The 72,089-nt window shown below is 36.7% G+C and overlaps 1 protein-coding gene across 2 annotated transcripts; it reads left to right on the forward strand.

Moving 5' to 3' along the window:
* The first annotated feature begins 20,718 nt into the window (after nt 1-20,718).
* Nucleotides 20,719-57,044, forward strand: LOC106079345 (mannan-binding lectin serine protease 1-like). 2 transcript variants are annotated; one of them, XM_056024480.1, is made up of 9 exons: nt 20,719-20,798; nt 26,554-26,605; nt 30,245-30,371; nt 31,671-31,786; nt 43,534-43,632; nt 49,367-49,512; nt 50,655-50,794; nt 56,253-56,307; nt 56,899-57,044. In XM_056024480.1, the coding sequence occupies exons 1-9, from the start codon at nt 20,759-20,761 to the stop codon at nt 56,997-56,999; spliced, it is 876 nt and encodes a 291-aa protein (XP_055880455.1). In that variant the 5' UTR covers nt 20,719-20,758; the 3' UTR covers nt 57,000-57,044. The 2 variants fall into 2 exon arrangements, with proteins under 2 accessions (XP_055880455.1, XP_055880456.1); XM_056024481.1 differs by lacking the exon at nt 43,534-43,632.
* Nucleotides 57,045-72,089: the final 15,045 nt, after the last annotated feature.

A 72,089-nucleotide genomic window follows, 5' to 3' on the forward strand; every position in this document is an offset into this window, starting at 1 on the left:
AAGCCTACAGGACATATGTGAGCTTTATATATGTGAGCTGGCGACCCCCAGGTCTATTTGTTATCTATTTTTATCTGTATTTCGTTCTGTTTACTTTATATAGGCCAGGCTAGAATAATTTAATTTAGTGTCTTTTCTTCTTGCATAGGTCAGTGCTGTGTGTTTGTAGTTTCCGCTATTTATAACTTCTGCTAGTTTTAGTCTTTTTCTGTTATTTGTTTTTTACTCGTAGAGGAAAAGTAGTTTTAAAAATAATTAACTAGCCTTAGAGTTGTTGGCACTGTTTCCATTTCTTTGTCCCTGATTAGTTCTATGTATTTTTGTCTTTAGCGCTTAGGTTAGGTTAGTAGTTATTTTCTAATTTCAGTCTAAGTGTAAGTCTAGAAGCTGTATAGGGTCCCTGTATGAGTTTAGAACATAAATATCTTTCTTCTTCCTTTTTGTATTGTTGTAAGATTTAAATTTTAAGGTTCTCTTTTTAATGCAGTTTAATTTGGTATATAATGTTGTGTAGTCCGTGTCTGTAGTAATTTTCTAGATTTTATTATAGCGTACGGCTAGGTACAAATTAGGGGAATCAGTAGTCCAGTTTAGTTTTAGGTAATTAGCGTGACGTCATGCTCTCCGATATGTTCGCGCTGACCAGTTATAGCTAGCTCCAGAACCACGTTGAGCCCTCTTTTGTCTTGACCAGTGGTCAGTGCTGACAGTGGTGCCGGTGTAGAGCTAATTGTGCGTAGTGTAATTTCAGCTGGGACCGCCTGTAAGTTGGAAAATGTTTTTATTTTATTTCTTTAGTTTGTATTTGTATTAGTTATTCCTACATCTACTGTTATAGTCTAGATGTGGACTGATTAGTGTAGTGGCATCACTGGCTAGTTAATTAGCCATGATTGTCTATGATGGAACCGGAAGGTCCATTAAGCTGGATAGCGTCACCCCTTCCTTCCCCCCCCCCCCAGCTATCCCTAATAATCCCCTTATTGTTTTTCTATACTATGTCTATTTGTAAATATTTTATTATCTTATATTCTTATGTATGTTTATTTTATTAGTGATTCTTTTTGGTAGTTTCTGAAGTGTAGTTGGCAGATAATATTATTTTTAATTTTGTTGTACTTTTATGTACAAGATGGCGGCTGGCATAAGCCGGCTCATTAACCTAGATCTTATGTGTATTGTTGTGACTTTTATCTGATGTTATCTAGATCTGTTTATTGTCTACCCAGCCTGTGTGGGTTGTGGCGTAGACTTGACCTAAAATTCTGTGGCTTTTATTAGCTACATGGAGGCTAATTACTAATATGTAATTACCTCATGTCTCTAGGTCGGTTTGTGTACTAGACTAGGTCTAGTCTAGCTTTTTTAAACTTTTTACTATTTTTTAACGTTTTTATGTATTGATTTTTGCAGGCTATCCTTACTGCAGTACTGCTGTTGTTAGTCTACTGCCTGTAGGCTGTTGTTAGTCTACTGCCTGTAGGCTGTTGTTAGTCTATTGCCTGTAGGCTGTTGTCAGTCTACTGCTATTAGTCTGCCATCGCCTCCTTGTACCTTTTTTTGTTATATTTTATTAATTCTAAGCTTAGGTCTAGGGTAGTAATAGTTAGATAGTTGGTTTGGTTAGTCTGTTAGTGTTTGTAGATTTAGAGGGTTTTAGTTAGATGCTGAGTTCAGTTGTAGTGTTAGTGTAGCTCTAGATCTATATGTTATATTTTATTATTGATTTATTTGTGTATGTAAATAAAGTTTCTTTTTGTTTTATTTATCCTAAAGTAAAAGTTTCGTTATTGTTTTCTTTTAGTTAGCTAGTTTAGTTTAGTTTAATTGTGCTGTCTGGTTGCTTAGGCGACTCTAGCCCCTTGGTCGCAGACCGAGGTGCACAGATTGGGCCCACCCAGTAGCGCTAACATCTGCCTACTGTTAATGAATTTAATGTTGAGCAGCAGAAGAGAATAGGCCACCACCCTCGCGCCTGCCTGACACCTGCTCACATTTTTGGTGTCAGAAGTGGGATCTGTGCTTAAGTAATCAGACACACATTGTTTTCTTAGGGATTAGGTTGTTAGTTTTTTTGAGGCTTTTGTTAGGTTGATTTAGGTTTTGGTTAGGCTTAGCTAGCGCATTGTTAGGATTGCATAGGTTGGTATTAGTTTTAGGTTTGGATAGCAGTAGGAATCAGTGTTGGAGAATTTATTTTGTTGTTAGTTGTTAGGATATGGATCATATGGATAGTCTAGTTTGTTGTTTTGAGTTTTGTTTTATGTTGTGGTTTCCTTATAGTCGGTAAAGTTTTTTATTGTCGTTGAAGCGTGGGGCCTAGAAGTTTTAGTAGGATGTAGTTCTAGGAAGTTGTTGTAGTGCATTGTGAGATAGTTAGTATTGTTGTTATGGGTTAGTGTTAGGGTTGCTAGGTTAGGTTAGGTTGGCAGAATGGCAGCAGCGGCAGGAAGGATGCAGCGGTCCCAGGCTGAAGTTGAGGGGCCTCGGAAGGGCATGATCCGAGAAGTCTGCAGCTACCCCCATGCCTGCGGAGAGATGTCAGCCCAGCTTCGGCAGATGAGAGATGTCATGGTTAGAGCCAGTGGATGACAGGTACTAGCCATCCATTTGGTGAGAGTGTTCAACTTTCACAAGCCATGTCAGCACCAGAGGACGATGCTCTCAATGTTGGAAATAGCTAAGTATGGGGTTAAGGCAATGAATCCCAACAAGCAGGTGTTATCAACTTTATCAGTATGAGGAAGGCTTGCCTTATAGTCCTTATCTTCCTGTGGTGAATTGACTAAATATGGATAGATTCACAGTTGCTGGTGGCCTGAATGTGTGAAGCGACACTACCAAGACTTAGGCAGTTCCAGTACGGGTTTTTTTTTTACAAGTAGCCATGTACTGGCCTGACAGAGGTGCCCCACTGCCACCTCTGTGTTTTAAACAACCGGGCCAGTTTGTCCTTCCATTTAGGACGACTGTCAGCCCAGTTGCAACGTTCAGTTTTGTGGCCATTGCAACACCTTGAAAGGTCCCCAAGGCCGGTGGTCAGCTACTCTGTCTACAAGATTACCTTGCCAGATGCACCCAGCCAGCCACAGTCAATCCCTGCTCCTGCACCGGTAGGCCCAAGAAGGTCCTCCAGGACGAGAAGACAACCTACCCGACTGGATATTTAGTTTTAGTCTTTTTTTGTTTGTTGTAAACTTTTCTTTGTATGGCTATGTTTTTGCATGTTTAGTATTATTTTGTTGTGTGGTATTAATGATGTATTTTGTATATTGATTATGTTTTTGTATATTCCATGCTTGCTCTACTAATGGTTTTGCAACCTAGTAGATATTTTTTTAGTCTTTATTGGGCTCTCAAAAGCCAATATTGTGCTGGAATGTTGTAGTTGCTGTAGTAATATGCTGTATGTACGATTTTTCTAGTCATGTTAATTTTCGATGTTGCCGTCAAGGTACTCGTTATGTTATTTGTCTTGGAGGCCATGACGTATATAAATGTAATACATTTTATTACAGTATTTTGTAGTTGCCTTTGGAAGGCTTGTAATGGTTTTTATAGTTGCCTTTGGGAGGCAGGAAATGTTTTTTTGGTTGTTGTTGCCTTTGGAAGGCCACGTAATGTCATGTTAGGTTGAATTGTCTGACAGTGGTCCTTTTATTTTTTTATTTTCTATGTCTCATCACCACTGTTAGATGCCCTGTTGTATGAGTTATAACACATTAACCTCAGTGTTAGTGTTATGACACTTTGCTGTTGCTATTGTTTGTGTGTTACCACTGTCATTTTTTGTGTTTTGCCATTTGGCTGAACATGTCAGCTATGTGGTGTTTTATTTTTTAATGTTTTGGTCTTTGTGACCATTGTGAGCCTTCAGTGGCTGGCCATAAGTCTGTGTGACTATGGGCCTGTTGAAGCCTTGGTGGCTTTGTATAAGTCTGTGTGACTATGGGCCATAAGTCTGTGTGACTATGGAACTGTTTGAAGCCTTGGTGGCTTTGTATAAGTCTGTGTGACTTTGTTTTAGCCTGTGTGGCTAAGGAACTAAGTTAAGCCTCATAGAGTTCCTGTTGGTCTGTGTGACTAAGTTTATCATGTTTGGCTAGGGCGTCATCTGCTCTAACCATGTAGTTTTCGTTAATTACTTTTTTTGTCGTTCCATTTTTTAAAGATGTCATGCACTATATTTTGTATTACCTGTATTTGTATTGTTTTCTGTTGTAAGCTTTGCCACTTGTGAAGCCATTTAGTACTGAGAGCTATGGTTATAGTTCTCCGTTCTCTTGTATGAATTTATTTTTATTTTATTTCTGCTGTATATATTTTGACTTTTTGTCTCTGTATTTTGTGTATTTTTATTTTTGCGGGGACGCAAAAGTTTTGAGCGGGGGTGAATGTGAGCTGGCGACCCCCAGGTCTATTTGTTATCTATTTTTATCTGTATTTCGTTCTGTTTACTTTATATAGGCCAGGCTAGAATAATTTAATTTAGTGTCTTTTCTTCTTGCATAGGTCAGTGCTGTGTGTTTGTAGTTTCCGCTATTTATAACTTCTGCTAGTTTTAGTCTTTTTCTGTTATTTGTTTTTTACTCGTAGAGGAAAAGTAGTTTTAAAAATAATTAACTAGCCTTAGAGTTGTTGGCACTGTTTCCATTTCTTTGTCCCTGATTAGTTCTATGTATTTTTGTCTTTAGCGCTTAGGTTAGGTTAGTAGTTATTTTCTAATTTCAGTCTAAGTGTAAGTCTAGAAGCTGTATAGGGTCCCTGTATGAGTTTAGAACATAAATATCTTTCTTCTTCCTTTTTGTATTGTTGTAAGATTTAAATTTTAAGGTTCTCTTTTTAATGCAGTTTAATTTGGTATATAATGTTGTGTAGTCCGTGTCTGTAGTAATTTTCTAGATTTTATTATAGCGTACGGCTAGGTACAAATTAGGGGAATCAGTAGTCCAGTTTAGTTTTAGGTAATTAGCGTGACGTCATGCTCTCCGATATGTTCGCGCTGACCAGTTATAGCTAGCTCCAGAACCACGTTGAGCCCTCTTTTGTCTTGACCAGTGGTCAGTGCTGACAGTGGTGCCGGTGTAGAGCTAATTGTGCGTAGTGTAATTTCAGCTGGGACCGCCTGTAAGTTGGAAAATGTTTTTATTTTATTTCTTTAGTTTGTATTTGTATTAGTTATTCCTACATCTACTGTTATAGTCTAGATGTGGACTGATTAGTGTAGTGGCATCACTGGCTAGTTAATTAGCCATGATTGTCTATGATGGAACCGGAAGGTCCATTAAGCTGGATAGCGTCACCCCTTCCTTCCCCCCCCCCCCCAGCTATCCCTAATAATCCCCTTATTGTTTTTCTATACTATGTCTATTTGTAAATATTTTATTATCTTATATTCTTATGTATGTTTATTTTATTAGTGATTCTTTTTGGTAGTTTCTGAAGTGTAGTTGGCAGATAATATTATTTTTAATTTTGTTGTACTTTTATGTACAAGATGGCGGCTGGCATAAGCCGGCTCATTAACCTAGATCTTATGTGTATTGTTGTGACTTTTATCTGATGTTATCTAGATCTGTTTATTGTCTACCCAGCCTGTGTGGGTTGTGGCGTAGACTTGACCTAAAATTCTGTGGCTTTTATTAGCTACATGGAGGCTAATTACTAATATGTAATTACCTCATGTCTCTAGGTCGGTTTGTGTACTAGACTAGGTCTAGTCTAGCTTTTTTAAACTTTTTACTATTTTTTAACGTTTTTATGTATTGATTTTTGCAGGCTATCCTTACTGCAGTACTGCTGTTGTTAGTCTACTGCCTGTAGGCTGTTGTTAGTCTACTGCCTGTAGGCTGTTGTTAGTCTATTGCCTGTAGGCTGTTGTCAGTCTACTGCTATTAGTCTGCCATCGCCTCCTTGTACCTTTTTTTTGTTATATTTTATTAATTCTAAGCTTAGGTCTAGGGTAGTAATAGTTAGATAGTTGGTTTGGTTAGTCTGTTAGTGTTTGTAGATTTAGAGGGTTTTAGTTAGATGCTGAGTTCAGTTGTAGTGTTAGTGTAGCTCTAGATCTATATGTTATATTTTATTATTGATTTATTTGTGTATGTAAATAAAGTTTCTTTTTGTTTTATTTATCCTAAAGTAAAAGTTTCGTTATTGTTTTCTTTTAGTTAGCTAGTTTAGTTTAGTTTAATTGTGCTGTCTGGTTGCTTAGGCGACTCTAGCCCCTTGGTCGCAGACCGAGGTGCACAGATTGGGCCCACCCAGTAGCGCTAACATCTGCCTACTGTTAATGAATTTAATGTTGAGCAGCAGAAGAGAATAGGCCACCACCCTCGCGCCTGCCTGACACCTGCTCACATATAGAAACTTTACACAACATAATCATTAGATCTAGATAAAACAACACATTAGATCTTTTCTTAACCAACAGACCTAGATTAGCAGTAGATTATGATGTTATCCCTGGTCTATCAGACCATGATATCATTTAAAACACAGTCATTCTTTTTAGAAAAAAAAAAATTACCCAACCAGTCGATGACATATGGAATTTCATTTATAACTATCTTAAAAATAATATAGAAAATCATATAACAACTAAATACAGTATAAACAAAATAAATAAATGCTGGTTTAAAAATAAATTAAAGAAGCATTGTAAACAGAAGGAAAACCTATATAGAAAATTTAAAGAAACTAAGGCAGAAAGAGTTAATAAAAGTATATAACAAGTATATAAAAATTATACACCTAACCCAAAAAATAAGCAGACAGCTCCATAGTGAATACATAAACAATATAATATCTAAAGATAACAACAAAAACCTATGGTCATACATTAAGTCTAAGAAAAGCGAAACTTAGTCATAGTGCCATTAAAAAGAGAAGATAACTTAAAACAATGATAATTAAACTAAAGATAACATCCTAACTAAATACTTTGCATCAGCATTCTCATCCCCAGGAGACAAAGACATATTACTTAATTTGAAGCAAGTAGACAACATAGGAGATATAGAAGTACAAGAAAAGGGAATCCAAAACTATTAGCCAACATCAAACCGAATAAAGCGTCTGGACCTGACGGTATTCCAGCTAGATTACTCAAAGAACTTAGCAATGAGCTAGCCCCAGTGTTCAAAATACTTTTTCAGGCATCTATTAACTAGGTCAGAGTACCAAGGGACTGGAAAGAAGTCATTGTCACCCCCTATTTGAGAAGGTGAAAAATTTGACCCAGGAAACTACAGACCAGTATCACTTACCAGCATAACATGTAAAATCCTAGAGCACATAATATTTAGTAACATCATAAGCCACTTAGTCAAACATAATGTCCTTACTCCATACTAACATGGTTTTATTAAATATAGATCATCTGAAACACAACTAATAGGACTAATTGATGATTTTTCAAAAGGTTTAGATAATAGTGAGCAAATAGATGCTATATTACTAGATTTTTTCAAGGCTTTTGACAAAGTTCACCACCATAGTTTGCTTCAAAAATTAAAATATAAATTAAAATATTTTGGCATTGATGGTTCATTGCATCAGTGGATTAAAGATTTTGTGGTAGGGAGAAAACAAACTGTAATTATAAGTAGCTTTAAATCAACACCAAATAACGTAAACTCAGATGTACCTCAAGGAACAGTCTTAGATCCACTACTATTATTAATTTATACAAACGATTTAGTTCAGGAATAATAGTCAGATTATTTACAGACGATTGCATAATATATAGAACAATAAAAACAACAATACACACAGAAATTTTACAAAGAGAATTAGATGAATTACAGAAATGGGAATCAAATTGGAACATGTCTTTCCACCTATAAAATTGTCAGTTATTATGTGTAAGAAAAAAACTAAAACAAACTAATTCCACTTATTTATCCATGGTAAACCAGCAAAGCTGAATAAAAATGCAAAATACCTAGGTGTTATAATAAATAAAAAAAAACTGTCAGTTAGCTATGGCGACATAAAGATCAACAAACTATTATTAGCTTGCTTCCAATTTAAGAACACAAAAAAAAGGTTACAGATTTTATTTTTTTTTAAAGTTCGGGAATTCCTTTTTTCTATTATATTTTGTTAACTGATCCGTGTCCAGGTTCCAACCTTTGGTTTAAACTGATATGTTTCCAGGTTCTAACCTTTTGTTTGAACTGATATGTGTCCATGTAACTGGCGGATCCAGAACTTTGGAGTAGGGGGGGGGCGTTTTTTTAAAACCCTAACCCTGACGCCCAGTAAACCCTAACCCTAAGCATAAACGTGCGTACAGCACACACACACACATATATATTTCATATATATATACATATATATATATATATATATATATATATATATATATATATATATATATATATACATATATATATATATATATATATATATACATATATATATATATATAAGAATAAAAAAAGAAGCATTTCTCAACCTAAGGCGAAAAACAAAACAACTGGGCAGCGCTAAAGGGTTTCCTAGTGGGGCTCTTGCATTCTTCAATACAGAAACGCATTCTCCTGACATCTACAGCTCATTATTCATCAAAGGAGTTGGGGTCGAAAAACGACGCCAAAAGCGTTTTCTTGCATTCTTAACTGCAGAAACGTATTCTCCTGACATCTACAACTCATTATTCATCAGTGGGGTTCCGACGCCAAAAAAACATTTCTTGCATTCTTCACAGAAGAAACGCATTCTCCTGACCAAAGGCTCATTATTCATACTATTAAAAAAGGACTTTTCGAATAATGTTGTAATAAATTGGACCGCCCCCCCCCACTCGAAAGTGTAAGGGGGAGCGGGATTGATACCATCGCCCCCTTCCGACACCACCAAATCGGCCAACATATTAGAGGGGGGGGGGAGCAAAATAATCTAAAAATAGGTTGAAATATAAATAATTAGTATATATTATTAAGATAAGCAATAAATTCGTATACAAATTGTGTAAATTCTATACTAAAATTCGTTCGCCAAGTGGGAGGGGGGGCGATCGACCCTACCGCCTCCCCCTGCAGGGCCGGTCTTAAGCCACTGCAACCTATGCGGCTGTAGTGGGCCCCGCGCTTTCATAGGCCCCGCGCTAAGTATATCTGTAATTGTATAATGATGCAAAATAAGTAAAAGTAAAAAGTAGTTGAAATTATTTTTTAAATCTCCTGCAAATTAGACAAAATTGTTATATGGAAAACAAAATCTTACGAGAATAAAAAAAGCATTGTCAGCTTTCATTTTTACATTTTTAAAAATAAAAAAAAATAATAATAGTGCGAATTTTTTAACCAAAACGAAAGTTCCAATAGAACTAGAAAACTGTTATAAACCTGGTGGTGGCACAGATGGGGGTGGTGGTGTGAGTGTAGTCAGCCGACGCAAATCGCCCCAGGCCAGCGCTAGACGAGCTGTCAACCGTGACGAGCTACGATGGTCAGCCGAGTCGAGTATCAACAGGACGGTTCGGGAAGGATCCACGGCGGTCCAGGAAGGATCGAACAGAGATCAGGAGCGTCACGAGAGTTGTAGTTAGCTGACCACCTAGAAACGTCGAGCGGTGTTCTGTCCGGTTCGAGAAGGCCAGTAGGGACCCTATAAAAGAACGGAGGTGTCGCTGTCAAGACGGTTCAGAAAAGGGGTTCACGCCAGAAGATTCACTACAGCACAGTTCAACCCTGTGGTTCTGTATGGAGCATAACGACGGTTCAGTGCGGAGTACTGTCAAGTACAGTTGAGACGACTAGCGTTTTGATCTTGGTCTGCGATCGAGTCCGACACAACGAGCCTAGTGTGTGAAGTCAGTCCTGAACTGTTGAACCCAGTGCAAGCCCGGAACGAGACGGGGAGGCCAGTGCAAGAGTTGATACGGCGTTACGGTGTTATCGAGAGATATTTGTACAGTGCACGTTTTGCAAAGTGTACAGTATTGGCTGTTATTTATTCAACTATTAAAGTGTTACGTTACTTTGGAGCCCTGAGTTGTCAAGTTCTTTAAGTTGGTGGTGTATGGTGCAGTTTGCGGAGAGCCTGGATAGTGAGATTCGTAACAATACGTTTTTAAAACCATCAAAACCCGAAAATGAGAACATAATCACTTCTAGTGAGACAGCTGAAACAGATTCTATGAAGAATGCAAAAACTTCAGTGGCGAATGTCGTAAGAGAAGAAGAAAATGATGTAACACTAACAACTGATCAACATGTCGTAAGAAATGAAGGCAATAATGTAATTAGTGATCAACATGCAGTTATAGATAATGAGCTAAATGTGGTCGATTCATTTGGACATCTGGATTATCCTGCCATGTGTCTAGAAAAAATGGAAAGATCTTGTATTGACTATTTATTACAAAAAAGTCCACCTGAGATTACTTTGGAAAATTTTCCGAAAAATAAGGATGGTAGACATTTCTCTTAAGTGCATTGCAAACCAAACTTGAGTAATGGTGAAATTGTTTTGCGTCCTTTGCGTCTGTGTCAGCGGACAAGATCTATTGTTTCTACTGTTGTCTACTGGAAAAACAAAAAAAGTTCCTTTTTAAATGAAGGATTTGACCAGTGGCAAAGCTGTACCACAAGCCTAGCAGAGCATGAAAAATCGCAAAGGCATTTAGATGCCATGACCGGTTGCTATGAAGCTGGAGCAAGACTTAGTAAAAAAAAACAACTGGCATTGACAAAGTTCACCAGGAAATGCTTTATTCTGAAACTAAACGTTGGAGTCAAGGTTTACAAAGACTAGTTGCGACTGTACAATTTCTAGCGGAGCGCAATTTAGCTTTCAGAGGGACCATTGAAAGACTTAAAGAGCTAAGTAATGGGAATTTCCTGGTCTAGTAGAATTACTCGCAAAGTTTGATCCAGTAATGGGGGAACAACTTCGACGTGTTACCATTGCAGAAGTTTATGATCGTTACCTGGGAAAGAAGATTCAAAACGAACGTATTACTGTAGTAGCTGATGCTGTTGTGAATTCTATCCTTTGAACATCAAGAATGCAGTAATATTGGATTGTACTCCAGGACATAAGTCACAACGAGCAGATGTTATCGGTATCTCTCAGATAAGGGTTAATGTGAAAGAGCTTGTGGTTTCGTATGAACGTTTTAAGTTTCTTCCTGTAGTTTCTTATTGTGACAGCGAAAAGAAGTTGGCTGGAAACATGGATGTTGTTGCAATCTTTCCAGCCAAAAGTCAAAAGAAAAAGCAGTATGATAAATCACTCATCGAAAAGCTGAAGATGGCTACAGGATAAAATGCTTCAACAGAATTGTGAACACTGCAATTTACTCCTTGCAGCTGAGATTTAAACTGTAACTGTGGCATCTTGTGAAAGAAGTTTCTCGCGTGTTAAACTCATCAAAAATTACTTGTCAACAATTCACGAAGAGAGTTTGAACATTGTGGCAATTTTCGATATTGAGCGTGATCTATGTAGGAAACAGAATATATGACTTCACTACACACAAGGCTCCTAAAGTAAAGTTAATTTGATCGTGATTTTGTACTTAGTTAAGAATGTATAAAATGCAAAGACGAATTTATTTTTTAATACAAAATCTTAATTTTCACTTATTATCCTTATCCCTACCCAGAATAGGCCCCGCGCAATCCGTTTCGCATAGGGCCCCGCAATAGCTAGGACCGGCCCTGCCCCCCTGGGTCCCCCAGTGGTCCAGGTTCTAACCTTTTGTTTGAATTGATATGTGTCCAGGTTCCAACCTTTGGTTTGAACTGATATGTTTCCAGGTTCTAACCTTTTGTTTAAATTGATAAGTGTCCAGGTTCCAATCTTTTGTTTGAACTGATAAGTGTCCAGGTTCCAATCTTTTGTTTGAACTGATATGTGTCCAGGTTCCAACCTCAGGTTTGAACTGATATGTGTCCAGGTTCCAACCATTTGTTTGAACTGATATGTGTCCAGGTTCCAATCTTTTGTTTGAACTGATATGTTTCCAGGTTCCAATCTTTTGTTTGAACTGATATGTGTCCAGGTTCCAACCTCAGGTTTGAACTGATATGTGTCCAGGTTCCAACCTCAGGTTTGAACTGATATGTGTCCAGGTTCCAACCATTTGTTTGAACTGATATGTGTCCAGGTTCCAATCTTTTGTTTGAACTGATATGTTTCCAGGTTCCAATCTTTTGTTTGAACTGATATGTGTCCAGGTTCCAACCTCAGGCTTGAACTGATACGTGTCCAGGTTCCAACCTCAGGTTTGAACTGATATGTGTCCAGGTTCCAACCATTTGTTTGAACTGATATGTGTCCAGTTTCCAACCTTTTGTTTGAACTGATATGTGTCCATGTTTCAACCATTTTTTTGAACTGATATGTGTCCAGGTTCCAACCTTTTGTTTGAACCAGTCCGTGTCCAGGTTCAAACCTTTTGATTGTACAATACATCTATTGAACTCCTACTTTCCTACTAAGTTCTAGGTGAATTCAAAACCTGGCTGGACTCTATTAAGTTGTGTTACTTGGGTCACGATAACCATACCAACCTTAGTAAAGCAACATGCTGGCCATCAGCTCCGTACTGTAATAATGATGACTAGCGCTAGGCTATTAGAGAAACAGATAAAGTGGTTTAGTCCTTTTGTTAACTCAGTACTTAAAATGTCAACACTTCTGTTGATAGTGTTTGGACTTTAGACTTAAGTAGGATTAACTTCTATGACAAAGAGCCCTTACATCTAAGCTGTGTTGAAAAACCTCTGGGACATGAACTCCATCAGCGAGTATTGAACTTGAAAAAACTTATTCTAAAACAAAATTAGATAATAGATTAACGTGACTCTCTCTATGATTGTACAATCGATATGTAGACAAAAATAGCCAAATGCAATCTTGCAGATTTCTTACTTAGATGTTCTTCACGCGCGTTCGGATAATTGTGTAGCAAGCTGTCTCCACAAAAGATCTGTCACTGGCAATATCTGAAGCCTCCTCCCACCTGGTGTCCACTGTTCTGAGGTCCTGCGTGAAGGTTTGGCGCAAAGTTATACTAGGATGTCCATGTTTACGCTTTTCTCGTAATTGCCTCCATTTAATCGCACCTGTTGGTATGCGTAGTTCATTTTGTCGGGAAACATGTCCCGCAAACCTCATGCGGCGCTCTGCCACAACCTCATTAAGTGTTCAACTCCCAGTTCGGCATAGGATTTTCTTGTTTGAAACCCGATCTGTGTAGCTGACTCCCTAAAATACAAATATATGCAACTAAGGAACAGCACTATTAGCATATGCCCCCCCCCCCCGCCCCCAGCATTTTAGTTTTCTGAGCCTCGTTCTGTCACCCAAAAGTTACGTGGGATAACTCTAGTTCGACTTGCAGAAATAAAAGTGTTATCTTTCCATGACTTTTTCATCGTGGTGTCTTGCATGGTTGGGCCACAAAGAGAATTATATATTTAGATACTGCAGAGTTGTTTGTCTCAGGACCTTAAGAGTACGTTTGTCTAGGTAGGTGATCAGAGGAAAGGCATGTCATAAAAAAGAGCTCTACAGCTGTGGCGTTCTGAAACCACCTGAAACTAGGGGCTCTTTTTGCAAGTCAATTAAAGGAAGTCGGCACCTAAGCTCGTCTTCATATCGTCTCCGTGGGGCACCTCTACTACCTTCACCATCTTTCAGCTCACCAGAAAATATTGCCTTAGGCCAGACGCGTGGCTAGGGTGGGGGAAAGGGGGAGCAGAATCAAAAAAAAAATTCTGGTCGCCACTTAAGAAGGCCCCCAAATTATTATTATTTTTTTTTAAATTAAATATTAAATATTACACAAATTGCAGGGCCCCCAAAGAGGTCTAACACCGTAATATCAGGAAACCAACCAATAGTCACTGTTTAAGAAATGACGACATTCTTCAGGCATAAAATATTTTTTTTGTAACCTCACATGTAATTAATGTAAATTTTGTACAATCGGAAAATAAATAAGTAGCCGTTCATATTTCTGAAGATAATGATGTTACTTCATTTTTGTGTAAAAGAAGCTGTAACTAAGATGAAGGAATTGTTACAATGTGTCAGTCAAATGATATACTTGAATATTGTAGGGGATTATTCTTGTTGGCTAGTGCCAAGAATGGTTCTGATACTTATTAATGAAGACGAAATAGTCACTTAATACTTAATAGCAAACATACCAACTGTTTTCTTTTGTTGTCGACTATTTTCAACTAATTGTATTGAAATGAAATAGAAATTCGTAACTTAATTTAACGTGTGGTTGAAATTAAGTCTGAAATTGGATTATTTAAAGACGTTTAAAGAATTCATCTTGATTGGAAAATTGGAAAACAAGACATCCAGCTACAAATAAAATTGACAAGGAAGAAGAAACAATGGAAGGATCTATTGCACGGACTGTTTCAATAAAAGCAGAATATTAGACATTTTGTGACAATTTTAACAACGAGTCTTTATGGAATAAAGAATTTCCATGTGATGATGAAAATGTTATGAAGATGAAACCCATAGCTGAAAGTACATCTGTAATGTTAAAAAAGTTTATAAATGCTTTAGATAAAAGATATTAAAGTCAGAAAGACTACAAGCATCTTATATTGTTTTACAACACACCTGACATAGCATAGCACAGCTAACATAGCACAGGCTGATTAGATTCTGAACCTATACTATTTTAAGGGAGACCAAAGAAAGAGAAAAACTTAATATCTTAAAATTTCTAAAAAAAAAAAAAAAAGGTTGAGCTTTGATTTATGTGTGGAGCTCAAAGATATGAAAATGTAGCTTCAATGTCTGGAACCATGAAGGAGTATAGGAAATGTATTAATAACCAACAAAAAGCTATTTAATAAATGTTTGACACACTCAGTAATCAATGTAGTCAACATTCTTTTTCAGAAATTATTTTTTAGCCTAGCATTTTTATATGATTAAAATACTTTATTCATTCTGAAATTATTGCCGCTAGAGACGCAGCTTAAGATTTTTTATTTTACCGATCTTTACTTTATTTTTTTGGGGGGGTGAATGTACAAGAAAGCCAAAGATACACAAGAGTATGCTTATCTTTAAACTATTGACAATGTGGTGACTAATTAAACCTTTTCTTTAACAAATGCATAACATGTTAGCGCAAAGTGTTTTTAAAAAAAGGCTTTTCTAAAAAAAAACACTATAATTCTGAAAAAAAATATTAAAAAACAAGAAGAAAATGCCAGGCGAGCGATCCCAAGATGCCGGACTAACAATTTAAGAAGAGAAATGTTCATTCTCATGTTCATTGATCTCCTACTGGAAGCAATCATGATGTAGCAGAGAAATATTGAGCAATCCAACCGAAAGATTCTTAAGTTCAACAACCAATACAGTATTGTAGATGTCAGTTTCAAAATATTGGCGTATATGATGATTTTTTAAAAGGTGACATTCAAACAGAAATACCATAACTGAGAAAAGATATAAAGATAAGATAAGACAACTTTTATTGATCCAATCAATTGGGAATTCGATTTGACTACAATTGACAACCTCAGCGTAACTACTGTACAATAACAATATAGATGCACAATATAGATGCACATACAAACAACATTTACACACAAAAAATACATTCACACTCATAACCAGCGCTTTATAAATAGACTTCTATGTACTTCGCGATGACGACAGAATGTTATTTTTTAATGTTGGTCATCCATGGTCTATTATAACTGAATGTTTTAATTTTCTTCTTTGGTACAATCATGTTTTCACAGAAATGGATGTGCGAATTAACAATTGTGGTAGTTCATCTGTCTGGACAGTTTTTACAAACATGTCCCAATCTGTTTGCTCCAGACAACTTAGTAGCTGTAAAACAGCGTCGTCAGACCATGACTAGATGGACTGTACCTCGGGTTTCGTTGTTTTTAAAACCGGTTTGTACATGGATGTAAGATGAATCATTATGTGGTCCGACTTTCCGAGGGTAAATAACGAGATGTGTAGGCCATTTTTATGTAGCTATAACACATATCCAAGGTTTTATCGTGCCTGTGGGACAACAAATATATTGAGTATATGTTGGCAAGTGTTGAGCTAACGAAAGATGATTGAAATCTCCCATAACTATTCGAACAGCATTAGAACTTAATGTCCCCACCATCTGTACAATGTCTAATATATGTTTTGTTGCATTTTCTGTGTTGGCTGTGGGTGGTATTTGCACAAGTATGACGTAAAATTGTGTAAACTCTCCCGGCAGATAGTATAGCCTGAGATTGTTACATAGTAGTTCAATATCAGTCGTACACACTTTAGTTTTGATTGAAATATTGTTGACACAACAGTACTGTTTATTGACATAAATAGCCAGTTGACTTCCTATTGTTTTGCCCCTTTCTGTTGTTCTGTCTGATATGTACAAAAGAAATAAATTCAAGTCTACTGATGTATTGGGAATAATTTAATTTAGCAATGTTTCAGTGTGACAGATTAGCGAGCTTTCATGGAATTGGTAGAAATTTCTGCAGCAACAATCAAATTCGTCCATTTTGTTATTTAGTGATCTAACATTGCCCATCATATTAAACCGACTAAAACCGATAGCAGACAACATCATATCAGAAGAACAAGCAGGTTTTAGACAAGGTCGCAGCACCTCAGAATACTCTGTGAGAAATATCTCCAACACCAAAAGAATCTTTTCCATGTCTTTATTGATTTCAAGAAAGCTTTCGATCGAGTATGGCACGGAGCACTCTGGGCGACAATGGAAAAGTACAACATTAATAAAAACATAATCAAATTTATCCAGAACCTCTACAAGGATGCCACCAGTGCGGTGTACTTCAACAATAATATTGGGGACTGGTTCAAAACCACAGTTGGAGTAAGACCAGGCTGCCTACTGTCACCAACACTCTTCAATATCTTCCTTGAAAGGAGAATGGAAGATGCCCTCGAGAGCTATGAAGGTACTGTTAGCATTGGAGGAAGAAGAATTACTAACTTGCGCTTTGCAGATGACGTTGACGGCCTAGCAGGGACAGAAGAAGAGCTAGCTGATCTGGTGATGCGCATTGACAAGACTTCCGCAGCATATGGCATGCAAATAAATGCCGAAAAAACTCAAATTATGACCAATAGCCATCAGGGTTTTAAAAGAGGCATCAGTATTTGAGATGAAAAGCTAACTAGTGTTAACAGCTTCAAATACCTCGGAGCTATTGTCTCAGATGAGGGAACAAAACCCGAACTATTGGCCCGAATAGCACATTTTACAGCAGCCCATTCAAAACTTAAAATAATATGGAAAGATAAGGGCTTAGCCCTCGGCACCAAAATCAGACTGATGCGCTTTCTGGTCATGGCCACATTTTTATATGCTTGCGAGTCGTGGACGTTGAATGCAGAGCTTGAGAGGAGGATCCTAGCAATGGAATTGAGATGCTACAGAAGGATCCTAGGCATCACATTCAAAGACCGCATCACAAACCAAGAAATCAGAGACAGGGTTACTGTAGCGATCGGAGCCCATGACGACCTGCTAACTATTGTGAAAAGACGAAAGCTTAAAACCTTTGGCCACATTACAAGATCTACGGCGCTCGCAATGACCTTCTTTCAGGGAACAGTACCAGGTAAAGATGAAGAGGCAGACAGAAAAAGCGATGGAAGGACAATATTAAAGAATGGACGGGCCTGCCATTGAGAGAGGTTCTAATCAAGGCAAAAAAAAAAGGGAGGAATGGAGAAAGACGGTCGACAAATCTTGCCTGGTGCCCCAACAGTCCAACAGACTAAGGGATAGGTAAAGGTAAAAGTAAAAAACATTGCCCATGACAATAGGAGGGAGGTAGACCCTTTGTCCTGTTGTCCTGCTTTTGACTCGTTTGTCTTTCGCTTTGTCTGTGTGTTGATGGGCTCATGGCGGTTTGTTATCTATCGGCCATTTGTTTTTAAGATGGCGGGTGAAGGCAACAAAAGTTATTTTGTGAAGAAATGTTGACAGCATATGATTCATAAAGGCCTACATATAAGACCTAAAACAAGATCTCATTTAACAAAGCCTTCAACCATTTCTACCATCTGCTTTTCTATGGCGTCTTATTTGAAAAAGGATTTTAAAATTTAAATTAAGAACTTTTTTAGACTAAGGCGCAAACAAAACTTTGACATAGCGGAATTTTATAAAAAAAAAAAAACACAAAAAAAAAAAACAAACAAAGGAAATTGTTACAGTATTCACTTTCAGTAAATAAGACGTTTTTAAGATTGAAATACCCCCCACGCCCCCCACCCCCCCCCCCCACCCTCCAAAAAAATATTTTTTTTCATTAACTTATAGTTGTATTGTTGCATAACTGAACTATAGATTAATGCAATGTCTTTGATTCGAAAGATTAAGGATGCGTGCAGAGTTTCACATGGCTACGCAAACCCAGTAAACTGTAGATAAATTGTAATCGACAACTGAGATTTTAAATTTAATAGACACTCATTTTATAGCTGTTGAAGAATCAAATAAATGAGGTCATTACAAACTTTATGTATTACAGCTCAACAAACAAACACAATTTTTTTTAATACGGAGGGGGGTTGACACCTGATCTGACCGCACCGAGTGACACCTACCCTAGTGACGCCACTGCCTGTCTGTAACTTACCAAACGTACACATGCCACGTATGCGGCCGGCTTTTTAAAGTGAGGATTGGACTATGTAGTCTTCTTCGAGTCTATAAGATTTGAGAAATGTGCTCATCTTCGATCACGAAGGAAGGGTTATATATGAAATAATGAAAACAGATTTATATAGAATGAACTGCTATAAAATTATTATTTACTTCATTTCATTAAATAACACAACAAAAATAAAAACTTTGTTTTCCTTGCATACATGTTTTAAAAATAAAACATGATGCCCATGTGAATAGACTTTATTATGATTCTTAAATTTTATGTTAAGAACCCCATTTTTTTTTATGGAGCAATGCATATATTTTATATATATTTTAATAAAATATTTATAAATAATTAAAATTTTATCTATTGTATATATATATATATATATATATATATAGAGAGAGAGAGAGAGAGAGAGAGAGAGAGAGAGAGAAAGAGAGAGAGAGAGAGAGAGAGAGAGAAAGAGAGAGAGAGAGACAGATAGACAGACAGACAGCACGACATGGCCTAATTGTGCCGATGTGCCTAAACTCAAAACTCAAACAGAGACATACAGAGAGAGGGAGCAAATAAGTTATACAATTTTATGGCCTATAAAACATTTTTGTGTAAATGCTTTTGATAAGAACTGAAGTTACTGACACCAGGGTTGAAGTTTTACTTTTCCAAGTCAATGTAACTTACTTACTTCTCTCAATTTTCTATTGTTCTTTTTCTGTTTGTATGTGTCTCTTTCTGTTTCTCCCTCACTTTATCTTTCACCCTCTTTCTCTGCCTCTCTCTCTTTCTCTGCCTCCCACTCTTTCTTTCTGCCTCCCTCCTTGAATCGTTCTCTCCCCTTCTCCCCATTAGGCTCTACACGTCATAGACTCTCCCGGCCACAGCTGCTTTCGTTTAGACTGACGTGTTTTTTTTTTACTTCCAAGCTCAACGAAATCTGTTTGATGGGTTCTATCGGAGTTAAATAATATTTAGACACTGCAACCCCAAAAAAATGTTGCATTGTTTGAAGGTGTTGTGAAATTTGTAGTTTTTTTCATTCTGTCAAGATGAATAAATAAATGGATACGTTTATTATTAACATTCTTCTTACAGTCGTCAAATATATAAGAAAAAACATAACTAAACCATGTGAAAACATTTTAGACGATAAAACCCTAACAAAATATCATTATCCACAAAACCACAAGAAAGCATCATGGATTATCAAATCATAATAAAACACCATAGTCAGGTGAAAAATCAAACAACGAAATTAGTTACTGAACCATGTGAAGAAAACAATTACCAATATTTGTTTTTAAAAATTTCAAATTTATTTAAAGTACAATTCCTTCTAAAACAGAAAAGAGCTTTTATTAAGGGGAAGAGCTCCGCCATTACAAACAAGCTATTTCCCTTATTCGATATCAAATAAAGAAATAATTATCAATAATTAATTGACTAATGCAGAATTTTTGATTATCAATTTATGTTTTGTTAGGTACAATAAATATTATTTTTAAAGAAACAACTTGATTGGTAAATGTGTCAGGGAGAAACAGAAACATTTATTTGAAGGATTAGTTCCCTTTGTTGGTATCAAACATAGAATATAAATATCTGTACTTTTTTAGTGGGTCTTGTCTATGAAAAATGAATAATTATTGTTATCACTTTTGTATAGCGCTACTATCATGCTTATAGCATGCTTGGAGCGCTTTGGTCCAATCTCATTTATGGACCAGTGGGGGGAGGGGGTATCTAGGAGTTGGTTTTCCATGCTGCCTTTAGGCGCTCAGTAATTACAACTCTGCTCGAGTCGGGTGTCAAACCTAGAGCCCCCATTCGTAGGTAGCCAAGACCACGCTTCCCACTAATTACGCGAGGTTTCAATTTGATCCGAGAATAAATGTGGACGAAATAATGTGTATACACTTTTTACCAGACAGACAGAGTAAATGAGTTGATTATGCTTTTTAAAAAATGCAACCTCAAAATGAAAATTTCAAAATTGTGCGCAGGGTCCACACAAATGTATCATGTAATCCCTGGTGACTTGGATATAAAACCGAACAACTGTCCAGAGCTGACTGTTTCTTTGTGCTAAAAAATCTACCATGCGTCTTGTGTTAAGTTTTGGCTTAGTCTGGGCAATAGGTAAGCATTTTATTTTTCTATCATGTCATTGTAGATATACATTTACATACATTGTAAGTAGATAAATAATTTCTCAAATGTACTTACTCTTTATTAAAAAAATAACAAAATGTTAAAGTATTCATCTTTTAATTACTCAAGAAACAACTTATGCAAAAGATGTTTTGTACTTTGCTAATTGTTTTTTTTTTTCAAATCTATATGGTTCATCGTGGTTTGATGATGATCACTTTTGTCATCCAGGGGGCTGAGGGCTTTGCACTGGGGTTTTATGCCTCCTCATGTGCCTGCCGAGACCTTTCTGAGCACGGAAAGTTCGGCTGCACACTGGGAAGGTTATTCCAGCTAAAGCTAGTGTCATTGGCCTTGCTTTTCTTCTCTGGTGCTTTTCTTCTACCAGCGTTGTTCTCTTTTCCTCAATAATGGATCTCATTTACCAATCGTAAAACAAACAACATTTAGCCACGTGATAATATTGATAAAAAAGCAAAAGAAAAAACTGTCACTTGATAGTCTGTGTGTATTACGTAATTTGGATAGAAGAGATAGAGAATCATGTGCCTAAATGTTGTTTGTTTACGATTGATAGTGAGCAATCTTTCACAGCGTGACGTCATGATTCTCTGTCATGTGCTTCTGTCTCACACAATTTCTTTTTTGTCTGGTCCTCCAATTTTAGACTCTATTGTTTCGGACTAGTGTTTCCTATTAGGATATGTGTGTTTGTGTCTTCTAGGGAGGTGATCGGAATTTAAAAACTGATTTTCGCTTTGATTTTGTTTTTTTTATGTGAGATAAAACCCGCTCTTTAATATAGAATTAACCATTCATTAGTCACCAGATTCTATGAGCGTAGCCTTAAGTTTTATTTCAAACACCTAATGCGCTAGTCTTACTGACTTAGACCCTCCCGTGCTGTTCGGCGCATTAGGCGGCAAGCTGCTTCCACAAAAATCTGTCACTGGCAATGTCTGAAGCCTCTTCCCACCTGCTCTAAGGACCTCCATGAAAATGTAACGCCAAGTTGTACTAGGACGTCATTGCAACTCTTATTATGCGTAATTCATTTTGTCGGAAAACATGTCCCGCAATCCTCATGCGATGCTGTGTCTCAGTTCGGCATTGAAACTTCTTGATTTAGACCCGATCTTCATAACTGAATCCTAAATTCTGTCTTAGCAATCTTTGTTTTAGTGTTTTTCATTTTCGGCAGATGACTATTCACTACACTCTATTAATGGAACCAGCCACTCTTATAAATTTGTAACCTCTCTTGACTACGCTCTTGGAATTAGTTGACTGTAGTTTGCTTTAAATTTTATATCGAAAAGGGAAGTTTTATCGTCAAAATCATCTGTTAATGGATTTAAACTGAAAAATCTCTGGAGTTCTATTTTTTTAAATTCAAAACCCCATTTAGCTACGGTCATAGAATTTGGTAACTGTAGTTTGCTTTAAAATAATATTGAAGAGAGAAGTTTTTTACTTACAAACGCTCGGTTGGGAATTTTAATCTCAACACCATCTGGAGGGGTATTTAACTTTTAAAAAAAGCCACCTGGAGGAGAAGGGTTTTAACTTAAAACCCCCCATTGGCTTGGCTACGCTTAAATAATTTGAGTATGTAATTTGCTTTTTTATATATTGAAGATGTATTTTTTTTTAGCATCAAACATCTCTGAAGGGGGTTTAAACTCGAAACCCCTTTCTACGTTCATGGCATTTTGAGTGAGTGATTTGCTTTTTTTTTTTTTTTTTCATTTATGGTAATTTTTTTTTATTAACCCCCCCTGAAGAAGTAGCGATTTCATTTTCGTTTTAGGAGGAAGGTGAACCCCAACTTCCTTGCTACCTCCATGTTAGAGAATGTTAGTTAATGTGATATGCTAAGTTTGACCCATGAGAACCGTTATAATTTCAGGAGGAGGGGAAATAATCGAAAAATGTATTTCTTTGCTCTGGATTGCAAGGTGAACTTAAATAAACTTTTGTAGGCAAGTTTTCCATATCGTCATAGCGTGTATCACCCTAAATATTAGGAATCCTTTCCATGAGGCTGCTTGTTGATTAGTTGATAGAAGAAAATCCGTTGTGACATCTACCTCATCTTTAAGGCGCTTATGTTTTGCGCCGTTAAGAAGTTGTTGAGTGTTAATATTGAACACTTATTTCAGGCTTTTGTAAATCTAACTGAAAAACTTAAATCATCATTTAGGCTATGTGAAATACTCTGCAGAATAACAATGCAAGCAAAAATAATATTCGAAAATCTCTAATTGGCACATAAAAATGAAGTCTACGATCACTGTATGATCTGAATAGTCAGTGACGTTACTAGTGTAGGGTGTCACCTGGTGTGGTTAGCTCAGGGTGTCCCGCCTCTCCCCAACAGACACGCACACTATCATTTTCTTTCCAAATATTTATATTTATTACTAGTTTGTTCTTTTGCATTGACGCTTGAGCTACTTAACTTATCATTCTTTGATTGTTACAAAAAATGTTTTGAGTGCTGCTTCTTTAGTTTAAATTTTGTTGTCTATGAGAGTTTCTCATTAGCCATAACATATTTTAATAACTTAAGGGAGGCAACTCAACGAGGCACACATATCTTTATTTACACGACATCACAAGATCACAAGACATCATGTTTCTTAGGCACAGTCTTTTCACTTCGGCTCTCAACTTGGCGGAAATCGTTCTCTCTTCTCTTCCTAATGTTGACATCCTTCTCAGTCTAGTTTATCACATTGCGCACCTCCTAGCTTAGATGGCGGTGCGCGTGGCATAGTTATAACAATATATTAATAGATTATATTATTAAAATTTGAAATAGACTGAGAATGTTTTATTTATTAATCTTCAAAGACAATGGTTTCACACAATGCAATTTTATTACGAACCCACCAAGACCAAAAAATTTACATTCACTGCCCCAAAAGCTTGTCGGCCTTGGAGATGGTTTAGAAAGTCAACTTACTTCGTTTTATACTATTTCTCCTAGTTAGTAAGAAGATAGCAGTTATCAATATTAAATTAGGAATAGGCGGGAAAGGTTAAAACTAAAGTGTGGGAAACATTCGTGGGTGTAGAGTTGGTAAGTTTTTAATGGGCTTGATCCTCGTTAATGTCAACCTGGTTTTTAGTAAGACGTCTTCTAGCTGGCCTATTTCTGTTTACTTGGGAGAAATTTGTCCACTTGACCAAAAGAAGGCAGCAGATCCAATGACAGTGTTAAAATGATTTAAAAAAAAAACAACAACCTTTGAACCAATTGTGTTACAACTTGTGAATCTAAGACGACGTCAATAAAATTAATTAATTAATTTCATAAACATGTCTTAATACTTCATTAATATTAAAATACGAAATAGATAATACGACACATTTTGTAGTCTCCCCCCCCCCATCCAACCATTAGAAGATCTAAAAGAGCGCAGTAGCCTTCCTCGGTGGGTTTGGTAACGTTTTAAAAAAGGTAAACTTAAATAGATAGAATAACATTATTTTTAAACATTCCGATTTTTATTTTGTACATTTACACAATGAATGTTCTTTATGGCTAGATCGTTATTGGCTTAATGACGAAGTTCTTTCCCTTTAGATAAGCTCTGTTTTTTTAAAGATGTTTTCTAGTATTGTAATATTTTAAGTGAGGCAACTAAACGAGACATAGACGTTTATTTACACGATATCACAGGTACACAAAACAACATCTATCTTAGGCAAAGTTTCTCCATATTGGCTCTCTACTTGGGCGGAAATCGTTTTCTTCCTAATGTTGACATCCTTTTAGGTTTAGTCTATCACAGTGCGCACCTTCTAGCACAAGTCTGGATGGCGGTGCGAATTGCAGAGTTATAACATTGCCCCGTTCTTAGAGCTTTTCGTCCCGAAAAGAAACAGTGCAGTGGAGGTTGGACAGTCCAGGTGGAGTTCGATCTGTGGGAACTACAGACGTTAGGGTGCCTGTTGCCCACGAAGCCATCTGCACAGTTTTCCGCGGCCGTCGCATTCTCTACTTCCAGTTGGCCAGTCTACGCTTGAGACGATATCGTGGTCGCTGCTTCGACCTCATGACGATAGTCGCTGATGCCAGCCATCCGACACATGGAGAGTTAGTGGAGGTCAGGGTTGCCAGCCACGTAACACAAATGGAGGTTGTGGAGATCACCGTAGATTCCAGGGTTGTTGTTCTAATACGCTGAGTCAGCGGACTCTTTCCATGGACGTCTCGTGACATAGTTGAAGGCCAATTGGTAGCCATGGTTTCTAACACATAGTCATTCTCAGCCTCATTTGTAAGGTGCGCCCATGAAGCACCTTTGTAATTTTCATCCACCACTGCATCAGGTTTTAATGGAATTCATTCCCCATTGTTAAAGTCACTCTCACTGATGTGGGCATAAGTACACATTTCTGTTAAGTTCAGATCTTGTAGCTGGGTTTCTTGGCATGAGCACTGTCCCCGCAGGGCGCCGCCTATACAGTTCTTGTCTATCGCCTGGATGCAGTTGCCAACCATCGAGTTTTCTCTTATGCCGCTGCCAAAGTCAAATTCGTTATTTCTGTCTCGGCCATTGTTGGAACCGTATTCGCCATTTCACCCGACGAAATCCAAGGCAAGGAATCAGAAACGGTCTAAAGCTTTCAAGGTTTGAGTTCCCGTCAAAGGTACTGACAGATAAACAGAGGTCTTTAATGTCCACAGCAAAAAGCTTGGATGCAGACCCAACGTTGTCTTGATCTGACCGGCTCATTGAGGTACTCGTTTCAGGTATACCAGGAACAAAAACTTCAGGCACATAACAGACTTCTCTTGTTCCTTCATTTGTTTCTTACAATTCTGTGTATTCCATTGAGATCGTCGCAGCAATCGTTGTCACGTTTCTCGACCCAAAAGTCATCCCCGCCAGACTTGCCCACCACACAGTCACAGACAGCGCTCCAATTCCCAGCGCCTCTATCACCACTGTTTGTGCAGCCACAGTCCTGACCAGGTAACTGCCCTTTCACCAACGAGTCTATTTCTTCTTTCGCTTGCGAGACAATCTCATAAATTTGGTCTATTTGGCCATCTACTTGCAATACACTTTCATCTACCTTGTTCACCATAATGTTCCAACTCATGTTCCCCATCATGATCCTAATAGTGTTCATTTGTTCCATAAAAGCATCCCCGCAGTCCTGGATCTTGCCAATGACATCAAAAATCCCAGGTTCAATTTCAAATTGAAAGGTTTCCGGATCTTCCTTTTCATCGATTAGAGCTTGCCGCAGACGAGCCATGAGCGTTTCCCTGCTACCTGCGGGTTTTAAACCTCGGTCCCGAAGCTCTTGTCTTAGCTCTTTAATTAAGAGCTGATGTAATAGCTTCAACGATGCCATGGAGATCGAATCCTACCTCCTCTTGAGTTGCCTATAGATCCCACTTCTGACATCAATTGTAAAAACTTAAGTGAGGCAACTCAACGAGACCTAGACGTTTATTTACACATCACAGGTACACAAAACAACATCCTTCTTAGGTACAATCTCTCCATATTGGCTCTCTACTTGGGCGGAAATCTTTCTAATGTAGACATCCTTTTAGGTTTAGTCTATCACAGTGCGCACCTTCTAGCACTAGCCTGGATGCGGTGTGCATTTCAGAGTTATAACAATATGAGCAATATGTTAGTAAATAAGTATATATGCTTATGCAGTGTTATAGATCTTGAAAAATGTGTATAAGTTTGTATCATTTTGCTTGCAGCCTATGTCAAACATTCGGCAAGAGGGTTGCATACGACTAATAAAATCATAAGGTACTTCTTAAAATTATTATATTATTGTTTTTATCCAGAAAACATGCACATTGCTCTGTCCACAAAATACTTAGTGCAAGTAAACAAACTTAGTTTGATGCATAATATGTGACATGCAAAGGCGGCATTAACAGTTTGAGGAGCTCTTGGCGATTGTCATGCTAGGGTAACGATAAAATGTAGATATGTGACAAAGGATTCTCTTTATCGCGTGGGTTGCTCAGCTAGACAGCATGTATATATGTATCTGATTTAGGCTAGATGATAGGGCAGCTTTCCTAATTATTCTCTTGACTAAGGATCTTTCGTTTCTATTGCTCTCGGCAAGGTTTGTACCAGCACTACAGTCTGTCTCCAAACTGTCCTTTCTTGGTCTATCTACTCCCACATGCTTCTGTAAATGCCTATAGTTCTCATGTCTTGCAGACATCTCTATAGGTTATTCATGGGATGCTCTTGATTCCCTGCACATATTCAGCAAATTGGATGAATTTGGAGATTCTTCTATCGGGTGACATGTCCGAGCCAGCATAGTCTTTTCTATGTCAAAAGAGCATTGATGAGTGTATATTGACCAGCTTCAAAACATCCTGGTTGGCGACATCACTCTACGCACGGAGATGCACATTGTGTAAGTGAAAGCAATTTAATCTACGCTCTTGACACATGTATGTTAACCTACTCTCTCTGCCATTAGGAATGCTTACAAAACAGGCTTTAAAGAACAGGATTTTGGTTGACGTAGTCAATTTAGTTTTTTCCAAAACACGCTTGGAGAGTTTTGCCATTACTGCAGAAGCCTTTCCTTTTTTACCTGTCAGCTTAGTGTCTAATTAGGGGAATTTCTACACCACCGTAAGTGTGTGATGTCCAATCTGTTTCGTGGTTGCAATATCTTGTGCCAGGATTAAGGTCTTAGGAGGCTTGTTGCTAGGCTAAAATTATGACAAGCAGCTGCCAAATCATTAAATAGGTTTTGTAGTCCTTCATGTGAATGAGCTATGAGTGCCGCATCGTCGGCGAACAGCAGTACCCTAGTCAAGATACGCCTTTTCCTTGTTTTAGCTAAACAACGTGCCAGGCTAAACAGAAAGTAATTAAACACAATCTGTAATGTGTAATTTGTATAGACAATTCATGGGCGTAGCCAGGATTTTTTTCGGGGGGGGGGGGTTGGGGGGGGATTTTTTTTTTAAATATGTATTTATGTGTCTGTACATAATCTTTATTGCATTCTGACCCTTCATTCTTTCGGAAGACGTTTATTGTGCCCTAGAATAGGTTCTTCCATGAGTTAGTGGAAAAATTGTAGATTCCCCGCCAATACTAGCAAGGGGGTCTGGGGGAGCGCTAGGAGCTTCCCCAGCGCGGGGCGAAGCCCCGCCGCCAAGCACTATTTCTGATATTGAAATCCAAAAAAATACATATTCTTAGGTATCTACAGTGCATTTTCCTGCTATTAAAAAGTTTTATTTCGAAAACCTAATGTGCTATTCTTACTGACTTAGACCCCCCCCCCCGCGCCGTTTGGCGCATTTGCCGTCAAGCTGTTTCCATAAAATTGTAGATTCCCTGCCATTACTAGCAATGGGGTCTGGGGAGCGCTAGCGCGAGGCGAAGCCCCGAAGCCAAGCACTATTTCTGGTATTGAAAGCCAACAAAATGCATATTCTGAGGTATCTACAGAGCATTTTCCTGCTATTAAAAAGTTTTATTTCAAAAACCTAATGTGCTATTCTTACTGACTTAGACCCTACCGCGCCGTTCGGAGCATTTGACGTCAATCTGTTTCCATAAAAATCTGTCACTGGTAATGTCTGAAGCCTCTTCCCACCTGCCATGAGGACCTCAATGAATGAGTGGCGTCAAGTTGTACTAGGATATCATTACAACTCTTCTTATGCGTAATTCATTTTGTCGGAGAACATGTCCCGCTAACCTCATGCGTCGCTCTCTCACAATCTTACTAAAGGGTCGACTCCCAGTTCGGCATAGGATTTCCTTGATTTAAACCCGATCTCTATAACTGACTACTAAAATCTGTCTTAGCCATCTTTGTTGAGCCACATTTAGTGTTTTTCAATTTCGGCAGATGACTATTCACTACAGTTTATTAATGGAGCCCTGCCACTGGTAAAAATGTGTAACCACTCTTGAATACGCTCTTGGAATTAAGTGCCTGTAGTTTGCTTTAGATTTTATATCGAAAACAGAAGTTTTATCGTCAAAATCATCTGTTGGGGGTTTTCCACCTCAAAATGCTCTGTAGGGGGATCTTAAACTCAAAACCATCTGGAGGGGTTTTAAACTTTAAACAAGCGCCATCTGTAGAAGAGGGGTTTAAACTCAAAACCCCCGATTGGATTGGCTACGCTCAAATAATTTTAGTGTGTAATTTGCTTTTTATTTTTATATTGAAGAGGTATTTTTAGCATTAAACCCCTCTGAATAGTGGTTTAAACTCAAAACCCCTTTTGGCAACGCTCATAGCATTTTGAGTGCGTAATTTGCTGAAGATGTATTTTTTAGCCTCAAACCCCACTGGCGGGGGATTTAAACTGAAAACCCCTTTGGCTGCGTTCATAGATTTTAGTGTGAGTAATTTGCTTTTATTTATATTGAAGAGGTACTTTTTAGCTTCAAACTCCACTGGAGGGGAGTTTAAACTCAAAACCCCTTTGACTACACTCAAAACATTTTGAGTGTATAATTTGCTTTGTTTTTATTATTAAAGAGGTATTTTTTACCTTCAAACCCCGCTGAAGTGGGGTTTAAACTAAAAAACTAAGTCAAAACCCATTTAGCTACGCTCGTAACATTTTGAGTGCGTAATTAACTTTTTTTTATATTGAAGAGGGGGTTTATCGTAAATTTTGGAGGGGGTTTTAAAATTAAAATCTCCCTTAACTGTGCTCTTGGAATTAGGGGATTTTCGTTTGCATTTGTTTTGTTTTGTTTTACAGAAGAGGGGGGGTTAACTTCAAAAACCCCAAGTAGGGGGTTCAAAACTCAAAACCCCTAAAAGGAGGTTTTAAACACAAAACCCCTGGTAGGGTTTTTTAAACTCGAACCCCCCTGGTAAGGGGTTTTAAACTCAAAACCCCATTGGTTGTGCTGGGGCAATTGATGGTTTAGTATTAAAATCTCACCTAAAATAAACAAAATCAAAGCAAAAAATCATTCACTAAATTCCGACCCCCCCCCCCCCTAAGGGGGGGATTTCATTTCGGGGGGGGGGGGGGTTTGAACCCCAAACCCCCCCCCCCCCCTGGCTACGCCCATGATAGACATTGTATTAAAGCAATACCTATCAAATTTCTTTATTTCTTTTACTTTGACATGTAAATTTTATACATTAGTTCAGAAAAAAATTATTACGTTCTTGATCGAGCTTCCAGAAGGACCCTATAAGATGGAAACGAGAAGAGTGTGAACACTGAGCAAGTCGACAGTTCGGAGCGCATACCATTCGACCAGGCAGCTAACCATAGTCTAATTACGCATTTAATTGTGTAATTCCTAAACACATTTCATTGTCTCAAGTCAATACGCCTTACAGTGTCTTAAGTCCATATTTATTTCACGAAGTGCCTTATTGAACGCAACGTATAATAACACTACGTACCATTATTTTTTTAGCCGAGAAGACAAGATAGATTTCTTTTGTTGCGGACAGAGACCTCTAGCCACAGACAACGGAGCCTCAGAGGTAGCGCAGACAACCGACGATATACAAGGAGCTATTCCTCATTCTCATCCATCTATTGTGAGTTTTAGGCAGTTCTAGCGTTAGTATAAATTGAAAAAAAAAAGGGGGGGGGGAGAATCTGAAATTGTTTAAGGTTAAAAATGAAAGGGGTTAAATAATTGAGCAAGGAAAATGAGAATGATTAGAGTACTGAAGAGATCACATTAAAGAAAGAGGGACCTATTTTATAACGATACTAGTCGACAGGCGGCGTAGCATATGCCGCTATTTTGCAGTGCCACCTTAGGCACTCCAACATGTGCGATTGCAGTGGGCCCTGCACTTTCATAGGACACGAGCTAATTCTAGGTGTATAAATTATTAAATTAAACCATTTTATAACTTCAATTCCAGCGGCCTCTTGATTTACCAGGAGCTCCTGGAAATCTCCTAAAATTCAAATCATACAAAAAAAGTCCTGGAAATCTCCGGAAATTAATAACGATCTTTTGAAAAATCACAAAAAATCTCCCTAAATATATAGAATTATTCAATACCCGTGTATGTTGAATTTGGTGTAAGAAGGTTCTCTCTCCTGCCACTAACGGATGAAGAATTACTTGAGGTCAAAATTTCTCAAATATAGATTGAAACATTTGGTAATTCTTGCTATTGAGCGTGATCTATGTAGTCCAAACTGTTGAGCCATGAGGAGTATTATATATAGAGAGATGGAAAGTGTTTATGTCTGTTGTTCTTTCATTTTGTGACGTCATATGTTGAGAGAAACTTTTTAATAAAAGAATCCAACTTTTAAATTAACCCGTTAAAGATGATAGATTTTAGTGCAGACATCTAGATTTTCATTGTTCGTAAAGAATTTATTGTTACAGATCTAGTTACAATAATCATAGACATCTTCTTTGTTGAACACAAACACGTTTTTAACAAGCAGAAATGCAGTAACGTTTTTCATATTTCTAGTTTCAACGAAATCAGCACATTGGAGTACAAAACATGCATTTGACTTTAAAATGAAGTCAATTATCTCTTCATTGCTTCAGTTACACCATAGCACCAACTCATCACTTCTGCAGTGGTAATGTAAAGCGCTTGGCTTCCGAACCGAAGTTCCGGGTTCGAATCCTGGTGAAGACCGGGATGTATTAATTATGCGATCTTTAAGAGCCTCTGAGTCCTCCAGCTCTAATGGGTACCGGACATTAGTTGGGGTAAAGTATTGGGGGTGGTCGTTGTGATGGTCACATGACATCCTCATTAATCATTGGTCACAGAAACAGATGGCCATATAGAACGTAAGCTCTGAAAAGGGAAACTTTTGTAGTGAAATGAAACTATTTTTTTTAACCTCTGCAGTGCAGTATTCGACCTGTCAATAATACATATCACATGTTCAGCGGTGTTTTGGTGAAGAATTTGGCGGGAAAATACTACATCATCACGAATTGGTTCTCCGGTACTCATCCGTTTCGGTAATTCTTTTTATATATTTAATTAACAAATATGTGTCCTTTTTCATATAATTTTTTTTTGCTTATGAATAGATTATGTATCATCTCTTATTAGTTCTTTAAAATATTCAGAATATCACTAGTGTGGTTATTACTTTTGTCAATGAAATTTGAATTGTACTTTTTTTAATATACAAAGATAAAATATCGACAGCAATAAGTTAGCCCTTTGAATCCAACATTTCATGTAAAATAGCCAAAATATGTAATAGTTGAGAAAGAAATCAATATTCAGTTGTATTTCACTGTAAAAGAAAATATAGATATACTTTTTACGCATGATTTTTTTAAATTAGCAACATTTAGAAATTTTAAAAAGTCTTTAAAAAATGTTGTAATGTCAGTGTCTGGTTTACTATAAAACAATGGCGACAAGTTTGTGGTAGCAAGGTACTTAATTATTTTATACCTGACTATTAATACATATATGTATATACCGTAAGCTATTCATTAATCTATCATTTTCTTTGTACATATATGTATATACCGTAAGCTATTCATTAATCTATCATTCTCTTTGTACATATATGTATATACCGTAAGCTATTCATTAATCTATCATTCTCTTTGTACATATATGTATATAGCGTAAGCTATTCATTAATCTATCATTCTCTTTGTACATATACTTGAATCATCATCATCATCGTTCTTCATGAAACATAGGGCCTCAGAAAAAAAAACACGTCACTCTCCAGGGTCTCTTGCTAGTTTTTCAGCTCTTTCCGGTCCTCTCGGCTTCCTCTTGTAGACTGCGTCGTCATGTTCTTTTTGGTCTTCAGGTCTATCTATGCATATATCTATCTATCTATCTATCTATATATATATATATATATATATATATATATACATGTGTATATGTATTTATGTGTCTATGCATATATATATATATTGTTACGTATTTCTGAATCTTCTGGCTAAATGTACTAGTAGGCACACAAACAAAAACATTGCAAAGAACTTGACAACTCAACTTTTAGCTTTATATAACTTTATTGAATATTAACTATAACAATTCGTCACTGCAACATGTAGCGTATACGTCTTACATCGACTGTATCGACTGTAACGGCTCAAGTCCACTCTCTTCTACTGTCTCGCACAGTAGACAACAGTATAGACGACTGTACTGACTCTTTTCACATTAACTCTCCGGTTTATATAAAGTCGCTAATCGCTTGTCCAATATTGCAAAAACACTGCTAGTATCCTCTGGAACAACACGGGAGGAAACATCACATCCTGTCGTTGTTTATACATGTCGATTCCTGAGAACACCTGCTGCAGTGTCATCTCGCCGAGGTCACACGTAGTGACCTCTAACTGTCACTGTTCATTTGTAACACTGCCCCCTTCGTCCTCTTGAATAACACGTGAGGGCACGTCACATCCTGTCTTTGTTTACACGCATAGATTCCAGAGAACACTTGGTGTTGTGTCATCTCGCCGGGGTCAAACATAGTGACCTCTACCTATCACTGTTCATTCGTAACAATATATATATATAGTGGTGTATTTGGACGTCTCCAGGAGTGAGTTAGCGGAATAGATCGCTACCGCTGGTTACCAAAAATTTTTTTTACCAAGCAGTGGTTCTCTCAACCCTTCTATATTGATCTGAGACATAATATTATAAGAGAACTACTAACACTACTAGAACGCTTTCACCAAAGATGCTTGAGCTCCATCATAAACATACGGTGGCCAGACCGCACTACAAACAGCGATGTCCTTGCGAACGCCGGTATGGTCTAGTATGGACGGACTTCTTATTGTCCTACAGTTACGCTAGGCAGGGCACGTACACTGATGCCAAAGCAGTCTTTTTTTTTGTGTGCGAGAAGAAAACTGGAGGTCACTCACAAAGTTCGCGGAAAGCAAATTTTAAGACCAAAGGGAAATCTGCTGCCGAGGAAAGACGCAGATGGCAAAAAGAAAAGCTTAATCGACCATAAGCGTACAATGATAGCCCTGATTGTAGGGAAATTTGTAAGTCACAGATGGGGGCTGCGTATTTATCGGAAATATCGCATTCGAGATCCTCATGAATCTTCGGACTCAATTACAAGCCTTTTTATTATTATACTAGCCATATGTTACCCACGGCTTGCGGGTCTCTATATGCGTGTCACTGATATAGTACATTAGAATAGTTTGTGGGAAGAAACGTCAAGAGGCTGAGTACGCTTGAACTTGGCTTGGTTTGGCTACTTATGAAGGGGGCTCGAGGCTCGACACCCGACTCGAGTTGAGCTGTGTTTACTGAGCACCTCAAGGCAGCACGGAAACAATTGTGAATGGACCTTAGCGCTCTGAGCATTCTATACGCATGAAAGTAGAGCTATATAAAAGCTATAATAATAATTAGAAACAATTAAACAAAATAATAATGTTATAAGTAAAGCAAATGCGTGAATGTAAAAAAGGGTTGAATAGTGTATTGAAATAGCAAATCGACCAAATTCAATTTTTGTTACAAAAAGATTTGCTCGCATATATATTGAGATCTAGATTTAGAGTCTAATATAGCTTTTGACCTAGATTAAACTTAGATTCATTTGTTTAAATTAAGTAAAATAATATTTCACTAAACATTCTTGATCTATCATTTTAAGATTGAATTTAAGGTTCAATAAGCTTATTAATTATTTTATGTTAGTGTTGTTATGACTTTGCCATTCGCACCACCATCCAGGCTAGTGCAGAGATGCGCACTTCTAGTAACCAGACTAGAACAGGATGTTGACATGCAGAGACTAACGATTTCCGCCCAAGTCTAGAGCCAATATGGAGATGCTGTGCTCAAGGCAGATGCCCTTTGTGTTTGTCATGTCTCAGTGTAAATAAACGTCTATGTCCTCGTTGAGTTGCCTCACTTAAGTTATTACAATTGGTTGTCAGAAGTGGGATTTATAGGCAACTCAACAAGAGGAGGTAGGATTAGATCTCTATGGCATCGTTGAAGCTATTACATCAGCTCTTAATTAAAGAGCTAAGACAAGAGCTTCGAGACCGAGGTTTAAAACCTGTCGGTAGCAAGGAAACGCTCACGGCTCGTCTGCGGCAAGAAAGCTACGAGCGGGTAGTGTCATAGCGGACTGTTACTCCGTGGATCTGATCACACAATGTCTGGACGCAGAGGTATCGACAAACACGGCACCGAAGGAAAATTCACAGATACCCAAACTTCTTATCAAGACGAAAGAAAGTCTTTCGATGGAAGAATATAACAAGGCTGAGGAATTAATTTTGGAATTTATGGACATTATTCCCAATGACGAGAATGACTGCGGGATTACAAACCTTGTGCAGCACCGTATTGATACCGTATTGATACCGTATTGATACCGTAATGATACAGGAAATGCCAGACCCATTCGACAACCACCACGTCGTCTACCGCTGGCCAAACAGCAAGAAGCAATCGATATGCTGGAAAGTATGAAACAACAAGGGGTCATCGAGCCATCCAACAGCCCGTGGTGTTCACCAGTTGTGTTGGTTAAAAAGAAAGATGGGACTTTGCGGTTTTGTGTAGATTACCGGGCATTGAATAATGTCACTCAGAAAGACAGTTATCCTCTTCCCCGTATTGATGACACACTGGACACACTTGCCGGATCAAAAATCTTTTCGACTCTAGACCTCAAAAGCGGATATTGGCAGGTAGCGATGCACCCAAAGGATAAAGAAAAGACGGCCTTTTCAGCTGGAAGTGGCCTATGGCAATTTAAGGTGATGCCATTTGGCCTATGCAATGCACCAGCCACTTTTGAGAGATTGATGGAGCAAGTCTTGAGAGGTCTTAACTGGAATACTTGTCTGGTATATCTTGATGACATTATCGTACTTGGGAGTACATTTGATGAACATTTGAACAATTTGAGAGAAGTGTTTCAAAGGATTCGAAGTGCGGGCATGAAGATCAACCCCAAGAAGTGTGACCTATTCAAGAAGGAAGTGAAATATTTGGGCCATGTCGTATCAAGCGAAGGTATAAGCACGGATCCAGACAAAAGTGAAGCGATTAGGCAATGGCCTGTCCCTGAAAGTGTACAGGAACTGAAAAGTTTTCTGGGCCTTTGTACTTATTACCGACGCTTTGTTCCAGGCTTCTCTAGGATTGCAGGAGTTCTTCACCAACTGACAGAACAGAAAAAGCGGTTTACATGGTCAATAGAATGCCAGGAGGCGTTTGAAAAGTTAAAAGAGGCTCTCCTTTCGTCGCCGATGTTAGCATACCCACTGGCGGGTACACCATTCATTCTAGATACAGACGCAAGCGGTACGGGGATCGGTGCTGTGCTATCGCAGTGCATTGATGGAAACGAAAAGGTCGTAGCTTACTTTAGTAGAAGGTTGTCAAAGTCTGAAATGAATTATTGTGTTACGAGACGTGAATTGTTGGCTGTAGTTGATTCAATTAAACATTTTCATAAATATCTCTATGGACAAAGGTTTAAACTGAGAACTGACCACGCAGCCTTGAAATGGCTACTATCTTTCAAGAATCCAGAGGGACAGGTGGCGAGATGGGTTGAACGGTTGCAGAGTTATGAATTTGAGACTGAACACAGGAAGGGACTGATTCACCAGAATGCTGATGCATTGTCTCGAAGACCATGCAAAATGGAGTGCAGGTACTGCGTGAAGGCAGAAGAAAAAGACATTGAGTGTTGTCGTCTAGGAGTAGATGTTACCGGATCCTGGTCAGATGAAAAAATTAGAGAGGACCAGTTGGAAGATAATGATCTGGCTCCCATTCTGCTATGGAAGGAGAATGGACAACGGCCCGAGTGGCAGCACATCTCTGAAAAAGGGGCTGTCACGAAAGCGTACTGGGCGCAATGGGACTCAATAACCATCATTAATGGTGTCCTAAGAAGGGTCTGGGAATCCGTTGACGGCACATCGAGGCGTTTTCAGCTTATATTACCAAAAAGCAGAGTGTCTGAGGTGCTGCAGGAAATTCACAATGGTACCAGTGGGTCTCATTTGGGTGTTAATAAGACCCTCGATAAGGTTCGCCGGAAATTCTACTGGTTCAGATACAGAGAGGATATAGAGGAATGGTGCCGGGGATGCAACGTCTGTACAGCCGCAAAGGGCCCTCCACGCAAAACAAGGGGACAAATGCAACAATACATGGTTGGAGTTCCGTTTGAAAGGATTGCAATCGATGTGGCAGGGCCATTTCCTGAAACTAGACGAGGAAATAAGTACATATTAGTAACTATTGATTACTTCACTAAATGGCCGGAGGCGTATGCAATACCGAACCAAGAAGCAACAACGGTAGCAGAAACGCTTGTTGAGAACTGGATCAGTCGATTTGGTGTCCCTATGGAGCTACACTCCGATCAAGGCAGGAACTTTGAATCTAGAGTATTTCAGGAAATGTGCCGGGTGCTTGGCATCAATAAAACTCGCACTACACCACTACACCCGCAGTCAGATGGAATGGTAGAGCGGTTCAATCGTACCTTAGAACAATACTTGTCGAAGGTCACCGATGATCGACAGGACAACTGGGATGCATACATTCCAGTGTTCCTGATGTCCTACAGGAGTTCCATCCATTGCTCTACTACATATACCCCTGCAAAGATGTTGTTCGGCCGGGAACTTCGTTTACCAAGTGATCTGCTATTTGGACTTCCGAGAGACACACCAGTCCTTGCTACTGAGTATGTCAACGATCTTAGACGGCGTCTGGAGGAAACCCATTCTCTGGCTCGTGGGACAATGAAGAATAACTGCGATCTAATGAAGACTAGATACGATAGACGTGCAAATACCTCGGGGTTTCAGGAAAACGATCTGGTATGGCTATATAACCCCCAGAGAAGAAAAGGTAGATCCCCAAAACTCCAAAGAGACTGGGAAGGTCCCTTTCGTGTCGTTAAAAGGATCAACGATGTGGTCTACCGAATTCAGAAGACTCCACGGTCTAGCTTCAAGGTTGTTCACGTGGATCGGCTTCATCGTTATCATGGCGGGGCAAACTTTGTTCGAGACGAACAGTTTTAAGGAGGGGGCAGTGTTATGACTCTACAATGCACGCTGTCATTAGGTGTGAGACTGCGCACCATGAGACACAGGACAGAGACATGAAATAAGAGAAGAAGTCAAGATGGCCGATGATTAGAGATGAAAACGACGCTTGTGCTGTGATTCTAGATCTAGTTCCCTATTTGGTTATTAAACGTTCTATTTTGTTATTTTATAATCCTTTCGTTGAGGTTATTTGGCTAAGTTATAGCAGTATGTTACTTATAGACATCAAAACCGCTTGACCAATCTTGATAAAACTAGGCAGGAATGTTCCTTGGTGTGACAAGTCAAAAACTCGCTGTCAGAGTCGCTCTAAATTATCACAGCATTAATTATTATTATTTATTATTTATTTATTTTATTTCAATTATTTCCCCGTCCTAACCCCAATTTCTTCACCCGCACCACCTTTTCCGCTCCAGGCTAGACTTAGTTGACCACATTGGAGATAGCTAGGCCACGTCTTTCGGTTTATCTTCCCTTGACCGGGGCAAAGATACGCTCAGACTCTTTGATCTTATCGACAGGATGTCTGACAGCTGCAGTGGACACCACCTTGTGTGAAATGCAAGTCACTCCCCCCCCCTTTTCTCCTATGTCTCTCTTTGATCTAGGAGACCACGAGGACAAACACGCTCATTGACCTCCCAATGTGCGAATCCCATCTCTTGTCGGACTTCACCCACGTGTAAGATAATTCTTAGCCTAGGACATTTCCTGTGTCCGCCCGCACTTTCCAGGCTTATATAAAGTTATCCAACTCAAATCATACTCTCTTTCATTCGCATTCGAGCTGAGCTATCGAGTCTGGACTGCTTCATTTATTCTCACTCCTAGAGGAATACCTGGTGCCTCCCTCAGGTGTCTGCCTATTTAGTTGCTATCAAGAATCTCCTATTGTGTGTTGAGTGCTATTTAGCACTGCACTTTCCTACTGAGATCTACCCAACTATTTGTTTGATATCAAGAATCACCTACTATCTTTGTGCTTAGTGCTATTCAGCACTGCACTAGCTCACTGACCTGCCTATTTATTCATTGAATCAACGATCTATTTACTTGCATCTGTGCTTAGTGCTATTCAGCACTGCACTTGCCTACTGAGATCTACTCAACTCTACCACTTGGCGCTATCGGCATTGCCCGCCTATTCGACAGCCCACCTGTCAAGCTATTAGGTGCGACGTCCCTATAGATTCAGATCTGTGTGAGACGTCATAGCTACGCCAACCCTCTGCAACTCCCTGGACATATCCTGTCAACTACGCTGCCCACGGCAGATTAGCTCTGCCCGCAATAACCTTGTGCCCACGGTAGCCGGCCACCCGCCCTACTGTGCCCACTACAGATATTAGAACTTGGGATTGAGACTCCACAAGAACTATATCTCCGGCGTCCCTCTATCCGCTAGAGCGCCACCTCCAGCTGCAGAACCTCAAGCCATGACACAGCCAGCTGCGACGTCGACAGGACAACCAGCTAAGTCAGAGGACAAAGTGACATACTCTCTTATTAAATGCAAGAGTGATGATTAAAGCTAGTATTATTTAGAGATAGAAACAAACCCTCCCCCTTTTTATTCTTATATGTATATTTATGTAAATAAATATTCTTCATTTTTAACTTTTGTATCTATCTTTCATTGCTTTGTCTCGTTGCGTGTCTGCTCCCGATTCATATGCTGATAGGTTGGTGTGTGATAGCTTTAGAAATAATCATCCCCTAGACATTAAACGCGCCAAACACATCACATTTCCCCACCTGTCACACTTGGGTACTAACTTAGACCGTAGTGTATGTATTGTAGCCCTAAAACAAACTTAAGACCCTCAAAAAAAAAAAAAAGTAGTCCGACTCTATTAAAGCTATAGTATTTTATAGATCTAGGCCATGTCTACAATGTTGACATGAGAAAAGATAGAAAGGATTTAGATCTAGATCAAATTTTAAGAAATACACTTTGCGCAGATAGTTTTTTACTTTGACACATGAAAATACAAAAGAAGATCCATTGATTTCATTATATAATAAAATTAACCTTCAATTTTGTGTTTCAAAAGCATTTTTTACATAAATTAGTTCCTTATATCTTTGACTACAGATTTCCTGACGAACATTCTTTCATTACATGAATCGCGTACTAAATATTAATTCGTTTAATTGTTTACTTTATAATCCCATCCCTAGATCTAAAACTCTAATTCAACTCTAAGATGATAAAACTTCTCTTCGCACAGATAGTTTTATACTTTAACACATAAACATATTAATTAACGTCCATTCATTTCATATTTTGATCAAATAAACATTCAAATTTGGTTTTCTAAAGCTACATTCGTTTACGAAAGCTGCGAAGAGGAGTTGAGATAGGCCTAGATCTATATTCATTCATGAATCGCATACTAAAAATTATTTCGTTTAATTGTTCACTTTATAATCCCATTCATTTCACAAAGCTATCGCTCTTTTCGTTTTTAATAGATGAGAATGTATCGACTTTGGGTAAACTCATTTTCGCAAAACTAATTTTATTTTCGTAGCGAAAGAGAAATAACGTGAAAGGATCATTAGCTAAGTTTAACATACATCTAAATCCAATCCACTAGATTATTCAAAAGCATTTTTTACATAAATTAGTTCCTGATATCTGTGACTACAGATTTCCTGGCGAACATTCTTTCATTAGACATTACCAAATGGTTACACATTAACACATCTCTCTACTGAGTCTATTCCTAGGCCTAGGTCTAAAACTCTTATTGAACTCTAAGATGATAAAACTTCTTTTCGCAAAGATAGTTTTATGCTTTAACACATAAACATACTCATTATTGTCCATTCATTTCATATTTAAATCAAATTAACATTCAAATTTGTTTTTCTAAAGCATTTTTAATACATTCGTTCGCTGTTCGCTAAAGCTGCGTAGCCGTGTTGAGATAAGCCTATATTCATTCATGAAAAAAAGTTCACTCATGCACAGCACAGAATGAATTCTATAAAAGTCTATTTTTAACTCTAGAATAGTGTAGATTTAGATCTATGTCTACCACAAGATCTACTTTATACTTTATACACATGAACATACAAAATTTAGTCTCTTCATCTCAAATTTTAATCAAATATATGTAGGCCTACAAGCAAATGTTTTAATTTGAAAAAAAAAATGGATATAACCCTATTAGCTATTTTGATTTGATAGCATCATTCACACTATTTTTACATTGACACATTCGCTTTACTTATTACATTATTATTTCGTTTAATTGTTTACAAAACACTCTCAGTGACTATATCGAAAGTAATGCGCAAATAAAGACCCACGGGTCGCGGGTAACATATGTCTAGTATATATATATAAATGACTTTTATAATTTCCTTTACTCAAAAATTTGGGATATTCTCGTCTTGTTTTTTGTGCAGCAACAAAGCCAATAAGGTGCTAATTACCAGAGCAAAGAGAGAGTTATTTAAACGGTCAGGATGTGGTCTGATGAGGCTGTAGCAATATTACAAGGATGCATTAAGAAAACTAACTGGGAAATCTTTATTGAGAACTGTCCAGATATAAACAAACTAACAGAAACTGTTAACAATTCCAACAAAAACAATACAAGTCTATGGAAACAATAAGCCCTGGATGACAAAAAAAATCAAACACCTTATTACTGAAAAGAAAACAAAGTATAAGGCTAGCAACGAAGAGTTTATAAATGCTAAATATAAACTGAGAAAAGCAATAATTGAAGGGAAAAAAACATACAAAGAAAAAATTGAGAATTTCTTTGCAAATAACAACTCAAAACAATGCTGGGAGGGATTAAAGAATATAACAAGCTGCGCCTCAAAACGAGAAAGAATTTCGGTGGATGATGATGAGAAATTCGCCAACCAACTAAATTATTTTTATTCTCGTTTTGACAAAGAAGATTTGTTGATCTACACAAAGAACTTTTGAGCACTCTGTCCAAAGGAAAACAAGAGCCCTACGTCAATTTTGTAACTGAGGATGAAGCGACCTTGTTATTTAAAAGAGTAGACGTAACAAAAGCTTCTGGACCAGACAAAATTAGTGGCAAGCTGATCAACCTATGTGCGGAGCAAATCTCATTTATCTTCTGTCACATCTTTAACCACTCAATGCATATGTGCGTAATTCCACACATCTGGAAAACTTCAGAGATCATACTAGTGCCAAAGAAACCAAAAATAGATGGTTTAAATAATTTCCGCCCAGTAGCACTAACACCTATTGTTATGAAATGAAAAATATATGCTTAAACAACTTGTAGCAAAAGTCAATAACAGCCTAGACCCTCACCAATTTGCATACAAATCAGATAGAGGAACTGAGGATGCCATTATATTGCTTTTGAACCAGCTTTATAAGCATCTCGATATACCCAAAACATATGCACGAGTCCTCTTCGTAGATTTCTCCTCGGCTTTCAATACCATACAGCCACATCTAATGATAAACTAACTGAGTAACTTAAATGTAAGCCCTTACTTACAAGCATGGGTTCTAAACTTTTTAACCCAACGGCCCCAGTATGTTAAAGTCAACAACACCAAATCTTCAACTCGAGTACAATGTATGGGTGCTCCACAAGGTTGTGTACTTTCTCCTGTACTGTACACTCTTTACACTAATGATATAAGAAGCATCTTTGACTCAGTTAAACTCATTATATTGGCTGATGATACTGCCACAGTCGGTCTTATTTCAGGAGACGAAACTCAGTATCAAAGCTCGATAGAAGAGTTTACAAACTGGTGCACCGACAACTTTCTAGAACTGAATGTCACAAAAACTGAAGAACTTATAATAGATTTTAGAAAGAAAAAACAAACTATTCGTGAACTGCTAATAAACACTACATCTATAGAACAAGTAAAGGCATATAAATATCTAGGCGTTATCATCAACAACAAGCTTTAATGGGAAGACCACCTTGGAACTCTGACAAAGAAAACAGCACAGCGACAATTTTTTCTAACAAACTCAATAGCTTCAAACTAAATAAGAAGATTCTAAATACTTTTTACGGCGCGACTATACAAAATCTGCTAACATACGAAATAACTTGTTGGCAAGGCAACGCTTCATCTAAACTGTTGTGCTATCTAGTAACCATCATAAAAAGAGCATCAAAAATTACACTCACAACATTACCCCATTTAAAGGAACTTTTTAACAAAAGTGTCTAAGAACAATCGAAAAAATCTTGGAAGACAACGGCCACCCGCTCCATCAGAACTACGTCAGGTCGTCGCGAAGTGGGCGACTGCTGTCAATCAAATCAAGAACGGAGTGGTTCGAAAACTCGTTCGTACCTCACTTGGTCAGACTCTATCACCGCCACTCATTGATCAGGGAACATGAAATGCACCAAACTAAGATGCCTGTGTGTAGTCGCTGAATGAATTCTTTATGTTGTCTGTTCTATTTATGTGTATGTTTCTGTTGTGTTGTCTTTATATGAGAAAAGAGTCCTTGTAATCACAACACATTTCCTTAAGGATCAATAAAGCAGTCTTAGTCTTAGTCTTCTGCTTCATTTTCCTTCTTATACATAGATAAATAATTTAATACGAAGGCAAAATTTTCAATTTTCATTAGCAAATGCGTACATTTGTTGTTCATTGTACAGTAATCTATTTTACGAAGCTCACTGTGGTGTCTACGACAGAACTGATCTCAGTGAACCCCAAAGAGTGTCAGTTCGCTTCAGTGATTTAAAAATTTCCGAGTAAGTAGACATTATATATATGGCTCCTTTGTCTCGAAAGGCAATGGATGCGCCCAAATAAAGTAGACATTACACATTTGAATACAATTGTTTGTATTAGAATACTGTCATTGCCCATCGGCTACGTACCTTGATTTGGTCCCAGGCTCTACTTTTTTTCTGACATGGACCCCTAAACCCACCCTTATCTTTTATAACGTAGTCGGGCCGTAAATTTGAGCAGAACTTTTCTCCCCCCCCCCCAAAAAAAAAAATATATCTCTGAAACTCCCCCCCCCCTCCCATAACATATTTAACACATGATTTATAGTTTATTACATTGAATTACAAAGGATCGATTATATCGACCCTCTACACACAAACACTATACGTTTTGTGTGGTCTGTCTGTCCGTACGTCCATCCGTAATCCTGTTAAGATCTCAGAAACTGGAAGAAAAAAATGAAAATTGTATATCATAATATTTTAGATAATTCAAAGTTGATTTTTTTTTTTTTTTTTGCAACGGCTACTTTTTTTTTTCCGAAATTGAAACATCTAATTTTTTAAATTATATATGCAAACTTTAGGGTAGGTAAGTTTTTTTTACAAAAAAGTCACAGACTTGTTCGTTAATAAATTTTGCTTTATTCATAGATTCGCGCATTGTGTAACGGATGCATGTGTAGTCAGATGTAACTGAAGTATTTCTAAAATGAGTATGAAGACTAAGTGCGTGCGTACCTTGTATGATGTATTTTCACTCTGCGAGTCCTCATGCACACCGTTACAAATAGATATATAAGGTACTGAACAGGAACACAGACTCAATGATCAAGTTGACTCAAGGTGAACTTCAAACAAACGTTGATTACAGAATGGGCCACAGTCTTGTCTGTCACTATAGATCGATGTTATCCTTTGAGAATCTAGCGGTAACAGATTTCTAAACGTCAATCTTAACCTCTAACCCCAAAGTCTATGTCGTCATTTTAAAACATCCGTTCACTGTCAGTACATTAAAGTGCGTAACCCAACTATAAAACTAGCTATCTAACAGTTGTTACAAAACATTTCCATCTAAGGCTACAATGGAAAAGTATCAAGGATCATTATAAAATAGATTTTCCATTTCTTAACTAACTTTGGAATAGAATATTGTTGTTAAAAAATAATTTTAAATATGTACTCGGTTTTAGTTAAAAGTTTTAAAAAATCAAACTACTTTTATAGTCTGTAGTTTTGACATATGTTCATGATACACTTGACACAGTGGCGTAGCTAGAGTATATGATGCCTGGTGCGGTACCTCATCTTGATGCCCCCACCCCAAAAAAAAACAAAAAAAAACAACTAATTAATAACATTGCAAAACCTGTTCAAAATAATATGTATTCATTAATCAAATATTGTTAATTAAAAAAAAATCACTTTCACATAAACATACTACAAATGAATTTTACGCGCTTTCTTGCTGGCAAAAGTATCAATAATTTTATCGAAATCCATTTTTTTTCCACCAGCTCTTGTTCAATGGACAAAATGGCCAAATTAGTGAGTCGCAAATTTGTCATCGTTGATCGCAAGTAATTCTTGATCATTTTAAGTTTGGAAAAACTTCTCTCGAATGTAGCGACATTTACTGCAATAGTAAAAAATATGCGAATCATGATGACGATATTCGGGACTGAATCATCTAGCTGATATTTTTTTATAAAATTCAAGAGCTCAACAGGTCTTTGTTTTGGAAATTCGGAGGCTTCTGATGAAATCTTGACAAACCATTGAAGCCTCATTTCGCTCCAGCAGAAATTCGTTTTTATCAATGTCTCTAGGAGTACTATCGAGATTGATTTCGACCTGAGGATTTAATAGCTGGGAAGGCGACAAAAATCCATATCTATCTGCTACATTATGAAGTTGCTCGAATCGGGTGATTATTTCTTGAACAATCATGTCCAAGGTAGAATAAATTTCCCTTCTTAGCTCTTCTTTGTGTGTAAGTACAGAGTCGTCACTTTTCTCACCAGGCATCTTATTCTTATGGCCCATACGTTTTTGAGATTCTGTTGATTCTCAGATCTGAACACACGCTTTCGGCAAAGGTAATGCTGGCTTCAGCGATGTCCTCTCGATTACTACTTAAAAATGTCTCTAATGTTTTTAGTTTGAGTGAGCAGTCTCGAATAGACAATCCTTGTTTTTGAAGGTAGAATTGCGCATCATTAATTTCAGTTAATACAGGAGCCCAAAATCCAAGATAGGTGACAAAATTAAAAGACTGAACAGCAACCAATAATCCACCTGCTTCAGATCTAGTCGATGAATTTTCATCTCTGCTAGTTAATGTCTCCAGAGTTTGAGCAGGCAATGAATAGTGACTTCTAGAATACGTTTTTGGACACCGTAGTTTTGACCTTTCATGACCGCAGCATTATCATAGCCTTGACCCCTGCAGTCCATTATGTCTAAGCCATCCGAACGCAGTTTCTCTAGTATCATCTCAGCGATTCCAGCAGCATGCATGTCCTTTGTGTCGATAAAAGATTCACGAACCTGCACCCCGTCATTATTCATGACAACGTACCGTAAAATTTGGGAAGTTTGATCCAGCTTTAAGATGTCAGGTGTACTATAAAATATTAGAGAAATATTAGGCTTGTTTTACTTGCTGTATGATTTGTTTTGTTTTTTTAGCGTGATCCCCCAATTTTGTAATAAATTCATTTTGTATTTGTGGAAACATGTATGTATTCGATCTGGAACAAAGCTTAGTTCGAACCACATGCTCCCTCAAGAGTGGATCGTACGTTGATAGTAATTTTACTACCTCTCCAGGTTTTCGTCTCTTGTATAATCAAATCTTGGACCTTGTTGTCAATACTGTTCCCTACTCTCAGGCAAACTTCAAGTTCCCTCCAAGCAAGCGATGACTGAATGTGAGCTCTGCTGGTCTCATGTTTTTCTATTTTCGGGGATAACCTCCACCACTCATTGAATCCATCTTTGGCCCCTTTACATTTAAGGAGGGAGAGGGCGGTACTTACGGCCTACGAGCGCTACAAAAGGGGCGACTCTAGGCTACCCACCACAATCTTAGTGCAACAGTGGAAAGAGAGGAACCGCATAAAAATGCAATCGTTCCTCCACATTGCGGCCAATTTGTCAAAATCATATGGGCTCTCCACTGATAGAATTCCTATTAGAAGGATTAATATTTGCCCTCCGTGGAGGAGATTGCCGGCCCCACAAATAAACATGTCCCTTATAGGGCAAGAGGGAGCCACCAAGAGGCGATTAACACCTGCCATACTCCAAAACTTGGCATCAGCTACACTAAAGTCCTACCCATCAGATGCAATTTTCTGCTATACCGATGGGTCGGTAATGAGGGACCCCGATAGATCTGGGTATGAGGCCCTTATAGACTACACAGACCGGACAGAACCAGAGATGCCGGTTTCTCCGTCTGAGCTTAAAAGGGTTTTGAGGCGCGTCAGCCAGAGTAGTCAGTCTTGAGCACTGTTCATCATTTTCTTTGCGTTACAGTATTACAATTAACTAGTTAGTTTTTAAAAAAATCGTAGAAAACAAAGGTTAGCTTATTTAAAAAAAAAATGACATCACAGTGGAATTATTTCCAAAATTAAACTATTAAGAATCATAAAGAAATGAATAAACTATGACAATTGTTTAGAGCTAGAGTTTAGAAATATATTTGTAAACTCAATAGCTAGATTAAACCAATGGACTAAACAATGAAGTAAAAAAAAGTTGGCCTATCTTCTTCTTCTTCTTTATATTACATAGCATCGATCAGTGTAGTAACAACAACAAATAAATCTAGTAAATTAGATTCAAACTGTTCTATAGCTTACATTGTATGGAAGAAATAGTCAAGGAGATGAAACAAAAAAGCAACATGACTAGTTTATAAATCGTTAGTTCATGTTTAAAATACAGTAGTTTATGTTTGTTCGTGTCCATACAATTAGTCGTTTTTACTGAAATGCTCAGGGAAATAGGAAATTAATACGCACTGGGGGAATTTTGGTGCCCCTCTCCACTTGGTGCCCTGTGCGGCCCGCACCACCCGCACATTGGTAGCTACGCCACTGACTTGACAACAATCTAAATTATACTTAATAGAGGCCAGATGTAGATCTAGATTTAGATTTAAACATATTAAACTTTTTAAACAAAATTTACATCTAGATTATTATGAAAATAGTTTATTTTCTGACAGGGGGCAGATTGATTTATTATGTAAGCTAAGCATTAGTATTACATTAAGAAGTGAATGTGATGCGAACAGCATAGAGCATTACTATCAAGTAGTAGGCCAACTAGATCTAATCCTGATCAAAATATTTGCCTAACTCTAGGTCTAGTAATCTTGAGATTAAACGTGTAAAGTCATATAAAAAATTATATTCCAGATCTAGATAAAACCTGGTATCTAGATTTAGTTTTAGATCTTCATCTACACTTAGTCTAGATTCTTATCTTCTTTAGATTTTAGGTCTAGACTCATTGTAAATTCTTATCTAGACCTAGTTTCATGGACATAGCCAGAAGGGGGCTGGGGTTCAACCCCCCCCCCCCGAAATGAAATTCCCCCCCAAAGAAGTTTAGTGACTGTTTTTTTTTTTTGCTGACTTTGTTTATTTTAGTTGATATTTTAATACTAAACCAGCTCTTGCCCCAGCGAAGCAAAGGAGGTTTTGAGTTTAAAACCCCCTACCTGATTGTTTTGCAGATAAATCCCCCTCTTCTATAAAACAAAAAAAAATGCAAACGACAATCCTCATATTCCAAGAGCATAGATAGATAAGATTTTGATTTCAAACCCCTCACCGAAATTAACGATAAAACCATCTCTTCAATAAAAAAATATCCATTAATCAGTTACCAGAACTATGAGCGTAGCCAAGATGTTTTTTGTGTGTTGAAAACCCCCTGCAGCGTGGTTTCAAGCTAAACAAAATACCTCTTCAATATAAAAAAGCGAATGACACACACGAAATTCAATGAGCGTAGCCAAAAGGGATTTTGATTTTACCCCCCCCCCTTTCAGCAAGGTTTAAAGCTCAAATCATATCTTCAATATAAAACTATGAGCGTAGCCATGATGGTTTTTTTTTGTGTTTAAAACTCACTGCAGCAGGGTTTCAAGCTAAAAAAATGTAGCTCTTTAATATATAAACAAAGCAAAATACATATTTCAAAATGCTATTAACGTAGTCGAACGGGGATTGAGTTTACCCCCTCCCCTTTCAGCGGGATTTGAGGCTTAAAAACACTTCTTCTTAATAAAAAAAATACCCACTAAAATATCTATGAGCGTAGCCAAGCTAAGGGAGGTTTTGAGTTAAACCCCTCCTCCAGAGTTTTTTTTCTTCAGTTTTAAGTTTTAAATCCCCTACACTTTTTCAGTTTTGTAGAACCCTTAGAAATCTTTGGTCTATATAGACAACTTTTGAAATCACTGCTTTACACAGTTAAGTAAGTAATGGAAAGTAAAGAGAAAAAAAAGTTCCCCCCCCCTCAACCTTGCAAGCCCAACCTCCATTAAACGAGTTTAAATATAATAGAAACATTTTCGAAATTTTTATTGAGCTGGTTTAAGAAATTAAAAAAAATAACTATTGCTTTTCTTATTAAGAAGCTTTAACTAGAAGCTTAACTGAAATATTCAAACTCCAAGAAGGTGAAATTTAATTAAATATCTAACAACTTCTATTTATCATTTTAGCGCTGAGACCAACCTTGCAATTTTGATACCTGCAACTGCACTGCCAACTAACCGCTACATTACAGCCGCCTGCCTTCCGAACGAAGATTGGTATGAGGGCGAAAAGGCCATTTCTGCTGGCTGGTATAATAAGTCTCCGACTTATAGTGAGTACAATGTGCTTTTATTTCCATCTTTACAATTCATACTACAACTACCTTAAGATTTTCTGTCTCGTGAGAACTGTGATTGTGTATTTGTTGCCTTTTTTTTGGCTACTTTGGCAAAGTTTTAAGACAGAGACTGTTTTATTGATCCTTATGGAAATTTGTTGTGATTACACGACTCTTTTCTCAGATAAAGACAACACAACAAAATCATAACATAAATACAACAGATACAACATAAAATTTTATTCAGCGATTACACACAGGCATCATGTTCCTTTTCATCTTTCCTTATCAACGAGTGGCGTTGATATAGTCTGACCGAGTGAGGTATGAACGAGTTTTTCAAGCGCTCTGTTTTTGTTTTGATTGACAGCAGTCGCCCACTTCGCGACGACCTGACGTAGTGCTGATGGAGCGTGTGGCCGTTGTCTTCCAAGATTTTTTCAATTTTTCTTAGACACTTTTGTTAAAAAGTTCCTTTAAATGTGGTAATGTTGTGAGTGTTTTTTTCGATACCCTTTTTATGATGGTTACTAGATAGCACATACCAGTTTAGATTAAGCGTTGTCTTGCCACAAAGATATTCCGTATGTTAGCAGATTTTGTATAGTCGCGCCGTAAAAAGTATTTAGAATCTTCTTATTTAGTTTAAAGCTATTGAGTTTGTATAGAAAAAAAAGTCGCTGGGCTGTTTTCTTTGTCGTCTTCCCATGAAAGCTTGTTGTTGATGATAACGCCTAGATATTTATATGCCATCACTTGTTCTATAGATGTAGTGTTTATTTGCAGTTCACGTCTAGTTTGTTTTTTCTATCTGAAATCTATTAAAAGTTCTTGAGTTTTTGTGACATTCAGTTCTAGAAAGTTGTTAGTGAACCAGTTTCTCTTTCGACATATAATTGTTATTTGCTTTGCCATTCTTACACTTTAAAAATTCCAAATTTCTTTAAAAAGGTAACCAACAAATGTCGCCCAGTTTATGATATCTATATTTAGCTATTTTAATTAAATTTACAAGATTTGTATTAAATTAGACATATTTAATTTTTTTTTTTGTTTTTCATTTCTTCTGGAATTTATTAACTTTACAAAAGTTCACCAATTCCAAAGAGCTAATTATTTTTTTTTCTTTTCTTCAGATATTCAAGCCTATTCCAAACTTCACCAATTCCAAGCGTACATAACGTCTAGGGCCACATGTGAACAAAAATACAGAGACATCTATTCCCTGAAATTGATGTGCACAAGTTTACCTGAAACTGAATTCTTTACATGTAACGTAAGTCTGAAGAGAGGAAATCTTGACTATCCGATTTTACTTTTATTTTCAACAATGTTTTGAGCTAGATGACACGATATAAGGCTTGAAAATACTATGAGATTGTGTTGATCAGACAATGCGTTTCTGATTTTCTTATTGGAATAATATCCCCTATTTAACATGTTTGATTACTCAAAAGATACTGTAATTCCGGAGATACTACTTTTAAGAATAAACTAAAAATGCTTTTAAAATAAATATAAACCATTTCTTCTAGAATTCGGAATCACTATAACGATATTCACACTTGATAAATGTACAATGCAATTTAATTTCATACATTTACTGTAGTCGCTGATATACCCGTCATTCTCATTGCAACAATTTAAAACAATGATTTCCAAACTACTGCCCGCAGGTCACATCCAGCCCGAAAACTAGGTTCTGACCGACCAGCCAGAACATCGGTAAAAAAATGTAGAAAATAAATAAAAATATTAAAAAATGTATTTTCTTAATGTTAGAATTCTCACTCTCTCTTACTTTTTATAGTAATTTATTGTCTTGTAATATTCATTTTTTTTTAATATTAAGAACACAAGGCTTTTATTTTCTGCGACAAGAATTGACAGTTGTTTTAGAGTCTTGGAAGATTTCGCGGCTGTCTTAAGCTAGCTTTGTCCTTAACATTTCATGTGTATAACACAGCACAACGTTAGAACTACTTAACTTGAAGTCGCACAGCTTTTTCTCAGAAAACAGCCTGCTTATGTTTAACTAGAGTCATGTGAAGCGTGGTCGAGAGGACATGCACGCTTCAACTTGGCTTGGCTTAGCTACCTACTAAGAGGTTCGACACCCGACTCGAGCAGAGTTGTGTTTACTGAGCGCCAAAAGGCCGCACGGATAACCTACTCCCAGATACCCTTCCACCTACTGGTCCACAACTGAGATTGGACAATAGCGCTCTGAGCATGCTATAAGCATGAATGTCGTGCTATATAAAAGACAAAATTCTACTGAAGACTGCTTTGCGTGTGCATTCTAGACTTATGTATTTACTTAATATACACACTAAGTGAGTGAAGACTGCTTTGTGTGTGTTGTAAACTGAACTGTAGTGTGTTGTAAACTTAACAGTAGCACGCCTGGCTAAATGTTTGCATTAGTGCTTAGGCTAAGTAGTAAAGTCTGTAACTCATAAACGTGTAGTCATGTATGTTATGACTTTTCTATAAACAGTATTACACCTATATATATATATATATATATATATATATATATATATATATATATATATATATATATAATATAATATAATATAATATAATATAATATAATATATATATATGGCTGCCTGGTTGTGCGATTTGCGCGCTTGACTGTCATTTGAATTTATTCAAGGTTCCGGGTTCAAAACAAAAAAAATCAATTTCTTTAGAACCTCATGAACACAATAACCAGCAAATTATCTTATCTTATAGATTATACAAGCTTCTTCAAAAAAGAAGATAATTACCCATTACATAACATCTAACAGTTAGACTTAAAGTAAAGCAATCATCAAACCATTTCAGAAAATAATATGATACCGGTATTCTAACTTATTACCATGACCTCTGACCAATGAAAGATTACTTTTACATTAACAAATTTACACCATTTGAAAATGATTTCTAAAAAAAAAAAATGAGCTGTCCATCAAATTGCATTAAACTTTAGTTTTGTTCAAGTACTTTTATTGCTTCTATATAAATTCTAAAAATATTGAAACTTAGCTAGACATTTTGCTTTCAATACAACAGGCCTTAAATTTACAAACCTTGAGCATATATTTTAAAAGTTGACCACTTTCAAGTTCATCTCATTTCAAAGTGTTAAAACCTTTATGATGTTTCGATAAATCATTAAAATTAGGAGAGTTAAAAGAAATATTTTTATCTTTCTGATTTATCCCACTGGATCTTAAACATTTAAATATATACATATATAAAAATACTGTACATGATCAATAACTTGTTAGCAGGAATTTGCAGGATGTAGGTAGACAATACATAATTTAGAAAGATCCATAAAAAGTGACATGGTCTTCTTATTGATAGCCTTATTTCACATGTATCATTTAGCCCTGTATCGTTTAAGTGAATTTAATACATTTATTTCATTGTCACTTTTTGATAAGTGTACTTAGTGTTTTCTTTAATAGCATTTAAACTGTTAGTATTGTTGGTCAAATGTTAAGTAGAATATTGTTCTATGAGTTCTAACAAATATGTTATTTCATAAATGTAGGATACAGTTTTCAGTTATCGCTTATCACTATTACAAAATAATTCTGTTTGTTTAAAAAAAACACAAAGAGATGTACAAAGAACAAAAGAGTATATATATAGGCCTACTACCTTAACTGGACCAGAACCTTTACAATGTACATAAATAATACACTCCTCTTGACAAAGAACATCCAAAACGAAGAAACATTTATATTTCTTACACTGTCCTGAAATCACTTATATGTTTTTTTTTACTATTACATTCTTCATGTTTGTTTTGTTTTACATCTTTCGGATAATGATCTAGGAGACCACGAGGACAAACACGCCCATTGACCTTCCCAATGTGCGGCTTCCATCTCAAGTCTACCTCACCCACGTGTAAGATAATTCTAAGCCTAGGACATTTCCTGTGTCCGCCCACATTCTCCAGGCCTGTATATAAGGTAAATTAAATCAAGTCAGACTCTCTCTTTCTCATTCGAGCTGAGCTATCGAGTCTGGACTATATCATTTATTCTCCCTCCTAGAGGAATACCTGGTGCCTCCCTCAGGTGTCTGCCTATTTACCTGCCTATTTATTCATTGGATCAACGATCTATTTACCTGCATCTGTGCTTATTGCTATTCAGCACTGCACTCGCCTACTGAGATCTTCTCAACTCTACCACTTGGCGCTATCGGCATTGCCCGCCTATTCGACAGCCCACCTGTCAAGCTATTAGGTGCGACGTCCCTAAAGATTCAGATCTGTGTAAGACGTCATAGCTACGCCAACCCTCTGCAACTCACTGGACATATCCTGTTCACTACGCTGCCCAGGCAGATCCGCTCTGCCCGCAGTACACGTGTGCCCACGGTAGCCGGCCACCCGCCCTACTGTGCCCACTACAGATATTAGATTTTGGGATTTAAACTCCACAAGAACCATATCACCGGCGTCCCTCTATCCGCTAGAGCGCCACCTCCAGCTGCAGAACCTCAAGCCAGGACACAGCCAGCTGCGACATCAACAGGACAACCAGCTAAGTCAGAGGACAAAGTGACATACTCTCTTATTAAATGCAAGAGTGATGATTAAAGCTAGTATTATTTAGAGATAGAAGCAAACCCTCCCCCTTTTATTCTTATATGTATATTTATGTAAATAAATATTCTTCATTTTTAACTTTTGTATCTATCTTTCATTGCTGTGTCTCGTTGCGTGTCTGCTCCCGATTCATATGCTGATAGGTTGGTGTGTGATAGCTTTAAAAATAATCATCCCCTAGACATTAAACGCGCCAAACACACATCACATTACCCCACCTGTCACACTGACACCACCCAACATTTGTTGGGAATCGTAATAGCGGTTGTTCGTTGTGCTGTTTAAAAGACACCCTCGATAACCGTCTCTCACAGAAAGAGATGCCCTTTTCCACAAGACTGCAAGGTCTGAAAGAGGTTCTCTGCGAAATAACATTCATTCATTTATCTATATGTCAAGAGATCTTTGGAGCAGAATAGCATAACATTTTTAACAGTTTCCTTTTACATATTTGGTGCTCGCTAGGAAATCATTTTAATAGATTTGAAATAGACACTACTTTGGCAAGTTAGGCCACTCTTTACACAACATTTTTAGCGGCCCCGAAAAAGGAAAAAAGCTACTAGTTTTGTGTGAAATGTCTGTTCGTCCGTCTGTCCCTCTATTCGTCCGTTCCGTTTAGATCTCGTAAACTAGAAAAGATAGTGAAAATCTGACATCATGATATTTTAGTTTATTCAAAGTTCTGATGCAATGGCTACTTATTTCTTTTCTAAAAGCGAAAAATATCATTTTTAAAATCAATTATGCAAGCAGTTTTTGCATAAAAATACACAACTTTTACAACTATTCACTATTAATAGTAACAAACATGGGAGTCTCATTATTAGGGGAAATAGACCCAATCCATATTTCTAATACACTTATGCAAATGGTTTTAGATTTTTCTTTTAAAAAGTTGTTACATTTGTATTGCTAAGTTATGTAAGTTCTGTAGTACTAAATAGTACGTTTACCTAAAACAAGTGTTTTTTTTAAGAGAAAAATCTATTTAGTATATTTAAGTTGGACATAATTTAAAACAACAATTAATAAGTAGTTTTTCATATTATCGCGTGATCTGCAGTGCTGCACATATGCCATAGAACACTTAACTAAGGAATTTTTTTTTTAAGGAAATGTTTTTTTGTTTTTTTCTTTTTTGAGTATTTGAATAAAAGATTCATTTTTTAAATAACAATTAGATCAATTAGATATTCATTATAAGATATCAGTTAGGCCAGGATCACATCTAACTTCACATTTACTTTCACCTATTCTTTGGTCTACTGGACCGCTGGGGCACCACTTAAGATCTAACAAACTTCTTTCTCCATTCATCTCTGTCATTTGTCTTTGATAGAATATAATTCTAATGTTCTTTCTGAAAGTATTGATACCTGCCTTTTTTTTTTGGACCACTTCGGAGGCCGATTTTGAGTTTGTGTTTTCACACAAACTGTCTTTGTAAACATGTTTTTTTTTAATTTCGTGAGTTTTAGATTTATATTGACAGATAAATGAATGTTATTTCGCAAATATGTATCTGAGAATAATTATTACCCAGAGAGCTCTTAAAAACTTGAGGAGATGTCAAGTAAAACAATACAAGTGAAGTTCCTCTTTTAGACCTTGGGCAGATGATGTAAAGGTCCTCTGTTTCAGTGGCCTACGATTAACGTGTGTGTCATGTGGCCAGCACAACTACCAACTGCCTTTACCGCTCAGCCACCTCGCCTACGATGTAAAGAAATGTTCTATTTTAAAATGTAGCTACTAAGAGTGTCAAAGATTAAGTCGTATAATCAAACATTTAGAAAGAGAGAAAATGAGAAAGAAGAGAACGGAGAGAAAGAAAGAGAGAATGGATATAGAGAGAAGAATAGAGAAATAGATTTGGCCGTTCCAATATAGCCAGATTTACGGACGAAGATGTTTGTTATGGGAATCGTTAAAATGTGGCCCGTTTTATTGAAAGTGCAAAAAAAGGCGGGGATATTCTGGCCAAAGAAAAACAATAAATAGCCAGGGAACCAATGAAAGTGTGTAGCTGGAGATAAATGATTGTTTTTTATACATTTATTATTAAGATGTATTTATAAGTTAATATTCATGACTTTGCGTCTAATTACAGCCTGATTTTGGTTCCCCTCTCTACACATATAGAGAAAACAGATGGACTTTAACAGGTATTGGTCCAACTACAAAGGATTTCTTAGACACACGTGTGATGTTACATATACTCTCATTTCTACTTTTCTTTTTCTCTCACACCTTTCTCTATTTCTCACTTTCTTTTTGCCTCTCACATCTCTCTCTATTTCTCACTTTCTCTTTGTCTCTCACATCTCTGTATTTCTGTTTCCCTTTTTCGTTGATATCTCTCTATTTCACACTTTCTCTTTGTCTCTCATATCTCTCTCTATTTCTCACTTTCTCTTTGTCACTCATATATCTCTTTTACTCACTTTCTCTTTGTTTCTCATCTCTCTCTATTTCTCTACGTCTTTCATACCTCTCTCTGTTTCTCCCTAAAAATCAAAGCAACCCTAGATTTCATCCTTCTCTTACAGATGTAGCCTTCGCCAGGGCTTTAGTTTATACGTTTTAAAACCTTTGTTAATAATTGTAAAACCTTCAGTGCATGTTGTGACCTTTTAAGAAATTTTAGCTCTAAAAATATATCATGGCCATGCATTAAAATAGCCTTCGCAAAGTCATTGACCTTGGGCTATCGTATGTTCCTAATTGATTATGTATTACTTGTGTCAATATTTCAGGTATTGCCAAATTTATTGGCGACTGCTATAAGCCTGACAGACTTGGTATGTACACTGATATCTTCCAAGCTAAAGACTGGATCAACAGCATCATCAACTGACGCTAAAATAGAACTCATTGTAAAATATTGACTTGTAAAAGACTTCTTGACACATTTGTCTTTTGTTATTTGTTGATTTCTATGCAACGTTCATATGTGCAAGTAACAGCAACACCCAGAAATATTTAAGTCGTAAAAAGTGGGCAATGGTTTATAACCATTGTTAGTGTGAATGGTATTTGTTAGATGAGGCCAGGACAAGATTCATGCATGTCAGAGGAGTTGGTGGGGGGGTTAAAGAATATTAATTAAAACACATGAATACACACACAAACAATTTGCGGATCAATGGCGGTAATGTTGGGTGAGTATACAAATGTTGTTTGTGTGCGTTTATGCATGGGAATGGGATTTACTAAGCGTTAAGGTTAAGATTTGAAATTAAAATAGCTTCTTCCCCCCACTAAAAACTTTTGGATCTGTTAGTACTACATACAGGAGGCATTAACAATGAATGGGAAAATATCAGTTGTCTGTAACCATAAGCAGGAGTTTTTGTAGTTAAATACCTCTCTTCTAAAAAAAAAAAAGAATAATCAACAATCCCCTTTTCAATATAAAAAAGCAAATTACACACTCAAAATTCTATAATCGTAGCCAAAGAGTTTAGAGTTTATCCCCCCCCTTTCAGTAGGGTTTGAAGCTAAAAAATACCTCTTTAATATAAAAAAAGCGAATTACGCACTCAAAATGTTATGAGCGTAGGTAAATGGGTTTCGACTCAGTTTTGAGTTTAAAACCCTTTTAGCGGGGTTTGAAGGTAAAAAATACTTCTTTAATATTAAAAACAAAGCACATTATACACTCAAAATTCTACGAGTGTAGTCAAAGGGGTTTTGAGTTTAAACTCACCTCCAGTGCAGTTTGAAGCTAAAAAAATAACTCTTCAATATAAAAAAGCAAATTACGCACTACAAATGCTATGAGAGTAGCCAAAAGGGGGTTTTTAGTTTTAAGCCCTCTTTCAGCGGGGTTTGATGTTAAAAAAAATACCTCTTTTATATAGAAAAAGCAAATTAAACACTAAAATTATTTGAGCGTAGCCAAGCCAATTGGGCATTTTGAGTTTAAACCACTCTCCTACAGATGGCTTTTCTTAAAAGTTAAAAATCCCTCCAGATGGTTTTTAGATTAAAATCCCCCTACAGAACGTTTTGAAGTGGAAAACCTCTTTCTTCAATATTATTTCTAAAGTAAACTACAGTTACCGAATTCTATGACTGTAGCTAAATGGGTATTTGAATTTAAAAAAAAAAAAAAAAACTCCAGAGATTTTTTAGTTTAAAATCCACATCAGAGGATTTTGACAATAAAACTTTCCTTTTCGATATAAAATATAAAGCAAACTTCAGTCACCTAATTACAAAAGCGTATTTAAGAGAGGTTACACATTTCTACTAATGGTTGGGCTCCATTAATACAGTGCATTGAATAGTCATCTGCTGAAATTGAAAAACACTAAATGTGGCTCAACAAAGATGGCTAAGACAGATTTTAGGAGTCAGTTATAGAGATCGGGTCTAAATCAAGGAAATGCTATGCCGAATTGGGAGTCGACACCTTAGTAAGGTTGTGACAGAGCGTCGCATGAGGTTTGCGGGACATGTTTTCCCACAAAACGAATTACGCATACTAAGGGTTGCGATGACATCCTAGTACAACTTGGCGCCAGTAAGGCAGTAAGAGTAGCACATTAGGTTTTTGAAATAAAACTTTTTAATAGCTGGAAAATGCACTGTAGATTCCCTGAAAATATGCATGTTGTTGGCTTTCATACCAGAAATAGTGCTTGGCGGCGGAGCTTCGCCCCGCGCTGTGGGAGCTCCAAGCGCTCCCCCAGACCCACTTGCTGGCAATGACGGAGAGGCTACAATTTTTCGACTAACTCAAGGAAAAAACATTCTAGGACATAATAAACGTCTTCCAAATAAATGAAGGGTCAGAATGTAATAAAGATCATGTACACATACACACATACTTTTTTTTTCGCGGGGGAGGGGGGGGCAAACATAAAACATAATTACAAATAAACATAAACTAAACAAAATTAATAGGCCTAAATACTAGATCTAACAGAAAACAAAAAGAAAATCTTATGGTGTGAACAAATCATCTCTTTTACAAACACAAGAGAGATATGGAACACCAAAAACATTATAAAAATAAATGACAACGTAGTTCTCTAAAAATAAATCAACTAGTTGTTCTACATAAAACTAACATACATTGTTTGAAGAGTTTCGCTCTTTCCTTTCCTTACAAAAAATATAATTAAATATAACAAATCTATACACTCACAAATATACTGTTTCTTGAAAGCCAGTATCTAAACACTTGTTGTAAAAATACATTTACAAGATGGATAGTTAACATTCTATATAGAATACTACAGGTACGCATTTCAATAAATGAATTCATCTACATGCTGGCTTCTAACAATAAGAATAGTCCAACATGAACAAAAACCGCGGTAGTGATATTCTATATAAACTGCTAATTAAATTTACAATCTAATATGAATAAGTAAAATGTAATTACCTGCAGCCATCCATAAACACATGGTGTAGAACCAGGCACAAACAGGGAATGGAGACGACGTAGGTCCAGTAACGTACGGACACTACAGCGACAAAGGATGCCGGTCGAATGGACAGTGCCCACGTTGGTCTGCCTTGCCATGCGCGGACACAATGTGCCATCTAGGGGGAAGGGTCACGTGGATATCTGGGTGGCCGGTGTTTTCTGAAAAGGTATCCACTCCACTACATATGTAAAGAAGAATGTTCTTAAGTTTAAAGGACTTGCCACCAGATAAAAAGTATTCCTTTGTTCTTCTTTGAATGACGGTATTTTCAGATGAGGTCGGCTGCCAGAACATTTTGATTTCGATTTAATTGTTTTTTAAAGGGTCAATCTCTTATTAAAACATCAAGAAAAAATATATTTCTGTAAAAAAAAAATTAAAAAAAAAAAAAAGAAAGGAGTGAATTAAATGCGACGAAAATAAGTGACTGCGCCTACCAAGAGGCATTTAATTCACTACTTTCTCTTATTTAAAAACTTGGTCCCTGGTGCTGCTGTTTATTTATGTTTAATATGTATGTATCATCATTTGTTTCAGCACCTAGCTTCACTTCTATATTTACGTTCACAGCTTAATTGCTCATACCCACTGAAGCTTCTATATCAGTGGTCTTCAACCTTTTTTGGCCTACGGCCCCCTTTTCGAATTTTTTCTTTAAAAAAAATCCTCCTGTCACAAACCGCTGTGAGCCCACAACCGTTTGTGTGTGTGTAGCAGAACAAACGCAATCCACTACCATGGCCTTAGTTATTGTGTAAAGTTTTAAGTTGATTACTGTTTTTTATATTTTAGATCTAATGTCATTATTTATGTTTTAATATATTTTAATTAGATTTGTTTTATTATTGGAATGTTTATTTTGTTGTCACGGGACCAGAGTACCTAGGCTACAACGAGGGCGGGGTGATCTGGGGAAAGGGGCAGTGGTCATCACTGGTCAGATACTGATGATGCATGTAGACGTAACCACTGAGGTTAGGCGTCACTGATGATGCAAGGGGACGTAACCACTGTGTAGTCCACGTGGGAGGAATTTTTGCTCCGAGAAAGGCACAGTTAGTTGGCGTGGGTCTTGTGGAGCGGACGGTCGTATTTCCCGCTCCTGCTCGTTTCCTAATCTGGTACGAGAAAACTATAGCAGAATGACTCCATGATTAGAGACATAGTCATTAGAGATCTGAGTTTAGTTTTAGTAGTTGATGTACCTGTATATGACGTTTCATTTGGAAGATTACATGTTGTGTGTAAATAAAGTTACAGTTTAAAGTTATAGTTTCTAACTATATTCCGGTGTTTAGTTTTCTATATTAATTATATAGACTAACACCAAAATTGCGACAGGGCTAAAGCCACCAAAGTTCCAGCGTCAACAGTCGGGCCTCCAGAATCATCCTAGACTACGACCAGTTCAAGCAGGCGCCAGCACACTGCTAGCGTCTTGTGACAACTAAAGTGGACGGCTCGTCCTGGATTGATCTACTGCTGTACGTTTGGAACTAAAGTGGACGGCTCGTCCTTGATTGATCAACTAAAGTGGACGACCGCATGCCAAAGGCGATTGTTGTTAACTCCTTGGCCTATGACTGACGAGCTTTGAGGTGCTCCTCTACCCCGTGAGTGCTATAAAGATTTATTCATTTCGCTTTCACTGGCATAGAGGAAAGTACCTGGCAGTATTCTCTGGCAGCAGATAGCCTCTGAGAGAAACAGTCCGAGAGCTCTTACAAAAACTGCGGGACAAACATTTGATACTCAAAGTAAAGCCAGCATACAACGGCTTTGTCTGTATAAATTTCGGGAAAATATGTAGGTCGCAGTTGGGTTTCCGTTGTTATGTGAAACACTGGACTCATCCGTAATCTTCGGAATTAAAGGCAAAAACAGCCAATATTATCATTATGCAAAATTTATGTCAAATAATTTGCAGTGATTACACACAAAAATTAATTGTAAAGACTTTCTTTCAAATTCTAAGAATAGTCTTTTTTACGTTTTGAATATTAGGGCCTACTGTTTTTAGGTTTAGTTGTAAATTTAGTTTTAATTTTTAATAAAAAAATTATTAATGCTGAATTCACTACAAAATGAAATTAAGCTATTAGTAACCTTGTGCCTCCGTAGTCTGACAATATTAGAAATTTCAAGCTTTAAATTAGCCAAGGCAAGGCGAAGGTCTCCTCTATTTGCTACATCAAGTTGTTGTTTTTTTTTTGTTGCTTATTCATTAACTTTGTTACGCACTAAATCTAGGTTAACCATGTATGCTGATGGAATTGCTAAAACATAATTTCATTTTCGACCAAAGTTTGGAATTTTACTGAAACATTTCAATGCAGCCTCATCTCTGTTGTGCCTCCAGGGGCGTAGCTAGGAATTTCCATCGTTTGGGGGCCAGGGGGGCTTGACATCTTTGGAGGCCGATGCATTTTGCGTAATATTTAATTTAATTAATTTAAAAAGCAATAATTTGCCCCCCCCCCTTAAATGGGGGCCCGAGGGATTTTCAAATTTCCCCCCTCCCCCCACCCTAGCTACGCCACTGTGTGCCTCCTATGTTTACATTCTTTTTTACTGAAGACATAGTTTTGTAAATCTATTTTTTCATGCAACTCATTTTGAACGTCAGTAACAGATGTTTAATAATTGTCATTTATATATATATATATTTTTAATTTTAGAAGCGAATCTTAAGTTCTTCATAGAGCATTGTTATGTGAATTGCATAATTATCGGTGTCCTTGGGCAGTAATTCATTTGTCAACAAACAAGTTATGTGTGATTGTAAAACTCTTTAAAATAGATTTAATATCTCGATAAAAGAGAAAATGATATTATCAATAAAAGTCAATCTCTTTCCTAGCAGTCGGAGGTTCGTTTCATTCATTTGTGTTAGATGCCTACCATGTAAAACAATTTTTTTAAGCCTGCTTTAAGTCCGTCTCTCAAAAAATAAATTATTATTTGAGCTTAAAAAAAGTGCCATAACAATTAACAAACCCCTTTCGAAATCCAGCGAACTTCAGTTTACAACAAGAGTCTAACACCTTTTTCATCATTTGTTTCATAACATTGTTGAAAGATGCGCTTATTTTAGGCATGGGTTTGTATTTTTTTTACAGTTTTATAATTAGATTTAAATAGAAATGAAATTGCGGGCTAAACTTTTCATGTGTATCATAACTCACAAGGTGAATAGTAAATAGATTTGTTCTTTATTCTATATTACTCATGAAGTTATTGTAGCGTCCAACCTCTGATGGTTTTTTATATGTCCCCATAAACTACATAACTAGACAATATTAAAAAAAATTTCATCTCTAACAGAAAAAAAAACTTTTTGTGTTACACATGTTTTAAAATAAATTTAGTTTTAATCAATTTTTCAACAATTTCATATGAATTTCTAAAAAGCTATGCATTTTTCTAAGAAGCCACTAAAACATATCCTGCTTTGCTGATTTTTGTTTTAATATTTTTTTAATTGTAGATTTTTATAATTGTTCATGAGTATTCTTAAATAATTTTTGGATATCGCTATATGTTCGTGAAGCCGACTTGGTTTCATAACCTCATCTGATAATGCCATCAAAGTAGAACTTACTATTTTTCTAGTGGCACTTCCCTAAATCTCAAGGAAATATTACAAGACATACCAGTGAGTTTTCATAACATTTTATCAATGTTTTTTGTTTTTAAAAAGTAAAATTATTCTATTAAATGTTACCTGTAATGTTTTTTTGCAATTAACATTTACGTATTAATATATTAACATATGTAGATAAAATAATCTATAATCTAAAAGGCGTATTACCTACTTTGTTTATCAAATCTTAAACGTTTATAAGCTCGAAATCCATGGGCAATAAATACTCTCCAATCATAGCAAACAGTAAGAATTTTAAAAATAGAAAATGGGATTCCCGAACTCAATTTCTAACGCTGTTCCTTAAATTAGAAGCAAGTTAACTATAATTTGTCTATATTTAGTTTAATGTTGAAGAATTTTAAAATTTGTTTTGTTTCAGAGCACCTTTAGTTTCTTCTTTCCGCCTTTATGCCTAGCGCCCCCTTACCGCCCCATTTTGTGCCCAGCGCCCCCCTACCGCCTATTTGGCTCTCAGCGCCCCCCAAAATCTCGAAAATGCCCCCTAGGGGGCGAAGACTGTTCTATATGTAATGTGTTTAGGTTGTCCACTTGTCATTATGAGAGATATACAATTAGATAGAGCCATTGTTTGTCTAATGCATGCCTAACGGCTGTCTGTGTCGGCTCTATTGAAGTTGTTGGTGAACGGATGTGGCGAGGTGGGGGAGGAGCTAGCTAGGGAATGTGACCATTGACCACTGGGGTGGTAATTTGCATACGAGCGAAATGACTCTGGACTAGAAGAATGTTATCTTCGGACATTCAGATGGTGTAGAGGTTAAGTTCGCTTAGTGCGTTATCGCTAGGCGGTGTTGTCTTTCCAGGGCCACTGGTTCGAGCCTTGGTAGGCGCAATCCTTTATTTTCGTCGCATTTAATTCACTACTTTCTCTCTTTGTAAAACTTGGTCCCTGGTGGCTGCTGTTTATTTTTGTTAGACATAACTTAGCAATACAAATTTTTAAAAAATTTGACAAATAATCTAAAACCGTTTGCATAAATATGTTAAAAATATGTTGTCGGATTTTAACTATTTTTTTCTAGTTTACGAGATCTAAACGTGACGGACGGACGAACAGACATTCCACACAATACAAATAGCGTCTTTTTCCCTTTAGGAGGCCGCTAAAACATTGACAAAGTCGGTCATGACGAAACCTTGCTAGTATGTAAAGAAGAATGTTCTTAAATTTTAGTGAATTTCCACCAAATAAAATGTATCCCAATGTTTTACTTTGAATGACGGCATTTTTAGAGAAGATTATGGAAACTAAGTCGGCTTCATAAATATTTCGCAATATCCCTAAAAAAAATAGTTTTAAGAGAGTTCATCAACAAATAAAATACGTTCTAGTATTCACACAAGATTAAAAACAGAAGACAAAGCCCAGATTATGTTTTAGTCGTTTTGTAGCAGATGCAAAGCTTTTTTTTTTTCAAATACTAACTTATGTCTTATGATATTGTTTTAGAATTGATTAAAACTAAAATTAAAATCGTTGAAAATTTATCTGAGAAAAAAAATTTCTTAGTGATGAAACATTATTTCAAAATCGTGTAGTTATGTAGCTTATTGCGACGTGTGGGGAACCATCGGTGGTTGGACGCTACGATGGCTTTATAAATAATAAAGAATACAGAAAATCCAGATCTATCCAGTCTTCACCTTGTGACGGGATACAACATATTGTTAAAATTTGAGCCCACAGTTTCATTCCTTTTTTAGTTAACTATAAAATTATATTAAATTAAATTAAAGGGGAATAAATCTTATCTTATCTTATATAATATAGACGTTACTTCAAAAAAGAAGATGATTACGTCCTACGCGTCATGCATTTAGTCATGCATATTAACCAATGACTTAAATTCTGCCAAGTCACTGGTTTTCCTGGCTAGCTCAGGCAACCCATTCCATGCTCTAATAGGACTAGGGAAGAAGGAGTATTTGTACAAATTTGTCCTAGCATATGGGACGAGGAATGTGCCTTTATCTTTGTGTCTTTCAGAGTATTTTATTAAATTTTGTTTTTGTATTTGAAGATTATGGTTCAGTGTTTTATGTATGATTGCTACTTTACTTTTGAGCCTTCTGTCCTGAAGGCTTTGTAAATTTAGTGATTTTACTAAAGGTGTTACTCTAGTCAAATGTGAATATTCGTTTATTATGAATCTCACTGCTCTATTTTGTGTCTGTTCCAGTTTCTTAATGTTTTCTTGAGTTGAGGGGTCCCAAACGGAGGATGCATATTCTATTATTGGCCTAACCAAGGTTAAATAACATTTTAGTTTTATGTTCTTATTTGATTTTTAGAAATTTCTTTTAATAAATCCTTAATGCTTTGTTTGATTTTTTTTAGTTTCATCAATATGTGGATTCCATGATAGTTTTTCATTTATTATAACACCTAGGTATTTTGCGTTTTTAGTCTGTGTTACTGGTTTGCCTTGAAAAAGATAAGTGGAATTAATTTGTTTTAGTTTTTTTGTTACTCTTAACAACTGACATTTTTCTGGGTGGAAAGACATGCTCCAATTTGATTCCCATTTCTGTAATTCATCTAATTCTCTTTGTAAAATATCTGTGTCTTGTGTTGTTTTATTGTTCTATATATTATGCAATCGTCTGCAAATAATCTGACTTTTGTTCCTGAAGTAATGCAATTTGGTAAATCATTTATGTAAATTAAAAATAGTAGTGGACCCAAGACTGTTCCTTGAGGTACACCTGAGTTTACTGTTACCGGTGTTGATTTAGAGCCATTTATTATTACAGTTTGTAATAGTAATATAGTAATGCAAATTAAAGAATGCTAGTATTTTATGCTCTCCTCTTATCTTGAAAACAAACTGGACCACACAGGCAGGTAAAAAGGCAGATTTCAATATTTTCAAAATGAACATAAGAATGAAATTCTATCAAAGACAAATAACAGAGATGAGTTGAGAAAGAAGTTTGAATGATCTTGTGTGGTGCTCCAACGGTCCAGAAGACCAAAGGATAGGTAAAAGTGACTGTGAAGAGTGAAGAAAGAAGGTTGACAGATCGTGTGTGGTGTCCAAACTATCCAGCAGACCAAATGATAGGTGATAGTGAATGCGAAGAATGGAGAAAGAAGGTTGACAGATCCTGTGTAGTGCCCCAACTATCCAGCAGATCAATTGATAGATGAAAGTGAAGGTGAAGTTTGATGTGAACCTGGCCTGATTTCTTATAATGAATATAAAATTGATCTATTTGTTTTGTAAAGGGTCAATCTCTTATTCAAAACCTCAAGAAAAAAATTCAAACAGTTAAGTGTTCAATTGTAAAAAACGTTCTATTCCGACAAAATGAAAAAATACTAATTAATTGTTGTTTTAAATTATGTCTAACATAAATGCATACTAAATAGTTTTTTCTCTTTATTAAAGTGAACATTTTCTTTGTGTAAATGTAGTAGTAGTATTACAGAACTTACTGAGCTTAGCGATACAAATGTAAAAAAAAAAGTAGTTGACAAAAAAATCTACAACATTTTGCATAAATGAGTTTTAAAAAATGGTCATATTCTTCTCCTCTACTAAAGAGCATACATTAGTCTTTTCTGAAATCGAAAAATCTAATTTTTAAATCACTTATGCAAGCAGTTTTTTTTTTCAGAAAAATACACCACTTTTAACTATCAAGCACTCAAAAACGTTAGGCTCTTTATTACATGATACTATTTTCTAAGGTGTAGGGTGAGGGGAAAAAAGAGATAATTGAATTCACAAGCGAAAACTATATGTTTGGGAAGGAAGGAGGCGTTATAATGCTTGTCATATTTAAAGGACGTAACCTATACTAAAATTCATTAAAAGTGATATCAGAATTTACAGACCAGAAGTAAGTTTTTTTGTGAGTGCGTTTTAAAGCTGGCCTTACCAATAAAAGGTAACATATACTAAAACTCACGGGTTAATAAATGGAATATCTGTAATGCTGGTAGTTTTATTGAATGTGCAAAAAAAAAAAATAAGGGGGAGGAGTTTCCGGCCGAAATTTTATGTGAGTGTTACGATTTGAAGGATGTAATGAGAAAATAGGGCCCCGAACAAAATGTTTAAAAGCGCCTATCAAATATTTGGATAAGGAAGTAAAAAGTAGAAGAATAGTCTGACAGTGGAAATCAAAGGTCAGAAAGTTGGACGAGCGGTGGCTGAGTGGTTAGGCCTATGGCATCGAAACTTGCGTTTCTGTGTTCAAATCACTGTGATGACTGGTATTTTGAAGTTCAGGGTTTTCAGGACGCCCCTAAGTTCACCCAACTCTAATTGGTATCTGACTTGAGTTTGGGAAAGTAAAGACGGTCGGTCGCTGAGATGGTTAGATGATGCCCTGCTAGTTATCCGTTATCCGTTGCCCAAAGAAACAGCTTATCTTAACATAATCCGCCCCATAGGTTGCACGATTTCAAAGATTAACTTTACTTTACTTAGAAATTGACGAGTAAAAGAGAAATGACGTAGCTAGGGTGGGGGTTTCGAATATCCTCCCGGACTACCACTTAAAGGCCCTCCAAGTGAGTGTCTGTATTTTTTTAAAAATATTAAGCTATTAGTTCATGTCATTTTGTTGAATGTCGAAAAGAAGGGGCCCCTAAAGAGGTCGAGCCCACTGAGCCTCCAAATCTCTAGCTATGTCACTGTGGGAAAGAGTGATACTCGAATTTATGAGCCGGTCCAGTTCAACGAAATAGATAATAAAACTCACGAGCCTATGTAATGCATGGTTCAGCGTTTACTCGTGTACCTTACTATTAAGATTATTTTTAAAAAAGTGAGGGTTCCTTGGCAAAGTAAACAATATATAACCTAGGATCAAATCAACGGACGTAGTAACGGTATCCTAAATAAACCCAAGTTGCTTTTCAGGTAGACCTTTTGACTGCATTTGGTTACGATCTTCTCAACCAGATCTTCTGTAAACGCTGTTAAACAACACAACACATCTAACACTAGAACTTGACTACAAAAAGTTTCAAGTAACATTGTGGCAGTTTAATTACAACTACATCGACAGTCAATACAACACAATGGACCTCATTCACCAATCGTAAACAAACAACATTTAGCCACGTGGTTCTCTATCTCTTCTATACAAATTACGTAATCCATAATGTCACATGATACGTTTTTTTTTATTATTCTATCAATATTATCACGTGGCTAAACGTTGTTTGTTTACGATTGGTGAATGAGGTCCATTTGCAAATGCTTTGCTACACAACAGAATTGCTTAATAAACACTGCAAGTCTCTCGTTCTTCTCCTGAACTCGTGGTGCTACACTTTTGAGGACTCACAGTCTACCGCACACTACTTCTTACGGCCTTGCTGTACTGGACTCAACTGTCCTTTCTTACACATTGTCTCTCGTCCGTAAAGGCTTTCGATCACATGACTATAACACTGGTTATATTTGCGTGTACTAGCAGTAATTTCACTTGGTCAACAGCCGTTGACCTGTGTGATTCACCGCATAGTTCATAAACACATTAACCCATTCAGTCCGACACTGGAGTTACAACAATAATATTAAAATTACTATTTATTCACTAACGATATTTTATATTAAATATTTATATCGAGTTAGATAGGGCAGATAATCATGAAGGAGTTTATTTAGCAATAAAAAAACACTCTTATAGCAAAAGAAATTATTTTACCTAACTCAAAAAATTTAAATAATAGAATCGAAATGTTGTAAAATCAACACCACGTCAACATCTCTTATAATAGGCAGTATTTACAGACCACCAAATTCTAGTTTAGAGTACATGCAAGAACTATGCAATCAGTTAACTACACTTAAAGAAAAAACTAAAAATGCGGTTTTTTGAATTATGGATGCTATAAACTATATAAAAATTCGAAAAAACAAATCATAGATAAATACCAAAGCCTTAAGGATATATATATATATATATATATGAGGTTTTCATAGAAACTTTTCATCAGATCATTAAAAAACCAACTAGATTAAACAACACATTAGATCTCTTCTTAACCAACAGACCTAGATTATTAGTAGAGTATGATGCTATCCCTGGTCTATCAGACCATGATATCATTAAAATATACAGTCAGATAAAAGCAGTAGTCAATTTAAAACCCAAAAATCTTACACTGGAATAAATGCAACCTAACACAACTACACCAAGCTGCGTTGAACTTTCAACATCATTAACCATTAACCAACCAGTCGATGACCTATGGAATTTCACAAAAATTATAGAAAATCATATACCAATAAAGTACAGAGTAAACAAAATAAATAAATGCTGGTTTAATAATAGATTTAAAAAACTTTGTAAACAGAAGGAAAACCTATATCGAAAATTTAAAGAAACAAAAAGCAGAAAGAGTTTATAAAAAGTATATAAATATTAAACACCTAACCCAAAATGTAAGCAGACAGCTGCAGAGTGAATACATAAATAATGTAATATCTAGAGATAGCAAAAAAAAACCTATGGTCATACATTAAGTCTAAGAAAATGGAAACAACATGTTAGCGCCATTAAAAGAAGATGATTACTTAACACATAATAATAATGATACTAAAGCGAACATCCTAAATAAATACTTTGCATCAGCATTCTCAGTCCTAGGAGACAAAGACATATTACTTAATTTAAACCAAGTAGACAACATAGGAGATATAGAAGAACAAGAAAAGGGAATCAAAAACTATTAGCCAACATCAAACTTATGTCACACCCCCCCCCTTATATAAAAAGGAGAAAAATCTGACCAAGGAAACTACAGACCAGTATCATTTACCAGCATCACATGTGAAATCAAAGAACACATAATATGTAGCACATCATAAACCACTTAGACAAACATAATGTACTTACCCCATTCAACATGGCTATAGGAAATATAGATCATGTGAAACACAACTAATAGGATTAATTGATGATTTTTTAAATGTTTAGATGATAGTGAGCAAATAGATGCTATCTTACTAGATTTTTCTAAGGCTTTTGACAAAGCTCACCACCATAGTTTGCTTAAAAAATTAAAATATTTCGGCATTAATGGTCCACTGCATCAGTGGATTAAAGATTTTCTGGTAGGGAGAGAACAAACTGTAGAGTAAAACTGAGACATCAATCGAACACGTTCAGTCGCTGACATTTTTTATGTTTCAATTTGTGTATCTCCGTCAATAATTAGACTTAATAAACTCCTCATTCATTTTTTCCTAAAAAGGAGATAGTTTTTATTCTATTACTACTCATAGTTAAACTTATATTTGATGTTAAAGTGGGTCAGGTTGATGCTTTTAAAAGCTTAAAGTTTTGAACATCGTTTGAACACACGAGAAGTATGGTGTTTTAAAAGTGTTATAATCTTAACATTTTGTAAAACGTATGGTGTTTCAAAAGTGTTATAATCTTTTAATTTGGTTATTTATATCATTTTCTTTTCACGCCATGTCAAGACATTCAGATTTTAGTCAATTTCACATGCTCCATATCGCCCATTTCTGCTTAGAAACTGACGATACACATAAGTGTAAGGTGTTAAGCCTAGTAACGCATTACCGACATATTACCGTACCGGTACTTATTAAGGTCTAAGCTATTTTGAGATATAAGGCCCTATACAAATCCAAATATTATTTATTTGGGGGAGAGCCTAATAAGCTTTGGTAGCCAATAAATAATCCCTCCCTCCCCAAGCCATTGGAGGACACAACAGTTTATACGTGGTTGACCTAAAAACAAAACATACGCGGCTCTTCATATATAGCACGCTCAGTGTATGTAACTGCCCAAATGTCAGTGCTATATATTTTTCGATCAGGGGTGGGCACTAAAAAGCTATGGTAGCTTGTTAACTGTGTTACCTATAGATGCAAATAGATCCCCCCTCTCTAAACTACCTGGTTGATCAAAAAACATATTTTAGAGAACGCTTAATATTTGTCACACACACAAACAGCGTATCTATTTATTATAAGTATCTATCACGCCTAGTGTTTGAGACCTAATTAGCGGCTTGATTGTTGGTACTCGATTGATGGCTCATCCCCCTTTCCCCTCAGTATTGTTCTTACTACAACTTGAACAATGTTTCGGATCTGTGTTGATGGCCTGGTGTACACCTTTGTGTAGCGCTATCACTGACCCTTTTCGTTGTGCGTTAGTCAGATGACTGCACTTGGATTGAGTCTTGAAATTGAAATAGTTACTTGGCCCTGAAAATGTGTAAATGTTGGAAAGTGGAATTGTGTGTGAATTTAAGAAAGCCCTGGAAAGGGGGTGTAGGCAGAATAAGAGAGTGGGTGTGTTATTGTTATTATTTTATTCATTTGTGATGACATAATTATCTATTTCAAAGGAGTGTCTTTGTAGCGCATTATGAGCTTTATGGCGAAAAAATAATAATTGTATAGACCCAGCGTCACACTTCTAGATAATAATAATAATAATAATAATCTTTATTATCCGTAAGGAAATTTGTCTTACAATTTGTGCATTACACCAATCTAGATCTAGAAGCACAACTGGCTCTATGCATTTGAGGCTGACGTAAAATTTTTATGTTCCATCAATTATTGATGATCTATTGATAAAGTGTCTTAACTTTTTCTTCCCCCATCCTTTTTACCTACAAAAGTTTAATTTTAAAAAACCATATCTACATTCTATACCTCCCCCTTTCCTTTTATTAATATCTCTTCACATCAAGCACATGTGCTAGGTATTACTTTTAAGACATGATACAGAGCTAAAAAGAATGGCGCGTCTCTCTTCGCATCATGTACATGCGCTAGGTATTGGTTTATAACACATACTTCTGAACTAATTGGAATGAGACTTCTGA

This window comes from Biomphalaria glabrata, chromosome 3 (assembly GCF_947242115.1).
Source record: "Biomphalaria glabrata chromosome 3, xgBioGlab47.1, whole genome shotgun sequence".
NCBI lineage: Eukaryota > Metazoa > Mollusca > Gastropoda > Planorbidae > Biomphalaria > Biomphalaria glabrata.

What these genes read in the sequence shown, in the direction of transcription:
- LOC106079345 (XM_056024480.1), top strand. Translation starts at nt 20,759, where the DNA reads ATGCGTCTTGTGTTAAGTTTTGGCTTAGTCTGGGCAATAG. An exon ending in CTCATTCTCATCCATCTATT is followed by an intron (nt 30,372 to 31,670) that starts GTGAGTTTTAGG and finishes TAACCTCTGCAG; the next exon opens with TGCAGTATTCGACCTGTCAA. An exon ending in AAACAGATGGACTTTAACAG is followed by an intron (nt 56,308 to 56,898) that starts GTATTGGTCCAA and finishes TCAATATTTCAG; the next exon opens with GTATTGCCAAATTTATTGGC.